The following is a 72,089-nucleotide window of genomic DNA, read 5'->3' on the forward strand; positions in this document are numbered from 1 at the left end:
TCACCTTTTAAAATCTTTCTGAGTCCTCCTTAACCAAAAATGACCTCCTCCTCTGAAGGATTGTGAACTCTCCTAATACTTTGCACAGTCTTTCCTTGAGCATTTATTTGGCTTTCTCCTTTTTTTATAAGATGTGTTATAAAGTAAGTTGTGTATTTGTATTGCATGCTATATTATAAACTTTTAAGACTGGGTGCTTAGATTTAGGGGAATGGTTAGTATTTCAAAGACTAATAAAATTAGAGAATTGAAGATTAGTAAAATGTCTTCTAATCCAAACCACACCCAAAGAATCAATCTGACATGGAACAGCTAACTTTTTCTTGAAGACTCCCATTGACATGAGTCTTACTGAGCCATTCCAGCCATTCTCCAACGTGAGATAAGGGAGGGATTGCTGAAGTGGGGGTAGGTTAAGTAGTAAGAAGGCAAAGTAGCAGATAGAAGTAAAGTAGAGGAATTAGGAGAGGTAGGAAAAAAGAGATATGCACAAACATAAAAACAAAGATTAGGAGCAGAATGTCTCAGGGAAAGTATATGTTTATATATATATATATATATATATACATATATATATGTATGCATGTATGTATGTATGTGTATATATGTATATGTGTATGTATGTCAATACCTAAGTATAAATATATTCATGCTCAACTGTAGCAGTGAGGTGGCTGGTAGTGGGGGAGGAAGGGGTTAAAAAATAAAGTAAAATGTGAACTGCAGATAACAAAAAATACCTACAAGGAAGCAAAAAAAGATGGATAGCTTAAGGCACAGAATAGGCTTTCTTAAAACGATAGGTTATTGCTATATATTTTGAATCCTCTCCTATGTTCTGCTGTGCACATGATATGTTTTTCTTTTTTTTATTTTATATTTAAGTTTAATATTTAAGTTCATAATGTTTTTTTTTATTTTGCCTTTAAGTTTTAGCATTTGTCTAAAATTTAAAAAAATAGAGAGGGTAAAAAAATTCTTTTCTTTTCCTAGCTTGTACTTTGCCCATAGAATGCCAATAAATGATTATTTAATTTAATTAAGCCATCCAGAAACTTAAATAATCCTAACAATAATCTTTATGTTATGTTCATAATTTCCTCATAACTTCATGATATGATAGCATGATAGTAGAGGAAAAAGGCCTAGATTTATTATCAGAAGACCTGACGTAACATCCCAGCTCTTGCTGCCAGTTCCTTGCTATGTGTGTGTCCTTGGGGATGTCAGTTCCCTGCTGGGTCTTTGCTTCACCATTTGTAAAATGAGTGGGTTGATCTAGAAGGCTTCTAGGATCCCTTTCAACTCTGAGGCTATGTTTCATCCCGGTTATCAAGATGGGGAAAGTGGGTTTCTTAGAGTTTGAATGACTCATTCACACTCACAGAGCTAGTGCAGGGAAAAGGTGAAACTCTCAGGTCTCATGACTCCAATCGCATCCTTACTTGATACAGGGTGTCCCAAAGCGTGTAGTTTTAAGCTTTGGTAACTCTACAAGCAGAAATGCTACAAACTTACAAAAAGTCATTTGCTAGTTTAATGACATCAATTTCCTTTACACTTGTGTAGCTTTATGAATTATAAATAATACATTTTTCCTTTACATTTTCACAAGTTTGGGCAGCCTGTCATTATGCATTGTGTATGGGGTTCTTCTCAGCCTGGGGCATTGGTGGAGGAGGGCCTCTTGCGTTGTTGGCCTTCTTGGTCACCTGTTCTCATTTCATTAGACTTATTTTTGTGGGATCATGTCAACACTATGGAATATTTCCCAAATCCTCATTCTTTGAGTGGAGTGACAAATGCAGCAACGGATGAAAGTTTTTGCAAAGTTTGTAAACCAAGTAGAGCAATCTATTAGCACAAGATGGTGGTTAGGTTGAATTTTTTTAAAAGAAACACCAATATTTTAGAAATGAAGTTTAAAAATAATTAATAATAATTAATCCTTCAAATGTTACTTGTGTAAGTTTTTAGCATTTAGCCTTCTGTAGTTGTTAAAGGTTAAAACTGCGCTGAGAATTTTAGGCCACCCTGGATTTGTTCACAGCATCCTAGAAAGAACGTACAAGGAAGGGGCGGGGGAGGAAAATGAGATCCAGAAAGGTTGTGAACTGCCAAAGGTAACATCAGGAGCGAACTCTAAAGGCTGAGGGTCAGATTGGAGGTCAGTTCCTCTAACTGTAGAACCAGTGATTCCATACTACACGAATTAGAACAAAGACTTTAGGAACGCCAGTTTTGATTAATTCTTTTTGTTTGTTTGTTTGTTTTTAGTCTATCTCCTACCCCTCTGTATTTTTTCATTTGCTTCCTCATTACTTATTTGTAGAAACATGAAAATTAGTGAAATTTCAAAAAAAAAAAGCAAATATGTCCTTTACCCACATGTCAAAGATGGTCTAGCCAATGTACCTCAAGTCAACTGGGCAGCTTCTGGCCATCAAAATTTACCTTCTTTTGGAGAGGAGAAGGGAGAGGGCTAGGTTGGGAGAAATGATGAGCCGAGTTACCCAGATAGCTGTGTCCCCATTTAGGCAACTCAGTCCACTCACTGGAGACAGCCCAGGATGCAAACCTTGGCTTAGGGGCCAACCCCTGTCTACTTTTTAAAGAGGCCTATTCACTGAATGGGCATTGCCTCACTTTAAGTGAGTACCTGAAAAGGCATTAGCTTAAAAAGGCAAGGTCTCCTATTGCATCCTGGGCTGTCTCCAGTCATCCTGATGAATAATATCTTATCACTGGATCCAGATGGCTCAGGAGGAGAAAGTGAGGCTGATGACCTTGCACAACCCTCCCTCACTCAAAACTGTCACGTGAAAATCATGTCATCATTTCTCTGAAATCATGGTCCTCTTCAAAAACGAAAGATGAACACAACATAGATGGTCATACTTTATGTGGAGGTTTTTGTTCAAATTTATCATTTGGTAGCTAAATGCTAAATGGAAGTAGACATAACGCCATTGTCCTTTCCTGTCTCATTCTGAGAATAAAAGTCATTACTGATAAATTATCACGATTTATACACATGTTTAAGTATCTTTCTCTTATTCTGGAAGACAGTGTTGCTGTTAGACTACAGGGTAAAGGTCTGTCTTAGCCATATGCTTCTCTGTCCCTGACTAGAATGTTTTTACATTTGGAGACTTTAAAAGGTGATAATAATTTACAATAGTATTTTTCTGGTGTTCTGCTTGTCCTAGTGGGGGAAAAGGTCCTTGCTTAGGAATTAATCTATCAAAGCTGGTTCTAGAACAATAGAACACAAACCTTTTGAGGGCAGATACACTCTCACTTTTGTATTTGTATTTTCATAGCTTACTACAATGCTTGGCACATAGTAGACACTTAGTAAATGCTTATTGATTGAATGAATGATTTGTCTATTGGGCAGCTATGTGTCCTTGAGGAAGTCATAACCTTTCTGTGTCTATTTTGCTATTTGTAAAATGGGAATAGCTTCCTTATCCTCAGTGGGAGTGGATTTTATCACAACCATTTGTATGACCCCTTTTAGTCTAGCACTTATTTCAGTAAATACCTCCTGATGTCAGTTTCTGCTCAAGCTGTTAACGTGAATGACAAACTCTTTGAAAGCAGATTATAAGCAAATTTTTCATAATAACCTAAACAAAATTTAAAGGGTGAAGAACCAAGACTGAGTATATAGGCAAGGATTATAATTAAATTTGTTGGGGGCTTGTCAGGTTGAAATCTTCATTGTGTCAAAGCTAAATAAATAATATAAAATAATTGTGCATTATTTGTCTTCTTCAATTATCTATGCCCTGACTCCATCTTACTGTGTTGTTTCTATGTCACATGTTTTTTTTTTTCTTCAAAATCTGGCAATGAGGCAGGGAGAGCACCTGTATTGCAGAGAAAAAAATATTTGACCATGAAAGAATTGGGTTACAAATCCAGGCTGATAGGTGTTTATATTCAGGAATAAAACGAGGTGAGATTTTTACCATCAGTTTACAATCATTTATGAGGGTCAGCTGATTTGAATCTCTCAAATGCTGAATCAGGGAATTTGGATCTGCATGGGATTAATTCACTTATTGGCTTTCAGCGAGGCCTTTAGCATTTCTGAGCCTCAATTGCCCTAATGATGACATTGAGAAAATTTCATAGGATCTACCTGTATGATGGCTAACACATAGTGCTAAGCTGAAAGAGAACTTCAGAGCCCTTTTGTGTGAGTTCTGAAATGATTTGGTTTTGCTTCTCTTTAACTACTTGGTTATCTCAGCTGTGGTTTCTGAGAGGTCAGGGAGATTCGGTTTTGAATTCTTCCTCCACCATTTAACTAGTTGTTTGACCAAGGGAAAGCCACTTAATCTGTCTGAACTTTGGTTTCCTCATGAGTAAAATGAAGATAGTTCTATCATTCATAGGGTTGTCTTCAGTGAAATAATACAATTTGCTTTATAAAATTTAAAGCTAGAGAAGGCCTTTAGAGGTCATGAGCCCAACCTACCTTATATTATTTATTTTAAATATAGCCTTATTTTTTAAAATTAGTAAAAATTTCTTTTCTCTCCCCATACCACCCTATACTGGGTGAAGTGAACACAGTGGGAGGGTAACAAATACCAATTCCCTATAGTACATTGTAAGTAAGGTGCATTTTTGTTATTCTTTCTTAGAGTTTAGTTTCCCAGGATCCATGGCCATAACCATCTCTATTTCCCAGGTTCATGACTTGTAAACATCTTCACCACACCTGCATAGCATCATGTAATGATAAATAATATAAACATTTATGCTTAAATTGTAAGTATCCATTGCAATTGTTCAGTGAGATTTAACTGTGAGATACACACACACACACACACACACACACATATACATACATACACTTATAAAATTCTGCACTCTGAATCCATCACCTCTCCGTTAGGAGGTGAATTTTATAGATGAGAAAGCTTAGCCTTAAAGAATTTAATTTACTTCTCCACAGTCAGTTGAGTACCAAGGAGACAGCGAAATACTTGACATGACTCAAAATCCAGGGGAATTTTGGCTTCTCAATAAAAATGGCAGCCATTATTACTATTTTCACAAGAATGTGTCAGCTAGTGGTGACTGCAGCCTTTGTTGAAATTTTTATACAACCATTTGTGAGAAAGAATTGAGTTTTATTTATTTCATTTTTTTAGAGTTTCAGACCTTTAGGGACTCAGCTTGTACTTATCCTGTCCATGCCACAAAATAGAATTAATTAGTGACTCTTAGCAAAATGAGACCAATCCCAGGCAATTGTGGATCATCTCCAAAGAGTCTGGCACAATGGAGATGACTGATATTTTAATTAGTTATTTAAAGTAGCTGATCTCTCAAGAGAAATATTAGGAATGATTGGCTGCAATGACCTTTTATCAGGGTCAGGAATACTGAAAGAGGCTTGTTATGTCCATTTACTTGGCCAGAAGACTGCAGACCTCAGTGCTCCTATGCAGAGAGAAGACCCTTGTGTAAAAGATACTGCTCTAATTTGTTGACAATGATGTTCAGTCTAAGTGCTCAAAATACAGGATACTTACTTAAGGATAAATGATAGAGATTCTCAGTACACATTCAGTCTGCTGAAGTTCCATGCACTTGAACTGGAAAATCTCAGAAATTTTTAGAGTAGCTTTTGTAAGATCATCAATTTAGAGCTAGAAGGTACTCAGGGGTTCATTCAGTCTGATTCTTTCATTTTATGGTACTCTTTAACACAGTTGTGACAAGGACATCAAAGTATGCAAATATTTGTAAATGTGGAGGGCGTAAGCAAGTTGTAGCATTTAGCAAATAAAAAATTACAAAGAGACAGTGCAAAGCATATATTTAAGGAAATGTGTAATCTAGAAAGAAAGTGGCTGGTCATGTGTAACAAATAAGGAATGATCAATGAACAGCCAATGCCCTCCACTGATATCCTTGTGATGTCAGGTGAAAACAAGGAAGGCCCCTGGCCTACTGGACAGAAGTACCAAGGAAGAATTTATGAGGGTCACAGAGAAAAGTGTCACATGATAGGCAGACATGGGTGATTGTTCTCTGCCTATACTGTTGACTTCCAAATCTTGGAGATCACAAAGGCAAAATTTGAATATTTGAATATTTGAGTACATGTAAATCCTTCCAGGACTTTTAAGACCAGTGATTTTGTTGGCATGGACATTCCTTTCACCTGTATAAATTACAGAATACTCTACAGTTTGTTAAATAGTCTTCAAATTTTTCTATGATCAAAAATGTTCATCACCTCACAGCCAAACACATGATAACACTTTCTGAAGTTAAATAAATTACTGCTCATTTGACATACAAACTATCCGTTACTGGAAATAGCAAATGTTTCTATTTTGACCAGAAATCCTGAGGGTCTTCCCCTCCCAGATTGATTTTTTCTGACTATGTTTCTTTGCCTCATTTCTTACCTAGCCTTAATCACTGAATGGATGTTGCCTCAATCACATTGAGACCTGGGAAAGATCTTAGCTTAAAATGACCAAGGTTCCCCATTGCATACTGGACCATCTCCAGTTGTTATGATCTGTATCTGGCCACTGAACCCAGATGGCTCCAGAGGAGAAAGTGAGGCTGGTGACTGCACAGCCCTCCCTTACTTAAATCCAATTAATTTGCAAGTCATGGCATCACCATCCTGATGCCATGGTCCTCTTCAAGAATGAAGGAGAAACAGTAACAACAATTTTATTTTATGGATAAGGAAAATGAGACCCAGAGAAGTTACATGATTTGTCCAACAAATGGGTAATAGGTATGACAGATGAAGAGCTAGCAGGTACCGTAGGGGTGATGTAGTCCAATCTGCCCCAATTTACAGGTGAAGAAACTGAGACCCAGGAGATTAATTCACTTGTAATAGGCTCCACAAACATTTAGCAGAGTTTGATTTTTGAGCTCATATCCCCTCAACTTCAAATGCAGCATGGTTTCTACTACATCATGATGTCAACTGGCAGAGCTAGGGTTTGCATCTAGGTTCTCTGACACCTAATTTAAAACTCATTCCATTGTACTCTTCTGGTTTAGTTGAATAGTCTAAAACTTTTATCACCCACCAATAAAAAATGTGTTTGTGTTCAGTTGTGTCTGACTCTTCATGACCCCATTTTGGGTTTTCTTGGAAAAGATACTAGATAGTGGAGTGGTTTGCCACTTCCTTCTCCAGCTCATTTTACTGATGAGGAAACTGAAACAAAGAAGGTTAAGTGATTTTTCCAGGGTCACACAGCTAGTAAATATCTGAGACCAGATTTGAACTCACGAAGATGAGTCTTCCCAACTCTAGGCCCAGTGCTCTATCTACTTCACCACCTAGCTGCCATAAATAAGAAGTGACATAGTCACAAATAAATTTACATTGTAACCCAAATAAAATCCTGTTTAATAATTATGCCAACCCCCCCTCAAGTTGACAAGCATTTATGTATTTATTTATTTTTCATACTTACGTACTACTTTAATGCTTAAAGTACTATATGAGTGTTCTTACAATTTCCATGTACACATACATTTGATTCTCACAACAACCTGAGGGGTAGGTAGTTACAAATATCAATATCCCTATTTTCTTTTTTTTAAAGTTTATTTATTCATTTTTAGTTTTCACATTCATTTCCACTAAATTTTGATTTCCAAATTTTCTCCCCATCTCTTCCCTCCCCCACTCCAAAACGCTGTGCATTCCAATGACTCCTTCCCCAAATCTGCCCTCCCTTCTGTCATAGCCCTCCCTTCCCTTATCTTCATCTGCTCTCTTTTCTTGTAGGGCAAGATAGATTTCTATACCTCATTACCTGTATTTCTTATTTCCCAGTTGCAAGCAAAAAAAATTCTCAACATTCATTCCTAAAACTTTGAGTTCCAACTTCTCTCCCTTCCTCCTACCTCACCCATCCCCGCTAAGAAGGCAAGCAATTCAATATAGGCTCTATGTGTGTAGTTTTGCAAAAGACTTCCATAATAGTCATGTTGTGAAAGATTAACTATATTTCCCTCAATCCTATCCTTCCCCCCATTTATTGTATTATCTCTTTTGACTTTCTCCCTCCCCAAAAGTGTTTACTTCTAATTACTCCCTCATCCCATTTGCCCTCCTCTCTATCATCCCAATCACCCCACTTACCCTCTTCTCTCCTACTTTTCTGTAGTGTAAAATAGATTTTCATATCAAATTGAGTGTGCATGTTATTCTCTCCTTAAGTCAAATGTGATGAGAGTAAGTGTCACTTTTCCCCTCTCACTTCCCTCCTTTTCTCCTTAATTGAAAAAGCTTTTTCTTGCCTCCTTTATGAGAGATAATTTTCCCCATTCCATTTGTGCCTTTCTCCTTACAATATATTTCTTTCTCCCTCCTTAATTTTATTTTCTTATATACCATCCCTTCCTATTCAACTCACCTTGTGCTCTCTCTCTCTCTCTCTATACACACACACACACACACACACACACACAGATATACATATGTGTGTGTATAATCCCTCCAACCACCCAAATAATAAGAAAAGTTTCAAAAATTACAAGTATTATCTTTCCATGTAGGAATGTAAACAGTTCAACTTTACTAAATCCCTTATGATTTCTCTTTCCTGTTTACCTTTTCATGCTTCTCTTGATTCTTGTGTTTGAAAGTAAAATTTCCTATTCAGTTCTAGTCTTTTCATCAAGAATATTTACAAGTCCTCTATTTCATTGAATGACCTTTTTTTTTTTTTTGCCCTGAAATATTATACTCAGTTTTTCTGGGTAAGTGATTCTTAGTTTTAATCCTAGTTCCTTTGCCTTCTGGAATATCATATTCCAAGCCCTTCAATCCCTTAATGCAGAAAGTGCTAAATTTTTTGTCATCCTGATTGTGTTTCCACAATACTCGAATTGTTTTTTTCTAGCTGTTTGTAATATTTTCTTTTTGATCTGGGAACTCTGGAATTTGGCTACAATGTTCCTAGGAGTTTCCTTTTGAGATTTCTTTCAGGGGGTGGTCAGTAAATTCTTTCCATTTCTATTTTACTCTCTGGGTGTAGAATATCAGAGCAGCTTTCCTTGATAATTTCTTGGAAGAGGTTAATTTCTTGGCTCTCTTTATGATCATCGTTTTCAGATAGTCTCATAATTTTTAAATTATCTCTCCTGGATCTATTTTCCAGGTCAGTTGTTTTTCTAATGAGATGTTTCATATTGTCTTCTATTTTTTTCATTCTTTTGGTTTTGTTTTGTATTTTCTGGGTTTCTCATAAAGTCATTGGCTTCCAACTGCTCCATTCTAGTTTTTAAAGAGCTATTTTCTTCAGTGAGCTTTCGAACCTCCTTTTCCATTTGATTAATTCTGCTTTTTAAAGCATTCTTCTTCTCATTGGCTTTTTGAACCCCTTTTTCCAACTGAGTTAGCCTATTTTTAAAGGTGTTATTTTCTCTTTTTTTCTATTTTAAAATTAAGTTTATTTATTTATTTTTAGTTTTCAATATTCATTTTCACAAGATTTTGAGTTCCAAATTTTCTCCCTATCTCTCCCCTCTTGCACCCTAAAACGTCATGCGTTCTGATTGCCTCTTCCCCCAATCTGCCCTCCCTTCTATCACATGCCTCCCTTCCCTTATCTTCATCTTTTCTCTTTTCTTGTAAGGCAAGATACATTTCTATACCACATTACCTGTATTTCTTATTTCTAAGTTGCATGCAAAAACAATTCTCAACATTCATTCCTTAAACTTTGAGTTCCAACTTCTTTCCCTTCCTCCTTCCCCACCCATCTCCACTGAGAAGGCAAGCAATTCAATATAGGCTATACATGCGTAAGTGTACTAAATACTTTCATAATAGTCATGTTGTGAAAGACTAGCTATATTTCCTTCCATCCTATCCTGCCCCCTATTTATTCTATTCTCTCTTTAGACCTTGTCCATCCCCCAAAGTATTTACTTCTAATTACTCCCTCCTTCCATTTCCCCTTCCTTGTATCATTCCCCCCATCGCACTTATACCCTTCTCCTCTACTTTCCTATAGTGTAAGATAGATTTTCATACCAAATTGTGTGTACATATTATTCCCTCCTTAAACCAAATGTGATGATAGTAAGCTTCACTTCCCCCCTCTCATCTCACCCATTTTCCCCTTCATTGAAAAAACTTTTTCTTGCCTCTTTTATGAGAGATAATTTGGTCTATTCCATTTCTGCCTTTCTTCTTCCAATATATTCCTTTCTTATCCCTTAATTTTGATTTTTAGATTTCATTCCTTCCTATTCAACTCACCCTGTGCCCTCTGTCTGTATATATATGTGTGTGCGTGTGTGTGTGCGCAATCCCTCCAACTCCCCAAATACTGAGAAAATTTTCAAGAGTTTAAGTATTGTCTTTCCATGTAGGAATGTAAAAAGTTCAACTTTACTAAGTCTCTTATGATTTCTCTTTACTATTTACTTTTACATGCTTCTCTTGTTTTCTCCTGACATCACGAGGATATCAGTGGAAGCCATTGGTTGCCCATTCCTTATTTGTTGCACGTGAACAGCCATCTTCTTGTTATATCACACATTTCTTTAAATATATGATTTGCTCGGTCTCTGTATAATTCTTCATTTGCTAAATGCGACAACTTGCTTATGCCCTCCACATTTATAAGTATATACATACTTCGTTCTTACCACAACTGTATTAAAGAGTAAACACTTATAGGGCAAGTGTTGCATCTCCTCAATCTGTTTAATGTAACATCAACAAGACACTAGGACGTGTAGTTTCATTATAGACATTGTAAAGTCTCCTCTTCTCATTAAGAAGAAATGATCAAAAAGAAGGAAAAGAGATGGAAAATCCTGCATTCAACTGCAGCTATCCCTGAAATGGAGTGGTAAGATTCTTGTGACCCTACTTTAGATGAAGATTTTCATTGTACTTTAAAATGAGTAGCCAAGATATTAACATTTAGTTACCCCAAACCAACAAGCATATATAAAAAGATCATACTTCCATCTTTGGGTATTGGGACCAATTCTTTAAATATAACAAGCCTCAATCCAAGGTTTGGGAGAAAGAATTATCAATCAGACTAGTTTTTGGGAGGGTGGTGGATAGGAGGTAGAGGGAGAATAAATGTTAATTGGTCATACCAAAATTATTTTTCAAGGAATTTGACTTAAATTCATATCTCAGATTAATTATGAACAACACTAGTCAGTAAAAGATTTTTTCCTTCCCGTTTTTAACCCTGACTTAAGCATGTGCACATTAATTTCCCTCTACTTTTTTTCTTAAAAGTAAAAATAGAAAGGAAAAATATAGTGAACTGTAGTGTCTTTTTCTTTTTCCCCTGGATTGGTTTCACCAACATTACATAAGGGTTCATTTACTGTATGTACATTCAGTGTCATCTTTCTCTTGGAAGCCACTCAGCTGGAGTCAGCAGTTCAAAGAGAGATCCACGGATTTACAGACCTGAAAATGGAAGGGGACTCCCAAGTAACAAGCCTGGATGACTGGAAGGTTGGTGGTACCTCATAAATGTGTCTGCATATACATTTCTCCAAAAGATGGAGATTATACATATATATATACACATATGTGTATATATACATATGTACACACATACATATACACATATATGTATATATATATGCATATATATGATTATTATTGTCATATTTTACCCAAAGAGTAAAATACTGGGGAGAAAAGAGCTTAAAATACTGGGGAAGATCCAAGGATAAGAAATAGGTCCCAACTTCAAGCTTATATCTTCAAATAGAATCTAGCTCTTAGAAGTAATTTGATAATTTACTATGATCCTCTGCTCTATAAGCATTATATTGTTTATGTGTGCCTGTAAATATTAACAATGTTAGTTACAACACAATAGTTACACGGATGCACCCTCTCTACTCTATCCTGTATTGGCCATGATCAGGATAAGTAGAACCCCTGAGAGGTATGTAGCCCAGGGACTTTCATGGCATTTGTTCTGGGTTACCTTAAGGTCACTGACTCACTATGGAGTTGCAATATGTTGAAAAATTGCTGATGATATTTCATAAATTCATTTCCCATTCAACAAGTATTTATTAAACACTTCATAGGTCTCATTCACTCTCTTCCACAATGAGAAGACCTAAAAATAAACAAGACATAGTCCCTGCCTTTAAGTTACGTCCTTCTACATAATAACAAAGTGATGACTCTCCTGATATGGAGACAGAGACATTAGGAGAATATTCAGCATTAAATATTATTTATTAAGGACCTACTATATGGAAGATACTATGCTAGGAACTGCAGATACCAGCTTAAAAGAAAGAGTTTCTGCCCTCAAATAGCTTATTATTATTATTGCTAATAATAATGATAAAAATAATAGCTAACACGTATGTAGTGCTGTAAGAGTCATAAAACACTTCAGATAGTTTCCCTTATTTGTGCCTCATAACAACCTGGGATGTAGGAATCACTATCTTTCCCATTTTTACAGATGAGGAAACTGAGGTTGAGAAAGATTAAGTCACATAGCTTCACTCAGTTAACAAGTATCTGAAGTCAAATTTGAACTCAGGACTTTTCCTGATTCAAAGTTCAACCCTCTATCCATTGTACAACCTAGCTTCTTACTTTCTACTATAGAAGATACAACACATACATAGATAAAAGACAGAGTGTTGAAGATGAAGGATATAGCCAAAGTGCTCTGGAAAATTTGAGTGAGAGTACAGCTTCAGAGTGTGGGAATTGGGAAATTAAGGAAGACGAGATTTCGAGGTAATCCTTAACTTGACCCTTGAAGGAAGATAAATTCTAGAAGGCAGACATAAGAAAGAAGTCCAATCCAGGACTAGGCCCTGGCCTGAAAAAATTCATTGAAGGCAGTATGAGCAACAGCTTATCATCCAATTTGACTCTAATACAGAGTAGGTGAAAGAGATGCTGGCCAGGATTATCTTTTTTAATTTAAATAGTATTCTATTTTTCCCCAATTATATGTCAAGCACGTTTCTCTGATAAAGGCCTCCTTTCTCAAAAATCAGTAGAACTGAGTCACATTTATAAAAATAAGAGCCTACTTCAATTGATAAATGATCAAAAATAAGACCAATTTCTAGATGAAGTAATCAAAGCTATCTGTAGTCATATGAAAAAAATATTCTAACTCACTATTGACTGGAGAAATGTAGATTAAAACAGTTCTGAGGTACTATCTCACACTTATTAGATTTCCTAATAGGACAGAAAAGGTAAATGACAAATGTTGGGATGTGGGAAACATGAGACAATAATGCATTGTTGGTGGAGTTGTGAACTGATTCAAGTATTCTGTAGAACAATGTGAAACTATGTCAAAAAGGCTATAAAATTATACATACACTTTGACCTAGTAATACCACTACTAGGTCTGTATACCCAAAGAGATAAAAAACAAAAAGGAAAAAGACCTTTATGGGCAAAAGTATTTATAGCAGTTCTTCTCTGGGGCAAAAAAATTAGAAATTGAGAGGATGCTCATCAGTTAGGAAATGGCTGAACAAGTTGTAGTATGTGATTATGATGGAATATTATTGTACTATAAAAAGTGATGAGCAGGATACTCTCAAAAAAACCTGGAAAGACTTGCATCAGCTGATGCAAAGTGAAATGTACTATGTACAAAATAATGACAATATTGTAAGATGATCAGCTGTGAATGACTTAACGATTCTCAGCAATACAATGATCCAAGACAACTCTGAAGGGTTTATGAAGAAAAATGCTATTCATCCTCAGACATGGAACCGATTTTGTCTAAATACAAATTGAAGCATATTCTTTTCTTTATTTTTCTTGAGTGTTTTGTCCATGTTTTCTTTCATATGACTGTTATAGATATGTTTTGTGTGACTACGCACGTATAAACTATATCAAGTTGCTTGCCTTCTCAATGGGGTTTGGGGAAGGAGGAAGGGAGAGGATTTGAAATTCAAAATTTTAAAAATGAATGTTGAAAATTGTTTTTATTTGAAATTGAGGAAAAATAAAATACTAATAAAAAAGAAAATAAAAAAGAATTACAAGTATCATCTTCCCATGTAAGGACGTAAACAGTTCAGCTCCATTGAATCCATTATGTTTTTGTCTGTTTTTCCCCTTTTCATGTTTCTCTTTTGTCTTGTAGGAGGTCAAATTTTTGGTTCAATCCTGGTCTTCTTCCGAAAGCTTGAAATCCTTCTATTTCACTGAATGACCATTTTCTTCCTAGAAGTATCATGCTGTTTTGCCAGGTAGGTAATTCTTTGTTGTAGTGCTAGCTCCTTTGCCTTCTTGAATGTCATGCTCTATGACCTCCTATCCTTTAATGTTACAGCTGATTGTGGTTCCCTGGTATTTGAATTGTTTCTATCTGGCCACTTGCAGTATTGTTTACTTGACCTCATAGTTCTGTAATTTGGCTATAATGTTCCCCGGAATTTTTATTTTGGGATTTTTTTCCCAACGCGATGACTAGATTCTTTCAATGCCTATTTTTCCCTCTGGTTCCAGGATATCAGGGAAATTTTCTTTGACAATTTCTTGAAAGATATTGTCCAAGTCCTCCTTTTGATTAGTTCTTTTAGGTAGTCGGATGATTTTGACATTGTCTCTGCTGGATCTATTTTACAGGTCAGTTAATTTTCCAATGAGTTATATTATATTTTCTTCTACTTTTTTCATTCTTTTGAACTTGTTGATTGATTCTTGATGTCTCATAGAGTCATCAGTTTCCACTTGCCCAATTCTGACTTTTAAGGTGTTGTTTACCCAGTACTTTCTTTTCTATTTGGTCAATTGTACTCTTTAAGGAGTTGTTTTCATCAGTGGATTTTTGTATCTCCTCTTCCACTTGGCGAATTCTACTTTTTAAGCAGTTGTTTTCCTTTCCCAAGCTGTTGACTCTTTTTTCATAATTCTCTTGCATCTCATTTTTTTCCCCCATTTTTCTTCTATCTGTCTTATATGATTTTTAAGTTACTTTTTGAGTTCTTTCATGAGTTCTTTCTGGGCTTGGGATGACATCCTGTTTTTCTTTGGGGTTTTGCCAGAGATGTTTTGACAATATTGTACTATTCTGAGTATTTATCTTGATCTTCTGTGTCACCACAATAATGTTCTATGGTCAGATTCTTTTTGTTGCTGTTGTATTTTGCTCATCTTTTTGAGTCATTTTCATTGCCCCTGGGGTAGAAGGGGGCCTGTCTAAGATTTCTTGTGCCAGGGACTGTAGGCTCTAGCTGTTTACTTGGTGCTGCACTCATGTTGCCCTGAGGTCCATGGGAGACCCTTGTGTCTGGTGCTGTGCTGAGGAAGTGAGATGGAGGGTATAGGTGGCTCTGCTGGAGGTCTGGCCACTTTCCTGGTGCGGAGCTGGGCTCCTAGTGCTGGTGTCTGGTGTGTGTTGAAGCAGGCAGAGTGCTTCTGTGTTTTTCTGGGGCTACACTTGCAGTCTGGCCACTGGAGTCTACCCATTCCCCTGGCTGAGGAGTCCTGGTGTTGGGGATTTCCTACTTCACCACACTGGAGCTCAGGATCTTCTGCTATTTGGCTGAGGTGGTGCTTACTGAAATGCTTATTGTCCTGGACCTGAGTGGGACAGAACTTTTGTGCTAATTTTCCATGTTTCTTGGGTTAAAATGTTATTTCACCCCATCTTTTTGCTGGTTCTGCTATTTCAAGATTTGTTTTGTGATGCTATTTTATGATTGTTTGGAGGGGTATATGGGAGAGTTATGACAATGTACTGCTTACTCTGTCATCTTGGCAGAGCAGGATTAATAGGAAGTCTAGGATTAAATTTTTAAAGAGCTATTTTTAACAGTATCATTACTTTAAAAGAAGAGCATTAAATCAGTATTTACTGGCATTTTGTTTATTTTGGTCAAATTGACCAAAGGTTTACTAATTTTATATGTTTCTTTTCATACATAAAATCAACTCTTAGTTTTCTTATTTCAGTTTTATTAACCTCTCCTTTTGTTTTCAGTATTTCTAATTTGATATTTGCTTGGAGATTTTCACTTTGTTCTTTTCCTAACTTTTTCAGCTACATGCCCAATTCATTGATCTCCTCTTCCTCTATTTTATTCTTGTAGGCATTCAAAGATATAAAACTTCCCCTAAGAATTGCTTTTGCAGTATCCCATAATATTTGGTAGGTTGTCACATTATTGTCATTCTCTCTAATGAAGTTGTTGATTGTTCTATGATTTGTTGTTTAACCCAGTGATTTTTTAGGATTAGATTATTTAGTTTCTAATTAATTATTGGTTTATCTATCCATGGCCTTTGACTACATATAATTTTTATTGCATTATGATCTGAGAAGGATGCAATGACTATCTCTGTCTTTCTACACTCAATTGTGAGGTTTTTATGCCCTAGTATATGGTCAATTTTTGTATATGTGCGATGTACCACTGAGAAAAAGGTATATTCTTTTCTATCGCCATACAATTTTCTCCAGAGATCTATCATCTTTACCTTATTCAGAGTTTTATTCACCTCCTTAACTTCTTTCTTGTTTATTTTGAGGTTAAATTTATCAAATTCAGAAAGGGGGAGGCGGAGGTCCCTCACTAGTATAGTTCTGCTGTTTATTTCTTCCTGTAACTCCCTTAACTTCCCCTCTAAGAATTTGGATACTATAATACTTGGAGCATATATGTTTAGTAATGAAATTGTTTCAGTGTCTATGATGACTTTTAGCAGGATATAGTTTCCTTCTGTATCTCTTTTGATTGGATCTATTTCTGCTTTTGCTTTGTCTGAGATTAGGATTACCACAACTGCTTTTTTTACATCAGATGAAGCACAAAATATTCTTCTCCAAACTTTTACCTTTACCTTGCATGCATGCCCCCATTTCAAAAGTGTTTCTTGTTAACAACATATTGTTGTATCATGGTTTTTAACCCATTCTGCTATCCATCTCTGTTTTATGGGAGAGTTCTTCCCATTTATATTCACAGTTAGGATTACCATCTGTGTCTTTCCCTCCATCCTCTTCCCCCCATCTGTGCTTTTAGTTTTCCCTTCTCCCTTCCCCTTCACAATAGAGTTTTAATTTTTGACCACTGCCTCCTTCAGTCTTCCCTCCCTTCTTTATGCTCCCCTCCCTTTTACTCCCCTTTTCCGTTATTACTTCTTTCCTTCCTTTTAGCCTCCACTTCCTTTTCTTTCCCCTTCCCCTCCTACTGCCTATAGAGCTAGTTATATTTCTCTTTTTAACTGAGTTTGTTGTTCCCTCCTTGAACCAAATCAGATGAGAGTAAATCTCAAACAATGCTCATCTCCCTCCTCTCTTTCCCTCTACTGTAATATATATTTGTGCCTCTTTCTGTGATGCAATTTACCTTTCTCTGCCTCCCCCCTTTTCACATCTCCTGTTGCCATCCTTTCACACCCTTAAATCACATTTTTATCATCTCATCCTTTACCTTAAACCCGCTCCCTCTGTCTATGTATGTCCCTTTTATATATCATAATAAATATACAATTTGCAAGATTAACAAGTGTCATCTTCTCTTATAAGGATGTAAACAGTTTGCCCATATTGAATAACAAGTTTTTTTCCCCCCATTTACCTTTTTACGCCTCTCTCGAGATCTGTGTGTGAAGAACAAATTTTGTATTGAGGTCTGGCTTTTTCATCAGAAAGGTCTGGAATTCCCTTATTTCAATGATTGTCCATCTCCATGCCTGAAATATTATGTTCAATTTTCCTGGGTAATTGATCCCAATTCCTTCGCCTTAAGGAATATCATATTCCAGTCCCTTCTATCTTTCAATGTAGAAGCTGCCAGGTCCTGTGTGATACTGACTGTAGTTCCTCATTATTTGAATTATTTCTTTCTGACTGCCTGCAGTATTTTCTCCTTCACTTGATAGTTCTGGAATTTGGCAACGATACTCCTTGGTGTCTTTAGTTTGGGATTCCTTTGAGGAGGTGAATGGTGAATTCTTTTGATGACTATTTTGCCCTCTGGATCTAGGACTTCTGGGAAGTTTTCCCTGATGATTTCTTGGAAGATATTGTCCAGGCTCTTTTTTTACATGGCTTTCTGGTAGACTGATAATCCTTAGATTTTCTCACCTGGATCTACTTTCCAGGTCAGTTTTTCCAATTGCATATTTTACATTTTCTTCTATCTTTTCACTCTTTAGATTCTGTTTGACTGATTCTTGATGTCTCATAGAGTTATTAACTTCTACGTGCCCAATTCTAATTTTTATCAAATTGATTTCTTCAGTTAACTTTTGCATCTCCTTTTCCATTTGTCCAATTTTCCTTTTTAAGGAGTTGTTCAGTGAATTATCTTTGCATATTTTTAAAATCTTTGCCTAGTTTTTCTTCTATATCTCTAATTTGGCTTTTAAAATCCTTCTTGAGTTGTTGCAAGAATGCTCTTTGGTATTGAGACCAGTTCATATTCCCTTCTGAAGTTTCAGGGGGGAGTACAGTCTTAATGCAGACCTTTTCTTATTCGTGTTTTAGTCCTCGTCCCCATAGAAAGATTCTATGGTCTTTTCTTTTCTGTTTTGCTTCTCCCTCATGATGTTCACTCTTTTTCTGGCTTTTAAAGTAGATCTCTGCTTCTGGAGCACAGGGGGCTCTGTCCCACTGTTCTTGTCCCTTGAACTTGAGGCTTTGTATGTTGTGACCTCTAGTTCCTTCAGTTCGAAGCTAAAATGCTGCAGCTTACTTGGTGCTGGACTGGTTGGTGTTTGAAAACAGAGGCCAGGTGTAGTTTTTCTGGGTTTCCCCAGGGTTACCCTGGGAGTAGCTGTGGTAAGTGTGGGGGAGGTGTGGTGTGACCACAGGAGGTCTCCTCTGCTGAGCTAGAGCATAGGCAAGCTCAGCAGTTTGTGGATCCGTCTGCGCTAGTGTCTTCCCAATTCCCCTGGGATGCTGAGACATACCTGGGCTCCTGTTGCTGATGGTTGCAGGCTCCACCACCCCTGGCACTCCTCCTGGTTTGCTGAGATGGGGTTGTCTGGGACAACTCCAGTCCTGCACTGGTTCCCTGCAGCCACAGCAAGAGGGCCCCTCCTAAGCGATTTTCCTAGCCTCATGGGTTAAGAGATTGTTTACCCCTTTGCCTGATCTCACTGTTCCAGGATTTTTCTTGGGGAAATATTCTCTGGTCTCTTCAAGGTTAAGAAGGTTAGGGAGATAGCAGTTACCAATCACTCTGCTATCCTGGTTCCCAGAACTTCCCATTTTATTTATTTTGAAAAATTATAGGTGAACCAAAAGAAAGTAGTGTCATGAAAGCCAAATATGAGTGGGTCATAAAGGAAGAAAGTAACCAGACTAAATTGAGTCAACAAGGTGACCTTCAAGCCTGTCAATGAGCAGACTTCTGGTTAATGTTAGGATTATCTGGAAAACAACAATAATGTTAAGAGAATCTGAATCTTAGTTTTAGAATGGATCTTAGAAGTTTTTAGTTCAACCTTTTATTTAATGCATAAATTTCCTCTGAAACATCTTATACTAAGGAAAATCTATCCTCTGATTGAAGACTTCTAGTTATGGGGTGCCCTATTATGGCTCTGGTGGCATTGGGCAAAATTTGACCTCCCTGTAACTTCTCTACATACCTCCTGGTTCTGCCTTCAGAGCTGTAGAGGATAGATCCAATCTCTCCTCAATCTGACAATACTTCTGATCTATGCAGTAAAAGATCATTTCATACTTTGTGGTTTCAAGCCTCTTCACTACTCTTGTCAATGTCCTTCAAATTTATTTCAGCTTGTCAATGTCTTTCTAAAATGTGATTTCCCCAAACTGAGCACAATACTTCAGACATGGTCTGTCTAGTTGAGTGTAAAAGTGGGATATGATCTTTCTCGAACTGGGAGCTCTACTTCTCTTTATAGAGACTAAGGTTCCAACATAACCTGAGAGAGATCAACTAGCATATAGTCTAGAGATCTGGACTTGGAATAAGGAAGACTTGGGCCCAAGCCCTTTGACACACTCTGGTTATGTGTCCTCTTGATGCCCAAAGAAATCTCTAAGAATCTAGGGTGAAGAAAAAGTGATGTCCTGATAGGAGTGATTTCCTTTACAAATGAAAGTACAGGTTACAGTAAAAAAAAAATCCATTAAATTTTTGGGTTACACATCTCAAAATTAGCTTGTTTGGCTTTACTCATATCTCTTCTATCTTCAATATGTATAGTCAATTTGTTGAAACTAATGGCATGACTTTGTATTTCTCATTAAATTGAAAATTACTGGATTCAGCCTGTTGAGATAATAATAGTTCACTTTAGTTTAATATATGGGATCATAGAATCATAAAGCTAGGAATGGAAGGGTCCTCAGAGACAATTTAGTCAGAGCCCCTAATTTATATTTTTTGGAGGGTGGAAGGTGAGTCAATTGGGGTTAAGTGACTTGGCCGAGGCCAGGTAACTAGTATTAAGTATCTGAGGCCAGATTTGAACTCAGGTCCTCCTAACTCCAGGTCCAGTGTTCTATCTACTGTATCAATCTAGCTGCTCAACCCCCTAATTTAAAAATGAAGAAACTGTGGCCTTGGGATGCTAAGTTATTTGTCCAAGGTCATACTCATCAAGACAAGAGATGGCATATTGAATTTGTAGGAGAACCAGTAGGTCAGAGGACCATTTCCAAGGTCCCTATACTTCTCTCATTGCCCCCAATTCTTAAAGATTGCTTACAATGACACAGACATACTTAATTCATTCCAATGAAATTTTTTGATGGTATTGGTCCTCTGTGATTTCTCTACTTACATGAAAGTTATCTTATTTTTTTCTTTATTTTTTTTTAAATTTTAATTTATTTATTTAACTTTTTAACATTCAACTCCACAACATTTTGGGTTCCAAATTTTCTCCCCATTTCTCCCCTCCCCCCATCCCAAAACGCCAAGGATTCTAACTGCCTCTATCACCCATCTGCCCTCTCTTTTAACATCCCTCCCTTTCCTTATCCCCATCTTCTCTTTTGTCCTGTAGGGCAAGATAACTTTCTACACCCCATTACCTGTATTTCTTATTTCCTAGTTGCAAGAACAATACTCAACAGTTATTCCTAAAACTTTGAGTCCCAACTTCTCCTCATCCCTCCCTTCCCACCCATTCCCTTCGGGAAGGCAAGCAATTCAATATAGGCCATATCTGTGTAGTTTTGCAAATGACTTCCATAATAGTCATGTTGTATAAGACTAACTATATTTCCCTCCATTCTATCCTGCACCCCATTGCTTCTATTCTCTCTTTTGATCCTGTCCCTCCCCAAGACTGTTGACTTCAAATTGCTCCCTCCTCTCACTGCCTTCTCTTCCATCCCCCCACCCTTCTTATCCCCTTCTCCCCCACTTTCCTGTATTGTAAGATAGGTTTTCTTACCAAAATGAGTATGCATTTTGTTCCTTCCTTTAGTCGAATGTGATGAGAGTAAGCTCTATGTTTTTTCTCTCACCTTCCCTCTTTTTCCCTCCACTGAAAAGTCTTTTACTTGCCTCTTATATGAGAGAGTATTCGCTCCATTCCATTTCTCCCTTTCTCCTCCCAATATATTTCTCGCTCATCCTTTAATTTCATTTTTAAGATATGGTCCCATCCTATTCAATTCACCCTGTGCTCTCTCTCTCTCTCTCTCTCTCTCTCTCTCTCTCTCTCTCTCTCTCTCTCTCTCTCTCTCTGTGTGTGTGTCTGTGTGTGTGTGTGTGTGTGTGTGTGTGTAATCCCACCAACTACCCAGATACTGAAAAAAGTTTCAAGAGTTACAAATATTGTCTTTCCATGTAGGAATGTAAACAGTTCAACTTTAGTAAGTCCCTTATGATTTCTCTTTACTGTTTACCTTTTCCTGCTTCTCTTCATTCTTGTGTTTAAAAGTCAAATTTTCTTTTCAGTTCTCGTCTTTTTGTCCAGAATACTTTAAAGGTCTCCATTTCATTAAAAGACAATTTTTCCCCCTGAAATACTATACTCAGTTTTGCTGGGTAGGTGATTCTTGGTTTTAGTCCTAGTTCCTTTGACTTCTGGAATATTATATTCCATGTCCTTCCATCCCTTAATGTAGAAGCTGCTAGATCTTGTGTTATTCTGATTGTATTTCCACACTACTTGAATTGTTTCTTTCTAGATGCTTGCAATATTTTCTCCTTGACAAGGGAACTCTGGAATTTGGCCACAGTGTTCCTAAGAGTTTCTCTTTTTGGATCTCTTTCAGGAGGTGATCAGTTGATCCTTTCAATATTTATTTTGCCCCCTGGTTCTAGAATATCAGGGTAGTTTTCCTTAATAATGTCATGAAAGATGATGTCTAGGCTCTTTTTTTGATCACGGCTTTCAGGTAGGCCCATAATTTTTAAATTGTCTCTCCTGGATCTATTTTCCAGGTCAGTTGTTTTTCCAATGAGATATTTCACATTATCTTCCATTTCTTCATTCTTTTGGTTTTGTTTTGTGGTTTCTTGGTTTCTCATAGAGTCATTAGCCTCCATCTGTTCCATTCTAATTTTGAAAGAACTATTTTCTTCAGTGAGCTTTTGAACCTCCTTTTCTATTTGGCTAATTCTGCTTTTGAAAGCATTCTTCTCCTCATTGGCTTTTTGAACCTCTTTTGCCAATTGAGTTAGCCTATTTTTAAAGGTGTTATTTTCTTCAGCATGTTTTTGGGTCTCCTTTAGCAAGGTGTTGACCTGCTATTCATGCTTTTCTTTCATCTCTCTCATTTATCTTCCCAGTTTTTCCTCCACCTCTCTAACCTGATTTTCAAAATCCATTTTGAGCTCTTCAATGGCCTGAGACCATTGAATATTTATTTTGGATTTTTGGGATACAGAAGCCTTGACTTTTATTTCTTTCCCTGATGGTAAGCATTTTTCTTTTCATCTGAAAGGATGGGAGGAGATATCTGTTCACCAAGAAAGTAACCTTCTATGGTCTTATTTTTTTCCCTTTTTTTGGGCATTTTCCCAACCAGTTACTTGACTTTTGGGTCCTTTGTCAAGAATAGGGTATACTCTTGGGACCTGTAAGATATCACTTCCTCCAAGGTGGCACAATCAAGAGTGTACTGGTCTGGGAACAGGGAAGGATTTTTGTGCCCAGAATCTTAGCAGAGTTTCCTCTCTACAGGCACCTGACCTCCAGTTCCACCAAGCTAGCACTGGAGGGGTGGGATTCAGTCAAGCTGTGAGGGCAGGGCCACTATTCAGTATGAGACAAAGACCATCTCCCTCAGTGCCCCCAGGGGTTTTTACGATCCAGCAATGGTCTCGGGCTGCAGTAGGGGCTGCCGTGAGATCTGACGTTGCCTGCCCAATGTGGCCTCTATGGCAGCTGCCTGAGGCCAGAGCTATGAGAAGGTCCTTCTCTCTTCCTGGCCAGCTGAAAAAACCCCATCACTGACTTTTGGTGCCTGTGGGTTGAGGGATCTGTGAGCACTGCTGCTTGGGCTGGGGATTCTGAGACTGGAGATTCTGCCCTGAGGGCTGTTTGTGAGCCACATGCGGCCAAGGCTGGGCTGGGCTCTGTGGCTGGGTTCTGTGCCAGGTGCAACTGACGTTTCCCATTAGCCTTTCAGGTCACTGTGGGCTGGAAATCTCCTCCACTCTGTTGTTCTCCACTTCTGCTGCTGCAGAATTTGTTGAGAGTCTCTCTCTACAGGTATTTTATGGGCTGTGTGGGAAGACCTTGCATATGTGTGTCTTTCTACTCTGCCGTCTTGGCTCCCCCCCCCCCCCACATTTTCCAGAAGTTATCTTATTTACCTGTCCCAATAACTTCCTAAATATTTTATCTCATCAACATTTCAGCTCAATTAAATGAGAAGTGCATGCCCCTTATAGTTCAGCTGTTCTCAGTAGTGGAATATTGAAAATATTTTGGAACTAGAGAAACATTGAAAAGGAGATGGGAGTAAGAGAACATTTAGATGATTGTATCTTATGTCACCTTTTAAATGCAAGAGACAACAATATCTAATTTGGGAGGTGGTATGGAGCCCAGACAGAAATAGCAGCCAAGTCAAGAATTGGATTTGTAGGTTAGTTTGATTATGTGTGTAGCAGGACAGAAGGCCATACAAGCATAGAACTTAGAAAGTGAAGTATGCAGTGAATCTGCACCCCTGGAGGCAGATGTAAGAAATAAAACATGGTATAATTTTTAGGTGATGCTACGCACTTAATCACATTAGCCTTTGAGGATAGTTAAAAAGTTATGATTTTCCAGTGGAAGGAGCAGAGATAATAGGAATATTATAACAATATTAATATACTAATAATAATATAAGGACAAATTGATATGAGTAGATCTATTTTCATATTGTTAAAGCCACAGAATTTTTTTCCTTCTTTCCTTTTTATTAACCTGGAAACAAAACCATATTTCATACCAGACATTAAGGAAGGCGATATTCAGAAAAGAGAGGGGCCTGGAAGTTACTCCAACCTGTCTGTGGTCACAGTCAGAGCTCCAATACATCTGGTTTATGTGAGTGGCAAATCAAGGGTTGGAGTGTAAATAATTCACCTGTTCTTTTCCAAAGCAGCAGAAAATCCCTATGATTGTGGCAAACTTCTTGAAGCCCCCTGGGCAGAACATATGTGAACCCTGTGACCAAATGAATCCATGCTGCATGTTTTTTTCTCCTCTAGGAACCTCAAATAGAAGAGCAAGATTCATCCTTGCTCTTTATTACAGTGTGTGTTTGAATGTGTCGATATCAATATTTAAATGTTCTATGCAAACTTTGTGTAGCATGTATCTAAAAAGAACAATATGGATCCTCATAGAGAGAAGCTAATTTAAAAAAAGACAAATACGAAGACTTCTTACAGGTACAAAACTTTTCAGGACCCATTTTTTTTAAGAAAAAAATTTGCTCCTTTTTAGTCACTACACACAGCCTTAACATCTGTTTTAAAACCTGTTCAAATCTTACATCTCCATGCTAATCTGACTTTATGACACTGCTTGCTTGATTATGGCTCTCACTGGGGGAGGAGAGTTTTTTGATATCATCCCTACCTCCTGAGCATTGTGTTTGTATTCTATATATTAAGTAATTAAAAGAACCCAGTGTGATTTTGAATACTTAAAGAAGCACTAGAGGCTCACTTCTCAAAATATTTACAGGCTTTTATTCTTTTTTTTAATGGAGGAGGGAAAGCAAGGCAATTAGGGTTAAGAGACTTGTCCAAGATCACACAGCTAGTGTGTCAAGTGTCTGAGGCTGGATTTGAATTCAGGTCCTCCTGACTCCAGATTGGTGCTCTATTTTTATTCTTCTAAAAACAGTCATTTGCATGCTTAAAATGATATCTGTACCTTCACCAGGCAACTTTAGTCTCTCTTTCTCAGGAGACTTGCCCTGGAAATATCACTGTTTAGCTTAGCAGAGAGAGTTGCACTTGTCAAGGAAAAATATGTTCCTGCTTCCCTCAAAGCCTAGTGTGTTTGCAAGGCGAGATGTGGAAAATCGTTAGAAGGGGAAGACTTGGGTAAAAGGTTCCCTGCTGAGAACAGGTGTACTATATGAGGGGACCTTGTCATCCAGGGTGCCAGCAGATAGACAACATCAACAGAAATCAATTTGCATTTTAAAAGGCTGTGTATATTCAATAGGCTAACTTCAATGAATATGGTTAATTTAGCTTCTTTTTTTCTTATAATTGTAATGGCGGTCATAGATCCCTGCAATTAGGCCTCAAGCCAGGTCTTCCTGCCAAGAACTGTCAAAAATGATAATTTTTATGGCTGAGTCAGGTGAATGATGGAGTACAAGTCCATTTCAAAAGAGAAACTATGAACTAAGCAGTATACAAAAAGTGAGTTTAAGAAGACTGAGATGTAAATAAAACATATTTAAAAGATTGCTCTAAATGTGGAAAAAGAAAATCCTATCTGAGTAGTTCAAGCCTACCAAAATATAAACTTCCAAGAAACTTCTTGTTCCGTTTTCTCTTTCATGACACACAACCTCTCAATTTGGAATTCCATATAGAGAAAGACTTAGAAATATAGAATAATAAAGCTGTAAGTCTACTTAGAGGTTGTCTAGCCAGGGATCCCAAACCGTTTTTGTGACATGTACCCCTTTGGCAATCAGGTGGAACTTATGGACTTCTTCTCAGAACAATGTTTTTTTAATGCAGAAAATTGGATTACAAAGGAAACCAATGATATTGAGAAAGATTCAAAAACAATTTTAAAAAATTCATGGACCCTAGATTAGCCATCCCAGGTTTATTCCAACCTGTTCATTTTTCAGCTCAATCCACTAGTATTTTAAAAGATCTTAGTTGTTGTTCCTATGCTTGAAGAGGACCAAAATGATGTCACTATGTTAGAGTCAAGTATAGTGTGTCTAACTGTGGCTGATTAGACCGATATGAGTTCAGAAAGCTCTGGGCACAAGTAGTCTGCATGAACATTTGGAATGAAAATGGCTCTAAATTTGTGCATTTCACATTTCTTTTCAGCTATTGCAATTCTGCTTTGTTCATAGAGCACAGCCCCTTCTTTGATGTAGGTATGCCATACTGAGCAGTCCTGTGCCAGTGTCTCCCATTTCTCACAATCAATTCCAAAGTTATTCAGAGAGATCTTGAGAGTGTCTTGGCATCACTTCTTCTGACCTCCATGTGAGTGTTTGTCCTTTGTGAATTCTCCATAAAATAGTTTTTTAGGCAAATGTATGCTTAACATTTGAACAATGTGGCCAGTCCATCAGAGTTGCCCTCTTTGGTATGATCCAGACATTATGCCAGTTGCTGGATAAGGAAAATAAGTTTTGCAGAGGAGAAATGATGTAACCAATTTTGTCATTTGTAAAAAGAAGTAATTTATTCTGATAAATAAGAATGTCACCTTCCAAACTATCCCTGTAATTGCCTTTCAACAAAAAAGATTTTCTTTTATGTCATTGGTGAAATGAAGAATTTCTAACTGGTCTCATTCTACAGGTAAGAGCCTGTAGTGAACAAAAGTTCATGAACTCCATTAAAATAACCTAATTAGTTATATTCAAAGCACTTAATATGTTATATTTACCATTCCACGTTATAATGGCAAAAGTCCTGCCCTTTAGGAGCTCGTAGTTAAAAACTACTAACATGAACATCTACGTAGAAGATGATATTCAGGCAACAGAATAAAAATACATGGAATAAGTACATATATACATAGCAAAATCACTATATTTTGGAAAAGATACTGAATGCCATAGGTGCACAAGTGGTATTTTCATCACCATTGTCTTTCAAAAGCAAGAGCATCAGAAGCGAAAGACAAATCTTGGAAATAGACAGCTAGTTAAGATGATGATGGTGCCTGAGAACAGGATTTAGATTTTTGTTCAACAGTTTAAAAGGCAGAGATGGCAGGATCCTGGCCAAGGATAACTTGCACTTAAAATTTCGTGACTACTAAAAATATAAAGACATGAAGTCACAGAGAGGCCAAAAGAGCTTTAAGTTGAAAGGAAGGGGACTAAATATAAGAAAATAGCTACAGGATAGAAACTATATAGTACTCAGAAATCCACAGGAGACAAAATCCAAGAAAGGAGCCCAGCAATGGAGATTCCTATACACAAATGGACAAAGTATGGATAATAAGCAAGATAAACTTAAGATCTTAATGTGAGGAGGCAAATTTGACATTACAGATATTACTGCAATTTGGTGGATGGGTTTCATTATGGTAATACAGCTCTGGAAGGGTAAAACTTAAGTAAGGGAAATAGCTGAGGCAAACGTTGGATCAGTGAGTTCCACATTCAGAAGATATTCTGGTAAGGAAATTCAGGAACTGAGGTGGCAGAGAGGAGAAAAGCAGATGGAGAGTGTCTGGATAAAGACCAACGGCAGTAGAGAGAGATAATACTGTAATCAGAATATACAACAGACCACTTGGGTATAAAGAGAAAATAAATGAGAAGAAAGAGAATCAGGTCACAAATCCAGCATAGAAGCATGATCAAATATTAATGGAACACTTCAATGATCCAAAAGTGTGCTGGAGCTCTTTCTTTCCAAATCATATAAAATAATATTGCCTTCACTTCTCTTGAATCTAATTCTCCCCATCCATCAATCAATAAACATTTATTACATACCTGCTATGTGCCAGGAACATTTAAAATGTGGAAAACCCAATGAATGTAGCTGAATCTAATCAAAAAAAGGGGGGGAGAGAAACTAACTCGTTGCAGGAGTGAAAATGATGGAAACTTCGGGGGGGGGGGGGGTGACCAATCTATCTTAGCATATGTGCTAAAAGAGTCTGACATTAACCAAAGATTTGGAAAGCAGAGAAGTCAAAAGTTTCAAGAGAAGATAGTAGGATCCCAAGATTAAAATCCTATCAGCAAAATCAGCCCAGGAGGGAGGGAAAAGGTTTGAAAATGAAATTCCCAAGGTGGAAAAAGAGACAATTCTGATAAGAAAGATAATGTAAATGCATAGGGAACTCATTGAGCAGCTTTGATTTTAAAAAGAACTGTGTAGGAAATGGGAGCAAAGGCAAGTAACCATGCAAGTATTGACTACAAAAGTGTATGAATAATGTCAGCAATAAAAAGACTTACAAAAACTGATCTGGATGAGGAAAGTGAAGGACAAGAGAAAGGTGTTTTTTTAAGCTATGTTAGTGATGAGAAGGGATCAAAGAAGAGATAAGATAGTTTCTCAGGATGCATGAGATGTTGGTATTGGATGAAGAAGAGAAGGCAGAGCTGCTTGATTTGTAGTTTGTTTCTGTTCTCTTTGTCCATGGGAATTCTCTTGGGCTACAAAAGATAAAACAAAAATGACTACTAGGGAGATAGTAATAAGGTATCTAGCTAGCTATCTTTTATGTGTCCAACTCATTAAACCCAGGTAACTATAACCTACAGTATAGAAAGATCCAGCAGTTGGAATTGCTGACCATTTGCAGCTATCTTTGGAATAATATAGAGAATGGGAGAAGAACCCTAGGATTGAATGAGGGAAAATGTTCCATTTTTAAAAGTAAAGCTTGTAAAAGATGTCAGCAAGACTAATTCTTGGCAAAATTCTAGGTCATATTAAAGGGCTAGTTAGTGAACTTTTAGAAAAAAAGAAACAGTAATCACAGAGAACCAAAATGTATAGGTACAGGTCCAATGCAATTCAATATGCAATCAACATTTAATAAGTTCCTACTATGTTCCAGTCTAAGTGCTGGGGATGCAATTCATAAAAAAAAAGTTCCTGCACTCAAGGAGCTTACAATGTGATGGGGGGAGAGAAGACAAGATACAAAATGAGGCAGGAAAGGAGTAGAGAAAGCCAGTAGTTATCTTGTTCTATGAAGTTGAAACCAGGTAGAGCAGCAGAGGCAAAGTGAAGGTCATAAAAGGCAGACCTTATTTCTGTTTTGATAGGGTTACAATGATGATAGATGAGGAGAACCTGTAGATATCCTTTAATGAAATTTTAGTAAAGCATCTGCTGACTTTTCTTATGAGATTCTTGTAGATAAGATTTTGTGATGGGGACTAGACAGTATGACAATTTAATGGATTCATAATTGCTTTAACATCCATACCCAAAAGGTAATCACTGATGATCTAATGGTGGAAGGGTGTCACTAGTGGAGTGCTTCAAAGATCTAAGCTTAGTGCTGTTATTTAGTATTTGATAATTTGCCTATAACATAGCTCTAACTATGCCAATTCAATTCAATAGATATTTCTTGAGTGTTTACCACGTACCAGACACTGGGGGTCCCTTGGGAACATCTTATTTTGTGGAGTTGAACCAAGCAGAGCTGCAGATGGGAAGTAGAGAATAAAGTTCAAATGTTTCCCTCTATAAAGAAAAGCTTGGGGAGGAATTTAGTGTTCCAGTGTCTAGCCCTCCAGTCAGAGGAGAGGGAAGGTTGAGGGAAGGTGGGAAGGATTTTGAGTATGCAAGGCTGAGTTAACAGCGCGGTTATATCTGGAGCAATCATCTTGTCCTGAGAGGGACATTTTGTTCCATTGAGTTGAGACTACACAGAGCTTCCTGTTACCTCTAAGATGAAACCCAAATTCCACACCTAACATTTAAAGCTCCAACCCTTTCAACACTATGTTCTAATCAAACTGCCCTTTTGATTATTCCCTGAACTTCACATTTCATTTCCTCTAATTCCCATAGAGGCCTGCCTGCCATCCTCAATACCACCACCATCAGACATTGATCTAGTGCCACCGCCTATGTCTTAGGCAAAGAGGGAAAGGCAGACAATGACATGAGCCAGGTGGGGAAAACCACTAACACTACCTTGACCTCCACCTCCATTCAGATCAGATCTTTGACTTCCTTCACTAGGGTCTGAATACAGTGCAGATGGCAGGAGGACAGCAACACAGTGGGGCTGGGCCAGAATAGAGAAGGTGAAATTTCATCATTCAATGCCCAGGAACCCCGTATGGGGGCTGGCCTAGTGGGTGGGAGGTAGAGGCTGGAGCATAAGATCTTGGCATGAAGATGACTAGGAAACATGGAACAGGAACAGGAACATAGCTAGGGAACAGTGGGCTGGGGACAAGCTAGAAAAGATTGCATCACTAATAGAAATGGCCCTAAAGAACATGCTTTATCATGTGCTCTTGCACTGTACCCCAAGGACTCTTGTGCCTTTTCATCTGCCCAAATCTGTACTATCCCCCCATTACAGCAGGGACTATTTTGCATTTCTATCTACATCTGCAGTGCTCATATCAATTTTTGGCATATTAATGACTTAATGATTATTTACATTCATCTACCCATCCATCCATTCAATCTTTCATGCTCTAGAATAAACCATACAGGATACTTACATCCAATTAGAAATGCATTCTTGTCTCATTGTAACCTCTTGAAGTATTGTGTTTCCTTGAAATGTCAGCTCAATAGTCACCTTGAAGTTTTTCTCATACTCCTAGGTATGAAAGTTCTCTTCTTCCTGAAATGATCTTATATTTCCTTTTTTTCTTTACATGCTGTATTCCTCAGTAGAATGTTTGCTTCTTAAACTTCTTAAGGAAATTGTGTATGACTTTTGTCTTTTTATCTCCAGGGCTTGCACAAAGTAGATATTTAATGGGGGTTGAATTGAATAACTGGCATACTTATCACATTTGAAATGAGTTCAAAGTGTGGAAGGATATCTCATACGTCATATGATAGGGTGAGAACCTTCAAATGATAGCCAAGAACATTGGGTCAGATCTAATTAGGTAAAATGTTACTGTTTCAATACTCAAAGGATGCATGAGGGTATTGATGTGGGTACTCCCCCTACTGGTGAGCATCTCAGCATAACCATGTCTTCATATCCTACCAGATTTGGGGATGTGTTCTTCCCTTGTTTTTCAACAGAGGATCCATATAGAAGGCCTATCTCCCAGAATTTTATTTTTTACCAAAATTTATTGATACAGTTTTAAAAATTGTACAAAATACTTGGGTTCCAAAAAAAAGAAAAAACAACTTCACATGTGTAAGATGAGTGAGGGATCAGTAGGCAGCAGGTTGTCTTAAAAATATGGGATTTAACAAACTGCAAATTCAGTGTGAGTTAATAGCATGATACTGCTACCAAAATAGTTAATACAATCTCAGGCAACATTAAAGGGATTATCCTGTAGCATCTATGCTTAGGGAACTGATCGTTCCATAATATTCCATCCTAGTCTGACCACATCTGTGGTACTATATCCAGTTTCAGACTTTAGCATTTTAAAAGGTTCAAGAGACATAATTTCTGGGTAATTTAATCATTTTATTAATAATGATTATAATAATAATCATTATTAATAATATTAATCATTTTAATAAAAAGATGATCATTTGACAGTTTCTCTATTAGACCAAGGACTGTCATGATGGTGGGCTCAACAGTTTATATGTTCTTAGAAGAGTAGATATTCCTGAAGGTGACAATCAACTCTGATTGGTTAAGACTTAATGAAAAAATGAATATTATAGTGAGAGATTGGGCAATATTGCAATGAGGGTCTTTGGGTATATGACTTGGATCATTCAAATCTTGAAAAAAAAAGATATCAATTTCCATATCACTTGTCTGACAAGAGAGAGAATCAACACTTTCCCTCTGACCTATCTGAGTAAACACAATTAGCAGGAATGCACCCATTTTCCTAAACTTAGAATTTCTTTCACTATCTAATTAGATCTTGATCAGGGTAAACTCTGAGAGAGAGAGAGGTTTCCCACATTAGTTGGTTTCTGGATGAGGAAGCAGAAAAAGGGAAAAACCTTGATTCTGATTGAATAATTCGTTATTAATACAAGAAAGAAATAATAAGTTCTCACCAGATCTATAATTTAAGTAGCATATTAACAAAGTAGTGAGTGTCCAAAGGAAGAAACCAGATTGGTTAAAAAAGCCCTAGCAGCAACTTGATATCATGTCATAGGAGAATCCACTTATTAAGTAGGGGAGATATGATACTGATCTTGAAGTATTTGAAGGGCTGTCTGTGCGGAAGAGGAATTTAACCTGTATTGCTTGGTTTCTGAGGGAAAAATTGGGATCAATGTTTCAAAGCTACTGAGAGGCACATCTAAATCTAAATGTTAAAAAAAATATTCCTAACTAAAAGGGCTATCCGAAATTCAAATAGCTGATTCAGTTTCTTTGTTTTTTAAGGTAATGAGGGTTAAGTGACTTGCCCAGGGTTACACATCAAATATCTGAGGCCAGATCTGAACTCAGGTCCTCCTGACTCCAGGGCTGGTACTCCATCCACTGAGCCAGCTAGTTGCACAAAACGAGATCTTTCCAATAGTAATGTGATCCTCTTCATTCAAATTCTTCAAGGAAATGCTATATGAACATCTATCCCGATGCAAAGTGGATTTTTGATCAGGCACAAGTTGTGCCAAATGACTTCAGAGGTTTTTCTCATGTCTGAGATTGATCATATAAATTACACGTATGAGAATTGCACAGGCAAGTAGATGTTCTTAAAATGTACTGGGAAAGCCAGTACCCAAATGGATGAGACAACTGGTCAATCCCACCAATGCATCTAATAAAAATGACTGAAGAGACAGAATGTAAACTACTTGAGAGAAGGCAATGATCTAGCTTTGTCGTTGTGTCCTCAACATTTGGCTTAGTGCCTGGCATATATAGGCACCTAACAAATATTTCTTGAAAAAAATGAATTTAATTATTTACAAGGAAGTACCTGTAGATACTTAATGTCCTTTGGGTGCTGATTGGTTTGGAAGATTTCATTATTAAATCTATATATAATATTATTATATCTCTATACAATATTATATCTATATATAATACCTATGACAGCGTTTTACACATAGTAGGCGTTCAAATAAGTGTTTTCTTAAAAGAATGTCTCAATTTTTTTCTAAATGCATTCACTGAGTAGAAAAATACAAAGTATCATTTCACATAAAGAAATATTTTGAGTTAAAACATTATTTTGCATTAGTAAACATTTTATTGTAGACTCAAGCAATTTATTTATTCAGTTCTGTAAATCTAACCAAAAGAGTAGTGAATGATTGAAGTTGTATCAGATCTTGATAAATATTGAGTTGTGAAAGCTTCAGGAATAGAAGCTTATTTATAAGCTTTAGCAACCTCTGAGATGTCACATCATGGATTTCTTTTTAGTAAAATACAGGCTTTCTTCCATCGGATTAAGTTTTGCTACCCATGGTCCAAAAAATTAATCATTTTAAGAAATACGAGAAGACAAAAATCTCTAACATCATGATTTTTATGGTATCTAGGAATATTATAGGGAAAATAACTACTGGTGAAGACTATGGACAAATTATTTTCATTTCTATGGGGAAGCCTGTTTTTTCTATGGTGTCCATGAACTAAAAGGATAGTAGACATCAATATGATTATCTCACAGAGCTTTACACTACTGGAGTGAGTATTATCAGTCAATTTTCACACAGCAAGGGTGACCAAAGCTAATTGTTTGGATTCTGTTTATGTCCTGTAAACCCAGACAAGGCATATTATTTTTATATAAGTATCTGGATGATTCATCATTTCAAAGCCCACAACAGGGCTGAACCAGTGAGATTGGTTTAAATTTTGCATATTGTGAAAAGAAAGGAAAATAACTCTTGGGTGAATTAGTTGGCCTAATTGACAATGTGGCTTACTTTACGTGACATTTTATGTCTAGGTACTTGGTATAGCAGAAAGAAAATTAGACCTGAAATCTGAGGACCTGAGTTCTAATCCTGACTCTGTATGATCTTGGATAGACCATTTAGTCTCTGTGGGACTCAGTTTCCTCATATTTCATTTCTAAAATATGTGAGGTGGATTAGATGATTTCCAGAGTTTTTTACATTTCTAATTGTAACAATAATAATGAAGAATTATGACGTCTTGTGAAACTTGAGCTTGAAATATGAGGTTTAGAGACTTCCCATGACTGCCATTGACTTTAAAAATCAATGTTGGTTGTGTCTCTGAACTGCCTATAGACATGAATGATAATTTTGATGGAGCTGAGGCTTGGTTTATGGCCACTTATTCCTTTTGTAGAGGATACTGATAGTTTCTATCAGCATTATTACACTCAGAGATTTATGAAAAAAAGGACAAGAATGTCAGTGGGTCCATACAAGCTAGCATAAATGTCAAAAGTGCTTTGTGACAGTGATGTGGGAATCAAACATTGCATACATTGTCATAAACTGTCATTGTGTCAATTAATTTATTTTGTTTAACTGTTTTTCTTTCTTTAAAAGAGATTGATGATAGAATGGGTAGATCTGGAATTGACTGATGTAAAGGAAAAAGCATCAATAAAACTTTAAAAAATATGTTTTGAATGAGGCATGATGGCATAACAAGGGAATTTCCTCCTTTGGTAGTTTACCATATAGATTAAAGAACAAGTCTAGTCTCTTCCCCTGGCCCTATGAGATGGTGTAACTGGGGTCTGAATAAAACAAAACTATAAAGCAGCTGAAATTTATTCCCCTCTCCACACCCTCTGTGCCTCCCACATCATGTACATTCCTTTCTGTGTGCCTCTAACTTCCCTACTTTGGCATTTTTTTCTTATATTCTATTCTTTTCTTTTCAAGGTACTGTTAACAGAATCTTGCTGGAAGATAAAAGTATAAGTTAGCACCTCCCCTTCCAAGGGAATTTATGTTTTATTTTATAATATATAATTTATTTATTTTTCAGTTCTTAACATTCACTTCCACAAGAATTTGAATTCAAAATTTTCTCCCCATCTCTTCCCACCCCCCATCGAACGACAGCATGCACCCCATCTACCCCTTCCTCCAGTCTGTCCTCCCTTCTATTACCCACCCTTCTTCCTTCTCCCTTCCCCTCTCTTTTCCTGTAGGGCATAATGGATGTCTATACTCCTTTGCCTTTATAACTTATTTCCAGTTGCATGCTAAAACAATTTTTAACATTTAACATTTCATTCTTAAAGCTTTGAGTTCCATATTCTCTCCCTCCTTCCCCACCCTCATTGAGAAAACAAGCAATTCAATATAGGTCATACTTGTGTAACAATGCAAAGCATTTCCATAATATTCATGTCGTAAAAGACTAACCAAATTTCCCTCTGTCCTATCCTGCCCTTCATGTATTCCATTCTTTCCTTTGACCTGTCCTCTCTCAATAGTGTTTGCTTCTGATTATCTCTTTTCCCAATTTGTTTTCCCTTCTATTATCTTCCCACTCCTATCCCTTTCCCCCTTGCCTTCCTTCAAGGTAAAATACATTTCCATATTCAATTGAGTGTGTGTTATTCCTTCCTTAAGCAAAGTCCCATGCAAGTAAAGCTCAATTTTTCCTTTCATCTCCCCCCTCTTCCCCTCCATTATAAAAGCTGTTTCTTCCCTCTTGTATGTGAGATGATTTGCTACATTCTACCTCTCCCTTTCTCTTATTCCAACTACATTCCATTCAACAGTAAATTTTATGTTTTTAGATATTCTTCCTTCATATTCAGCTCACACTGTACTCTGGCATATATATACACACATGTATATATATATATATATATATATATATATATATATATATATATATATATATATATATATATATATATACACATACACCCATGTACATATACATACCTACACATATATAATATACACACACATACAAACCCATACACACCTACATATATAATATTCCCTCTTACTACCCTAATACTGAAAAAGGTCTCATGAGTTACAGAAAACATCTTTCCATGTAAGAATGTAAACAATTCAACTTTAATGAGTTCCTTAAAGCTTCTCTTTCCTGTGTACTTTTGCATGTTTCTCGATTCTTGCATTTGAAAGTCAAAATTTTCTATTTGGCTCTGTTTTTTTCAACAATAATGCTTGGAAGCCCTCTATTTCATTGAAATTCCATTTTACCCCTGAAATATTATACTCAGTTTTTCTGGGTAGGTGATTCTTGGTTTTAATCCTATCTCCTTTGACCTCTGGAATATGATATTCCAAGCCCTTTGATCCCTTGATGTGGAAGCTGCTAAATCGTGTGTTATCCTGATTATATTGTCACAGTAATTGAATTGTTTCTTTCTAGCTGCTTGTAATATTTTTTCCTTGACCTGGGAACTCTGGAATTTGGCTACAATGTTCCTAAGAGTTTCCTTTTGGGATTTCTTTCAGGAGATGATCAGTAAATTCTTTCCATTTCTATTTTACTCTCTGGGTGTAGAATACTAGAGCAGCTTTCCTTGATAATTTCTTGGAAGATGATAATTTCTTAGCTCTCTTTATGATCATCATTTTCAGATAGTCCCATAATTTTTAAATTGTCTCTCCTGGATCTATTTTCCAGGTCAGTTGTTTTTCCAATGAGATATTTCATATTGTCTTCTATTTTTTCCTTCTTTTAGTTTTGTTTTGTAATTTCTTGGTTTCTCATAAAGTCATTAGCCTCCATCTGTTCCATTCCAATTTTCAAAGAATTTTTTTCTTCAGTGAGCTTTTGAATCTCCTTTTCCATTTGGTTAATTCTGCTTTTTAAAGTATACTCCTCATTGGCCTTTTGGACCTCTTTTGCAATTTGAGTTAGTCTATTTTTAAAGGTGTTACTTTCTTCAGAATTTTTTGGATCTCCTTTAGCAAGCTATTGACTCATTATTCATGATTTTCTTTCATTGCTCTCATTTCTTTTCTCCTCTTTTCCTCCACCTCTCTTACTTGATTTTCAAAATCCTTTTTGAGCTCTTCCATGGTCTGAGACCATTGCATATTTTTTTTGGGTTTTGAATGTAGAAACTTTGATTTTTATGTCTTCCTCTGATCGTATGCTTTATTCTTCCTCATTCAACAGGGTGGAAGAAAATACCTTTCCACCAAGAAAGTAACCTTCTATAGTCTTGTTTTTTTCCCTTTTTGGGTATTTTCCCAGCTAGTTATTGACTTTTGAGTCCTTTATCAAGTGCAGGGTATACTCCAGGGACTTGTAAGTTCTCAGGTCCTCCAAGGTGTCACAATCAAGGGACAAGATTTTACTCCCCTCCTGGCCTGTGATCTTGTCTGTGAGCAACCACAATCACTCTTTTCTGCCCAGGATCTTCGAGTAGGATTCTCTCTCCACAGCTACCACCAGCTCCACCACACCCACACTCTTACTCACCCCAGGACTGGTGCTCATATCTGAGACTCAGATCAATTTCTCGATTCCCTCAGGGTCTTTAGGCTGAGGGTTCCAAAGGTGATGTTGCTGCCACCCTGGGACCAGAGCTGGGGCCACACCATGCTCCCCTCTCGCCTAGGTGAAAGAACTTTCTTACTGACCTTTGAAGCTGTGTCTTTGGCGTTTGTGAGCTGAGAAATCTGGGAACCACAGCTGCTACCTGTCATTCTGTGCCCTGAAACCTGCTCTAGTCCTGTCCATGCCTTGTAGTGTGGCCAAGGCTGGGCTGTCCCTCCCTCAGAATCTGGTGTGATAGACCTTTCCTGTCTGCCTACCAGACTCTCTTGGGCTAGAAACCTCTTTTGTTCTGTTATTTTGTGGCTTCTGTTGCTTTAGAATTTGTTTAGAATCATTTTTACAGGTATTTTATTGGCTATTGGGGGAGAGCTACAGTGAGTCAGTTCTTTTACTCTGCCATCTTGGCTCTGCCCCTCAAGGGCATTTGTGTTTTAAAGGATGGAGGGTGACGTTATTCTCCTTATCCTGACTAGCTTTTGGTTTCTTTGCCTAGAATCCAAGCTTGAAGAAGCATTTCCAAGAGGATATCTACTACTATAGCTCTTTAATACCTTGATTATAGAATCATGGGTGTCCTGGTAAATATTTAACAATTGACTTTCTGGGGAAAAAAACCTGTATTCAGGCAAACTTTCCAGTTTCATCTGCATTATTAGTATTATCCCCATTACTTTCTTAAGTCTAGACAATTAATAAAACAATAAAGTACTGATTTTTAGTGTTTGCCAACTCCCAAGGTATAAATATTCATGGTGAAAATTTAACATTCAGCTCAAGACCTGATTCAAGATGGCTCCAGCATACTCCTGCACAGTATCATAGATTTAGAGCTAGAAGGAACCTTAGCATTCCCTTTGCTTTCTAGATGAGGAAACAAAGGCCTAGAGAGATTACTCAGGTCAGAGAGTCATAAAATCATAGAATAAGAGATGGACCTTAGAGGCCATCAGATCCAAACCCCTTATTATATAGACAAAGAAGACGAGGTACAGAGAGATTAAAATGGCCTGCTTAGGCATTCTACCCAGTGAATGTATGAAATGATGGCGCACCAGTCAAGACACAAGTAGCAGTGTTCTGCACTCTGCTGCCTTGGACTTCAGGGTCCGTATTCATCACAAACATATAGTTTCCTGTTATACCTTCAGGGAACATTCTGAGGGAGCAGTGATTGGTAGTTTGAGGACTCTTCCCTGCACTACTGTTTCAAAAGCTTGGTTTATCACATCTCTGGACTTGCTTTGCCTGTCCTCCTCCAGTGCTTCAAGGTGTAGTCTGAAAGTGATGCTCAGGCTAGGAGAAATCAAGGACTGAAAGTCCTGATCAAACTAGAAAGGATTTTCAAAAGGGCCTAGTGATAGCTGCTGTATGTAGCTGGCATCTAGATACCAGCCTAGCTTCGCTTATAGAAAACCATAAGTACTGTAAAGGTTAGCCACCAGGGATATGCATTTTATGCAAAAACAACTCATGAAACAGATGCCAATATATGAGATAATATATGTAAAATGGCTTTGCAGAACTATTATTATTATTATAACTATTATCATTTTCATTATGAAACTCTCCACTAAGACAGAAGAGTTCTGATCTTCACTAGTTGGGGGAGAGGTGAATGCATATACTGCTCAAATCAGATTTAGGAGTAGTCTCAGCATTTGACAATATGGAATATCAGTGTCTTAAAGTCAAGAGCTTTAAAAACAAAGTACCATTCTCCTTTTTTAAAAAAAGAAATTGGAGCCAAGATGGCAGAGTGAAAGCAACGACTCACCTAAGCTCCTGGTCAAACTCCTCTGGATATCTCTGAAAGGAGAATCTGACCAGACTTTGGAGGTGTGGAATCCAGTGGGTGACAGACTTTGACAGATTCGGAGCCCAGGTTGGACTGGAAGGTCCACGGGAAGGATCTGTTCCACGGGGGTAAGCCTCCAGCACACAGCGCAGCGTGGTCAGCGCAGCAGGGCAGAAGGGACCCGAGAAGCCCAAGAGTGGCGGGCAAAACCAGCAGAGCAGGAGACAAGCCAAACCGAGCCGGTGAGAGCTGCTGAGCACCAGATATCAGCGCAGCAGCACTTGAAACCTTCAGCCTGAAGACTAAACTTCGGTAAGTCACCTACTTGAACTTATGGGAGCTAGGATGGCGGAGTATCAGTAAATGCTCTCTCCTCCCCCCTGATGACCATGAAAGAACCATAAAACTCTTCCCCAGATAAATCCTGGATCAGCGGGAACAGCAGAAGGGGGCAAATAGTCTCATAACACCAGAGGCTAGAAAAATAGCAAAGGGGGATTCTTCCTACTGTGGTGGAGGCGATCTGGAAGGACAGACGACGCAGGGCAGAGAAAATTCGCACTGAGACCCAGGCAAGCCTCAGAGCCTGGAGACAAGCCCCAGGAGGGGCGGGAACACGCATTAGCTTCTAGGCGTGCCCCAGCCCTTCAGGGGAAAAGGGAAGACAAAAGGGAAGCTGGGATCACCAACCCCTCAACTTGCCTTTGCCTCAGGTCAGCTGAGGAGATCTCCTGAGACCAGACCACCCCTCCCACACACCTAACAAGCTAACCCCAGGGTTGATCTGGGAAACAAAAAAAAAAAGCCTGCTTTTAGCCTACATCAGCTCAACTTAAAGATCTGTACCTTCTGACTGAAAGAACCAGAAGCTACAACACTCAGCCAACATCATGAATCGGAAAAAGCAGACGAAAAGTGAAAAAACCATAGAATCTTTCTATGGGGATAAGGACCAAAACACAAACACCAAAAAGGTCAGAGCTGAGACTGTACTTCCATCTGAAACCTCAGATGGGACTATGAATTTCTCGCAAGCACAACTAGATTACCTGGAACATCTGAAGAAGGATATAAAAGAAAAACTGGCCAATGATTTTAAAATTATAAAAAAAGAATTCACTGATGAGAACATCACTCTGAAAAAGAAAATTGAACAAATGAAAAAGGAAGTTCAAAAATTAACTGAAGAGAATAATTCCCTAAAAGGAAGAGTTAATCAAACGGAAAAGGAAACCCAAAACCTAATTGGGAAAATTGATCAGACGGAAAAGGAAACCCAAAACCTAACTGGGAAAATTGGTCGAATGGAAAAAGAAGTACAAAAACTAAATGGAGAAAATAGCTCCTTAAAGGGAAAAATTGGTCAGATGGAAAAGGAGATGGAAAAGCTAACTGAAGAAAACACTACGATGAAGATTAGAATTGGGCAAGTAGAAACTAATGACTCAATGAGGCAACAAGAATCAGTCAAACAAAATCTAAAGAATGAAAAGATAGAAGAAAATGTAAAATATTTAATTGGAAAAACAACTGACCTGGAAAATAGATCCAGGAGAGAAAATCTAAGAATTATTGGCCTGCCAGAAACCCATGATGAAGAAAAGAGTCTGGACAATATCTTCCAGGAAATCATCAAGGAAAACTGTCCAGAAGTACTAGACTCAGAGGGCAAAATAGTCATCGAAAGAATCCACCGTTCCCCTCCCGAAAGGGATCCCAAACTCAAAACCCCAAGAAATATAGTTGCCAAATTCCAGAGCTATCAAGTGAAGGAGAAAATACTACAAGCAGCCAGAAAGAAACAATTCAAATATCAAGGACACACAGTCAGGATCACACAGGACCTTGCAGCTTCTACATTAAAAGATGGAAAGAATTGGAACCCAATATTCTGTAACGCAAAGGAGTTGGGACTTCAACCAAGGATCAACTACCCAGCAAAGTTCAGCATAACATTTCAGGCAAGGAGAAAGTCATTCAACGAAATAAGGGATTTCTAGAGCTTCCTGACCAAAACACCAGAACTCAATAGACAAATTGATCTTCAAATGCAGGTCTCCAGAGAATCACAAAAAGGTAAACAGAGGGGAAAAAACAAAAACAAAAACTTGCTACTCAGTTAGGGCAAACTGTTTACCTCCCTATAAGGGAAGATGATACCTGTTAATCTTGAGAACTGTGCAGCTATTATGATAAAAGGGATATATGTAGAGGGAACGGGCATAAAGTAAATGATGTCATGTCAAAAATATGATTTAAGTATGAGAAGGGAATGTAATAAGAGGTGTGGAAAGGGGGAAGCAGAAAATGGCAAATTATATCACAGGAAGAAGTACAAAACTATAGTAGAGGGAAGGAGGGGAGGGAGATGAGCATTGTTTGAGAGGCACTCTCATCTGATTTGTTCAAAGGAGGGAACAATAATCTTAAGTAGATAAGCCTAACTAGCTCTATAGGCAGTAGGAGGGGAAGGGGGAAGAAAGGGGAGGGTGGCTAAAAGGGAGGAAAGAAGCAATAAGAGTAAAGAGGACTAAAAGGGAGGGGGGTCAAAAGAAGGAGGGGAAGGCTGCAGGAGGAGGGGGAGAAAAGTGAATACTATTGAGGAGGGGAAGGGAGACGGGAGAGCTAAAAGCACAAATGGTGGGAAAGAGGTTGGAGGGAAATACACAGATTGTAATCATAACTGTGAATGTGAATGGAATGAACTCTCCCATAAAACGGAGACGGATAGCAGAATGGATTAAAAGCCATAATCCAACAATATGCTGCTTACAAGAAACACATTTGAAACGGGGGGATACACATAGGATAAAGGTCAAAGGATGGAGCAGAATATATTGTGCTTCAGCTCATGTAAGAAAGGCAGGAGTAGCAATCCTAATCTCAGACAAAGCAAAAGCAGAAATAGATCTAATCAAAAGGGATAAGGATGGAAACTATATCCTGCTAAAAGGCACCATAGACAATGAAGCAATATCATTACTAAACATGTATGCTCCAAGTGGTATAGCATCCAGATTCTTAGAGGAGAGGTTGGGGGAGTTGAAGGAAGAAATTGATAGCAAAACTATACTAGTGGGGGACCTCAACCTCCCCCTCTCTGAACTCGATAAATCCAACCTCAAAATAAACAAGAAAGAGGTTAAGGAGGTAAATAAAACTCTGGATAAGGTAGATATGATAGATCTTTGGAGAAAATTAAATGGGAATAGAAAGGAATATACTTTTTTCTCAGCGGTACATGGAACATTTACAAAAATTGACCATGTACTAGGACATAAAAATCTCACAATCCAGTGCAGAAAGGTAGAGAAAATCAATGCATCCTTTTCAGATCATAATGCATTAAAAATTACATGTAATAAAAGGCCATGGAAAGAGAAACCAAAAATCAATTGGAAACTAAATAATCTAATTCTAAAGAAGGGTTGGGTTAAAGAAGAAATCATAGAAACAATCAACAATTTCATTCGAGAGAATGACAATAGTGAGACAACATACCAAAACTTATGGGATACTGCAAAAGCAGTTATTAGGGGAAGTTTTATATCTCTGAATGCTTACATAAATAAAATAGAGAAAGAGGAGATCAATGACTTAGGCTTGCAGTTGAAAAAGCTAGAAAAAGAACAAATTGAAAATCCCCAAGTAAATACCAAATTAGAAATACTGAAAACCAAAGGAGAGATTAATAAAATTGAAATTAAGAAAACTATTGAATTAATAAATAAAACCAATAGTTGGTTTTATGAAAAAACTAATAAAATTGATAAACCTTTGGTCAATCCGATTAAAAAAAAGAAAGAAGAAAACCAAATTACTAATATTAAAAATGAAAGGGGTGAACTCACCTCCAATGAGGAGGAAATTAAAACAATAATTAGAAACTACTTTGCCCAACTTTATGCCCACAAATTCGATAATCTAAACGAGATGGATGAATATTTTAAAAAATACAAATTGCCCAGATTAACAGAAGAGGAAGTTGAATACTTAAACAACCCCAGCTCAGAAAAAGAAATTGAACAAGCCATCAATGAACTCCCTAGGAAAAAATCTCCAGGGCCAGATGGATTCACAAGTGAATTCTATCAAACATTTAAAGAACAGTTAATTCCAATACTACATACACTATTCTTGAAAATTGGGGAAGAAGGAGTCCTCCCAAATTCTTTCTATGATACAAATATGGTTTTGATACCCAAACCAGGAAGAGACAAAACAGAGAAAGAAAATTATAGACCAATTTCCCTAATGAATATAGATGCAAAAATTTTAAATAAGATTCTAGCAAAACGAATACAGCATCTTATCACGAGATTAATACATTAAGATCAGGTAGGATTCATACCAGGACTACAGGGCTGGTTCAATATTAGGAAAACTATTAGCATTACCGATCACATCAACAACAAAGCTAACAAAAACCACATGATTATCTCAATAGATGCAGAAAAAGCTTTTGACAAAATACAACATCCATTCCTACTAAAAACATTGGAGAATGTAGGAATAAAGGGAACTTTCCATAAAATAATAAGCAGTATCTATCTAAAACCTTCAGCAAGCATTATATGCAATGAGGATAAGCTAGATGCATTCCCAATAAGATCAGGGGTGAAACAAGGTTGTCCATTATCACCACTATTATTCAATATGGTACTAGAAATGTTAGCTGTAGCAATTAGACAAGATAAAGATATTCAAGGAATAAGAATAGCCAAAGAAGAAACTAAGTTATCACTCTTTGCAGATGATATGATGATTTACCTAGAGAATCCCAGAGATTCAAGTAAAAAATTACTCGAATTAATAAACAACTTTGGCAAAGTTGCAGGTTACAAAATCAACCCACACAAATCTTCTGCGTTCCTATATATCAGCAACAAAGTCCAACAGCAAGAGATAGAAAGAGAAATCCCATTTAAAGCTAAGGTAGACAGTATAAAATACTTAGGAGTCTACCTGCCAAAACAAACCCAGGGATTATATTAACACAATTACAAGACACTTTTTGCACAAATAAAGTCAGATTTAAGTAAGTGGAAAAACATTAGTAGCTCATGGGTAGGCCGTGCTAATGTAATAAAAATGACAATTCTACCTAAATTAATATACTTATTTAGTGCCATACCAATTAAACTATCGGACAATTACTTTCTAGAGCTGGATAAAATAGCATCAAAATTCATTTGGAAAAACAAAAGGTCCAGAATATCAAAGGGACTAATGAAAAGAAATGCTTGGGAAGGTGGCTTAGCGCTACCAGACCTCAAACTGTACTATAAAGCAGCAATTATCAAAACCACTTGGTATTGGCTAAGAAACAGAGAGGTAGACAAGTGGAATAGACTTGGCACTCAAGATGCAGTAGGCAAGGAATATAGCAACCTTCTGTTTGATAAACCCAAGGACCCCAGCTTCTGGGATAAGAACTCATTGTTCGACGAAAATTGCTGGGAAAACTGGATAACAGTGTGGCGGAAATTAGGCATAGACCCATACCTGACACCGTACACAAGAATAAAGTCCAAATGGGTACATGATTTAGGTATAAAGATTGATACCATGAATAAACTGGAGAAAAAAGGAATAGTGTATTTATCAGATCTATGGAGAAGAGAAGAATTCTTTACTAAAGGAGAGATAGAAAGCATTATGAAATGCAAAATGGATAACTTTGATTACATTAAACTGAGAAGTTTTTGCACAACCAAACCCAATGCAACCAAAATCCGGAGGGATGTAGTAAATTGGGAAAGAATTTTTACAGCTAAGCTCGGGGATAAAGGCCTCATTTCTAGAATATATAGAGAACTGACCCAAACGTATAATCATACAAGTCATTCCCCAATTGATAAGTGGTCAAAGGATATGAACAGGCAATTTTCAGAGGAAGAAATTAAAGCTATCTATAATCATATGAAAAAATGCTCTAAATCACTATTGATTAGAGAGATGCAAATCAAAACAACTCTGAGGTACCACATCACACCTATAAGATTGGCAAACATGACAGAACAAGAAAATGATAAATGCTGGAGAGGATGTGGGAGAGTTGGAACACTAATTCATTGTTGGTGGAGCTGCGAGCGCATCCAACCATTCTGGAGAGCAATTTGGAAGTATGCCCAAAGGGCTACAAAAATGTGCATACCCTTTGACCCAGCAATATCGCTACTAGGACTATATCCCCAAGAGATCATAAAAATGGGAAAGGGTCCCACACATACAAAAATATTTATAGCAGCACTCTATGTAGTTGCCAAAAACTGGAAGTCAAGGGGATGTCCATCAATTGGGGAAAGGCTGAATAAATTATGGTATATGAATGTAATGGAGTACTATTGTGCCATAAGAAATGATGAACAAGAAGACTTCAGAGAGGCCTGGAAGGACTTATATGACCTGATGCTGAGTGAAAGGAGCAGAACCAGGAGAACTTTGTGCACAGCAACGACCACAGTGTGCGAGAGTTTTTTCTGGTAGACTTGGAATTTTGTAATAACTCAAAAACTTCTTATAAAAAAAAATAAATCCCAAAGGTGGTTCTCAAGGCAAAATGCCTTCCACACTCAGAGAAAGAAATATGGAAGTCACTCACAAAATGTAGCAGACCATGTTTATGTATGTGTATGTGTTTGTGTATCATGTTCTGATTTGTTATACGATTTCTTTCGTTTATTTTAGTCTGACTACATAGCATGACTATAGTGAAAATATACTCAATAGGGAAGTATATGTAGAATCTATACAGAATTGTATGCAGTCGTGGGGAGGGAGGGGGGTGGTGGGGGGTAGGTGGGGGGGGATAAAATCTCAATTGTATGGCAGTGATTGTTAAACATTATAAAATTAAATAAAAAACAATTTAACATAGAATAATAGAAGGCAGTGCTATGTTAAAGGAACACTGAATTTTGAAGTCAGAGAATTTGGGCTTCAGTAACAGCTCTGCTGCTTAGTACCAGTCTTAACATCTCTGGTACTATTTTCTCATCTTGAAAATAGGGGTAATAAAAGTGGGGATCTCATAGGGTTTTTGTGAGGATCGAATTTTTATATATGCATAAATATGTATATGTAATGTGTAAATATGTACATGTTTTTATATATATACCTTTGTTGATGTATAATGGCTTTGTACTATATACAAATATGAGCTATTACTGTTGTTATTTTTTTATCATTATTATTAATTATCAGTGTGACTGTGGGCAAATTGCTTCATTTCTCTCAGCATCTCTTTCCTCATCTTTTGAATTAAGGAGTAGGATCTAGTGATTTCTGATGTACCTTCTAAGTCCTATGAACTACTGTGAGAATTTAAAACTATTAACTTACGTGTCAACAGATTGAACACCCTCCACTCTCCCACCCTCAAGGAATTCTAGAATGGATTGAAAAATAGAATGTATGAACAACAGAACATGATTATACAAAATGCTCATAGGACTTCAAAGTAAAAGGGTGGATTAAAATATATTATGTTGCAGCTAGCTCAAAAAAATCTGGATTTGCAGTGTTTATAACTGCGAGAGTTGAATTTAAACCAGTAAGAACTAATAGAGATAAACAAGGAAATGAAACATGCTTAGGGTACTACTGATAATGAGCACATGTTAATTTTGAACATATATGCACCAAACCATATAGCTGCTAAGTTGATAAAGGAAGAGTGCATATTCTTACTAACAGAAACAGATAATTAGTCACAGGAAATTAATTGTAGGGGAAAAAAACAATGCATTCTCAAAAGATGATAAATCAAACAAAAATATAAACTGGAAAGAAGTTGCATTTTTCAGCCTTGTTGAAATGAATTTAGTAAATATGTGATGGAAATGTAATGGGGAAAAATATTTTAAGCACATAGGAAACACAGAAATTCAACATGTTCTTGGTCACAGAAAAGTCTTAGGTAAATTTAGAAGGGCAAAAATGTAAAATGCTACATGTATAGACCTTAATATGAGAAAATGAGAAGCTGGCAATGACAATATGATCAACCTGGAAATTAATTGGGGTTTAGATTATAACATGGTGTCATAAGTTAGATCCTGTTGTGATAATTTTTCTGATATTTGATATTTCTGATAGCTGAACTCTCTTAGATTCATGCTATAAAAAAATTACAGTGATGCCATATTGTTAACGAGTTGAAAACATGATTAATATAAAACAATTCTCTTTAAACATCTCTCGCAAGTACCATTGGTCATGAGAACGAGGTTCTCTGAAGAGAGCGTTACTTTGCATATTTTTAACATGAGGGCTCATGAGTGATTGAGTTGTTAGCTTACTCTGTTATAGCACTTCATGTCCTCATACTTTGCTCACCAGCTGTGTTTACTTTTTCTTTAGAAATGTAGTTTTTCAAGTTTATCTGCCTTTTCTCTGTTAAAGTTCTTAAGACTAACTAACCCTTCTAATGCAATAACAGTGAAGTGTTAACTACATTAGTGAACTTTTGGATGCTAAAATATACTATTAATATTTGGTCCCATTTCATGTAGGAAAATTTGTCGAGACAATACTGGTATTTTTATATGTTCTTCTGTTATTTATTCATAGACATGTCACAGAAAGTTTTTTCAAAGTTGTATGTTTTAAGCCTTTAATAGATCCAGAAACAAACCTAAATCCTCTAGTAATGTTAGACCTGTCATTGAACTGTTTCTTGATAGCTTATTAATAAATTAACATTTCTTTTTAAAAAAAATGAAATAAAATAAAAAAAGAAATTGTTATTGTTTTTTGCGTGTTGGGTTATCTATCCTATTGCAATTATCTTTAATTTATTTTCACTGTGCCTTAAAATTGCTTCAAGGAAACAGGCTTTGCCAGCTCAGTTAAATTTCTTTTTCCAGTTCTAATGATTTCAGGTAGCTGCTGCTAATTTTTTTAGGCTCGTACAAATGTAAATGGTAATGAGTTTTTTGTTTTGTTTTCTTTTTTTCAGCTACTTTGAAATTCATCCCTAGGCTATTGACTCTGTAGAGAAAGTTACAAGGTAGGGACTCATAGCATCTTGGAATAAAAATTGTCTCCAATTACAGAAAAAAAATTTCTATACAATCAAGTTAGAGGAAGAAGTTGGTGTTCTCTTGAATGGTATTTATATTGTTGTGGCAGTCTGATCTGTGCTGGGGTTTTCTATTCCTTATCTGTATTTGCAGAAGACACCATACAAAATTCCAAGAAGAAACTGTTGACTCCATTTGCTCGCTCACCCTGTGATTTCCAGACTCTAATCTGATGAAACTTATTTGCTTAGAAAGCAGAGATCATTCAGTTGGTCGATACTCCACTTAATGTTGCAGAGCTTCAGTAGACTATTAAGTTTGTATCTGTGCCTATTTCTTTATTTAAATGATAGTTTTAGTTGACGTCTTTTTATGTGAGTGATTTTTGAGAGCTTTTCCTCTTGTAACAGAAAAATACCTAAGCCAAACCAAACAACAGAGTGACTGCACATTCAAGCAGTGAATGTGGCATTCTGCACCCTCAAGCTCTCTGTCATCTTTCCACTTTCACTACATTTTGTCATCTCTTCTCTAAGGACAAAACTGGTCATTAAAATTATTTATTAAAGTTATTTAGTCCAGGTTTTTAACAAGAAAGTTACCAGACTGTTCACACATGACTTTTTATTCAGGTAATCTGAAGGTTTTTTTTTTTTTTAAGGCAGAAAAGTGCATTATAAGTAGCATGAACTCATTCTTGTGAAAGAAGTTTGTATTGGATAGAAAATACCTCTTTTTCTCTAGTCTTTGTATGAAGCAAAATTAAATCATAATCTTGTTACATGATCACATGAATAGAATGAAAGACCACAGCTAGGCACTGGGCTTAAATGGACATGCCTGAGTATTGTATTTCAAAAGCATACCTTCTCTGATATACCTCAGGGTTTGGCCTTGGCAGTTGATGTTGATCTGATTCTCCAAGTGTGTAATTAGTTTGAGATCATGCTGTGGTAGAACACAGTTTTCATGTTGTTCTTCATTAAAGGCTGATAGATGATGATCAGAAAATGTACTCTTCAAGAATGAAAAAAACAAACAAACCCAAGTTTGTATTATAGTTTATACATTTAAATTCATCAGACTTTAGAAAATATTATTTAAGCCTTTTAAAACATTCTTCTATCTATTGCCAGCATTAAAAATTTTCTATAATGACGATGCATACAGATGTGAGAAACTCAGGGTGCAGAATGAGACATATGTGTGTGTGTGTGTGCATTTGGATATACCCAATGAAGGAATTTGCTTTCGCTGGGTTACCACATTCGTGTTACAGGAGTTTGGGTTTTGCTGTCGTTTTGTCCCAATAAGGTGTGGAATAGAAGAGAAAAAAATAGATTTCTATTATTTTAAGGAAATGAAATTTAATGAAAGTGAATCAGTGATCTATTTATATTTTTCTTTTCTGATACACCCTAGGTTGTTCCATTCTTGTGTTTTAATTTGTGCTGTTCCACCTTGATTGAAAAAGAGTAAGTTTGCTGGATGAACTTTGGGAACTTCTGAGGTCAAGGTGCTGAAGACTGGAAATGAAAAGAAATCATACACTATTTAATGACCAATAACAAGAATGAAAGACAGCAAATAGCCCAAGTGGTGGCATATTTGGCACCCCTGAAAAATTAAAAGAGCAAGAAGAAAGCCTCAAGTACGTGAGATCTATAAGAAAATTTATGCGAAAATATGAAGAAGAACCACAGTCACAAGAACATAGATTTAGAACTAGAAGTCATGTAGTTGGAATCCATTAATTTCCAGATAAGTTAACTGAGACTCAGAGGTTAAATGCTTACACATAATCACATAGGTAAAAGTTTCAGGGACATGATTTGTGATTGAATTGGGGTTACCCCTACATAATAGTGCATTAGAGTTAGAAATAATAGAAATAGAAATAATGTAGCTTGTCAAATCTTTCATTAGGTAAGGAAACCAGGCCCCATCATGGTGACTCCTTTTCTCCTTTTCCCAACTTCCCAATTGAGGTTAGCAGCAAAGGGAGTAGAACTTATGTCTTTGCCCACTGCAATTCTCCTGGATAACGATGCATAGCCTCCACATTTTCAGACAGGTAGTTCTCCTCAAAATTTCTCTAAATTCATATTATTTGCACCTAAGCTTCTCAGTGTCCAAACATTCTTCTAATCAACATTTGAGCATGCCCCTTGAGAGAACTGCATTCAACTTGTCCTTTTGACAAGTGGAAAGAACCTCTGTTTTTGGAAAATAACTTTGTACTATGTCTCCAAAGCAATTACAGTGAACCTATTCATGAAGAAGTCAGCACAGGTGGATCTGCCCTGTGCATTCAATAGAAAAAAGCCATTTATTAGAATGGACATTTGGAAGCTGAGTTTGAGAACCTAGGCCACACTAGTGACTTTTACATCTCCAGGAAATAGTACCTTTGGGAAACCATGAGATTTCCAATGTCAATATTCATTAAAGATAATTTTAAAGTCGGGAAACTAAATGTCTTACCAAAAATCTCATTCAGTGATTGGATACCATTTGATTTTCCTGAAGTTTTATTTATGTACACTTTCTTCCAAAAATATTGGAGAAATCAAGCCACCTGGTATCTTCACTTCTGCCATTTTTAATTGACAGCAAAACTTTGACATTTTATTAAAAAGCACCTTTCCTTTATTTTTAAAAATAACTGTACAAAATTATAAATATAGAATATACAACTGCATGTGAATTTCCATTTACAAATATTCGTATTCGTTAATCACCAAATTTAACCTTAGATAAAGTTTTAGAATGTTAGAGATGAACTAAAATAATTGTAGATTACAAATCTTTAAAAGCAGTGCTCAAAAACCTATAGCAGTTTTTATCTTCAACACTGTATCCTCTTTTTATTCTTCTAGCAGGCCAAATTGATTGCATTACTTCATAATTATTCCTGCTCTCTTTATACATTCCTATAGTTGAATATTTATATAATTCTGTTTTGTAAAAAAAAACACATTGATTTATAGTGCCCTCTGATATTTTCACTTCTCCTGTTTTTAATTGACAGTGAAACTTTGACATTTCATGAAGAAGCACATTTCTTTTATTTTTAAAAATAACTGCACAAAATTATAAATATAGAATACATATCTGCATGTCTATTTCCATTTACAAATATTTACATTTATTAATTACCAAATTTAGCCTTAGATAAAGCTTTAGGATGTTAGAGATGAACTAACATAATTGTAGCTTACAAATCTTTAAAAACAGTCTCCAAAAGCTATAGTAATTTTTATCTTCAACACTGTAGCCTCTTTTTATTCTTCTAGCAGACCAAATTGATTACACTACTTCACAATTATTCCTCCTCTCTTTATATATTGATATGGTTGTATACTTGTATAATTCTTCTCTGTAAAAAAGAAACATTTGCTTATAGTGCCCCCTGATATTTTCACTTCTGTTATTTTTAATTGACAGTAAAACTTTGACATTTTGTTAAGAAGCATCTTTCTTTTATTTTTAAAAATAATTTTACAAAAATCATAAATATAGAATACATATCTGCATGTCTATTTCCATTTACAAATATTTACATTTGTTAATGACCAAATTTAGCCTTAGATAAAGCTTTAGAATGTTAGAGATGAACTAAAATAGTTGTAGATTACAAATCTTTAAAAGCAGTGCTCAAAAAGCTATAGCAATTTTTATGTTCAACATTGTATTTTCCTTTTATTCTTCCAGCAGACCAAATTGACTGGATTACTTCCTAATTATTCCTGCTCTCTTTATACATTCCTACAATTGTATATTTATACAATTCTGCTTTGTAAAAAAAAAAATTGATTTCTAGTGCCCCCTGACATTTTCACTTCTGTTATTTTTAATTGACAGTAAAACTTTGACATTTGATTAAGAAGCATCTTTCCTTTATTTTTAAAAATGATTTTACAAAAATCATAAATATGGAATACATATCTGCATGTGTATTTCCATTTACAAATATTTGTATTCGTTAATCACCAAATTTAGCCTTAGATAAAGCTTTATAATGTTAGAGATGAAGTAAAATAATTGTAGATTACAAATCTTTAGAAGCAGTGCTCAAAAACCTATAGCAATTTTTATCTTCAACACTGTAACCTCTTTTTATTCTTCTAGCAGATCAAATTGATTGCATTACTTCATAATTTTTCCTGCTCTCTTTATATATTAGTATAGTTGTATACTTGCATAATTCTCCTTTGTAAAAAAGAAACCAAAACATTGATTTATAGTGCCCCCTGATATTTTCACTTCTCCTGTTTTTAATTGACAGCAAAAGTTTGACATTTTATTAAGAAGCATATTTTTTATTTTTAAAAATAATTATAGAAAAATTATGAATATAGAATATATACCTGCATGTGCATTTCTATTTACAAATATTTACATTTACTAATGACCAAAATTAGCCTTAGATAAAGATTTAGAATGCTAGAGATGAAATAAATAATTGTAGATTACAAATCTTTGAAAACAGTGCTGAAAAAGCTGTAGTAATTTTTATGTTCAACACTGTATTTTCTTTTTATTCTTCTAGCAGACCAAATTGACTGCATTGCTTCTTAATTATTCCTGCTCTCTTTATCCATTCTTATAATTGTATATTTATATAATTCTGTTTTGTAAAAACAACAAAAAAATTGGCTTATAGTTCCCCCTGATATTTTCACTTCTGCTATTTTTAATTGAGAGTAAAACCTTGACATTTTATTAAGAAGCATCTTACCTCTATTTTTAAAAATAATTGTACAAAAATTATAAATATAGAGTGTATACCTGCATGTGTATTTCCACTTACAAATATTTACATTTGTTAATGACCAAACTTAGCCTTAGATGATGCTTTAGGATGTTAAAGATGAACTAAAATAATTGTAGATTACAGATCTTTAAAAACAGTCTCAAAAAGCTATAGTAATTTTTATCTTTCACACTGTATCCTCTTTTTATTCTCCTAGCAGACCAAATTGATTGCACTACTTCAGAATTATTCCTGTTCCCTTTATACATTCATATACTTGTATGCTCATAAATTCTGCTTTGTAAAAAAAAAAAAAAGAAAAACAGTTGCTCATAGTGCCCCCTGATATTTTCATTTCGGCTATTTTTAATTGACAGTAAAACTTTGACATTTCATTAAGAAGCATATTTCTTTTATTTTTAAAAATAATTATAGGAAAATTATGAATACAGAATATATATCTGCATGTGCATTTCCATTTACAAATATTTACATTTGTTAATGACCAAATTTAGCCTTAAATAAAGCTTTAGAATGTTAGAGATGAACTAAAATAATTGTAGATTACAGATCTTTAAAAACAGTCTCAAAAAGCTATAGTAATTTTTATCTTCCACACTGTATCCTCTTTTTATTTTTCTAGCAGACCAAATTGATTGCACTACTTCAGAATTATTCCTGCTCTCTTTCTACATCCATATAGTTGTATACTTGTATAATTCTCCTTTATAAAAAAAAGAATTTCCTTATAGTGCCCCCTGATATTTTCACTTCTGCTATTTTTAATTGACAGTAAAACTTTGACATTTGATTAAGAAGCATATTCCTTTCATTCTTAAAAATAATTTTACAAAATTATAAATATAGAACATATATCTGAAAGTCTATTTCCATTTCCAAATATATACATTTGTTAATGATCTAATTTAGCCTTAGATAAAGCTTTGTAACATTAGAGATGAACTAAAATATTTGTAGATTACAAGTCTTTGAAAGCAGTGCTCAAAAACCTATAGTAATTTTTATATTCAACACTGTATCCTCTTTTTATTCTTCTAGCAAACCAAATTGACTGCATTACCTCCTAATTATTTCTGCTCTCTTTATACATTTCTATAGTTGCATACTTTTTAATTCTGCTTTGTAAACAAAACAAAACAAAACAAACCATTGGCCTATAGAGCCCCCTGATATTTTCACTTCTACTATTTTTAACGTACAGTAAATCTTTGACATTTTATTAAGAAGAATTTTTCTTTTATTTTTAAAAATAATTGTACAAAATTATAAATATAGAATATATATCTGCATGTGTATTTCCATTTACAAATGTTTACATTTATTAATGACCAAATTTAGCCTTAGATAAAGCTTTAGGATGTTAGAGATGAACTAACATAATTGTAGCTTACAAATCTTTGACAACAGTGCTCAAAAATCTATAGTAATTTTTATATTCAACATTGCATCCTCTTTTTATTCTTCTAAGAGACCAAATTGACTGGATTTCTTCCTAATTATTCCTGCTCTCTTTATACATTTGTATAGTTGCATACTTATATAATTCTGATTTGTAAAAAAAAAAAAAAACATTTGCTTATAGTAACCCCTGATATTTTCACTTCTGCTATTTTTAATTGACAGTAAAACTTTGACATTTTGTTAAGAAGCATCTTTCTTTTATTTTTAAAAATAATTTTACAAAAATCATAAATATACTATATGTCTGCATGTGTATTTCCATTCACAAATATTTACATTTATTAATGACAAAATTTAACCTTAGATAAAGCTTTAGAATGTTAGAGATGAACTACAGTAATTGTAGATTATAAACCTTTAAAAGCAGTGTTCAAGAAGGTGTAGTAATTTTTATGTTCAACACTGTATCCTCTTTCTATTCTTCTAGCAGACCAAATTGACTGGATTACTTCCTAATTATTCCTACTCTCTTTATGCATTCATATACTTGTATATTCATATAATTCTGCTTTGTAAAAAAACAAAAACAAATAATCCGCTTATAGTTCCCCCCCATATTTTCACTTCTAGTATTTTTAATTGACAGTAAAACTTTGACATTTTATTAAGAAGCGTTTTTTAATTTTTAAAAATAATTGTTCAAAAATTATAAATATGGAATATATATTTGCATGTGTATTTCCATTGACAAATATTTACATTTGTTAATGACCAAATTTAGCCTTAGATAAAGCTTTAGAGAGTTAGAGATGAAATAAGATAATTGTAGATTAGAAATCCTTAAAAACAGTGCTCAAAAAGCTGTAGTAATTATTATCTTCAACACTGCATCTTCTTTTTATTCCTCTAGCAGAAGAAATTGACTGGATTGCTTCCTAATTATTCCTGCTCTCTTCATACATTTGTATTATTTTATATTTATATAATTCTGTTTTGTAAAAAAAAAAATTGACTTATAGTTCCCCCTAATATTTTCACTTCTGCCATTTTTATTTGACAGTAAAACTTTGTCATTTTATTAAGAAGCATGTTTCGTTTATTCTTAAAAATAATTGTACCAAAATTGCAAATACAGAATATTTATCTGCATGTGTATTTCCATTTACAAATATTTGCGTTTGTTAATGACCAAATTTAGCCTTAGATAAAACTTTTGAATATTAAAGATGAATCTAAATAATTGTAGATTACAAATCTTTAAAAGCAGTGCTTAAAAAGCTGTGGCAATTTTTGTGTTCAACACTGTATCTTCTCTTTATTCTTCTAGCAGACCAAATTGACTGGAGTACTTCCTAATTATTCCTGCTCTCTTTATACATTCATATAGTTGTATATTTATATAATTCTGTTTTGTAAAAAAAACCCAAAACATTGGCTTATAGTGGTCCCTGATATTTTCACTTGTGTTATTTTTAATTGACAGAAAACTTTGACATTTTATTAAGAAGCATCTTTCTTTTATTTTTAAAAATAATTGTACAAAAATTATAAATATAGAGTGTATACCTGCATGTGTATTTCCACTTACAAATATTTACATTTGTTAATGACCAAATTTAGCCTTAGATAAAGGTTTAGAATATTAGAGATGAACTAAAATAATTGTAGATTATAAATCTTTCAAAGCAGTGCTCAAAAACCTATAGTAATTTTTATCTTCAACACTTTATCCTCTTTTTATTCTTCTAGCAGACTAAATGGACTGGATTACTTCCTAATTATTTCTGCTCTCTTTATACATTCATATAGTTGCATACTTATATAATTCTGTTTTGTAAAAAAAAATAAACAGTTGCTTATAGTGCTCCCTGATATTTTCACTTCTGCTATTTTTAATTGACCGTAAATCTTTGACATTTCATTAAGAATCGTATTTCTTTTATTTTTGAAAATAATTGCACAAAAATTATAAATATAGAATATATCCTCATGTGCATTTCCATTTACAAGTATTTACATTTGTTAATGACGAAGTTTAGCCTTAGATAAAGCTTTAGAATGTTAGAGATGAACTAAAATAATTGCAGATTAAAAATCTTTAAAAGCAGTGCTCAAAAAGCTATAGTAATTTTTATCTTCAACACTGTATCCTCTTTATATTCTTCTAGCAGACCAAATTGATTGCATTATTTCACAATTATTCTTGCTCTCTTTTTATATTCATATAGTTGTATACTTGCAAAATTCTCCTTTGTGAAAAAAATTTGCTTATAGTACCTCCTGATATTTTCACTTCTGGTATTTTTCATTGACAGTAAAACTTTGACATTTTATTTAGAAGCACCTTTCTTTTATTTTTAAAAATAATTGTACCAAAATTATAAATATAGAATATATATCTTCATGTGTACTTCCATTTACAATTATTTACTTTGTTAATGACCAAATTTAGCCTTAGATAAAGCTTTAGAATGTTAGAGATGAACTACATTAACTGTAGATTACAAATCTTTAAAAGCAGTGCTTAAAAACCAATTCCAATTTTTATCTTCAACACTGTATCTTCTTTTTATTCCTCTAACAGACCAAATTGACTGAATTACTTCCTAATTATTCCTGCTCTCTTTATACATTTCTATAGTCGAATATTTATATAATTCTGCTTTGTAACAAAAAGAAAGCACGTTGGCTTATAGAACCCCTGGATATTTTCACTTCTGCTATTTTTAATTGACAGTAAAACTTTGACATTTTATTAAGAAGCATCTTTCTTTTATTCTTAAAAATAATTTTGCACAAACTATAAATATAGAATATGTCTGCATGTGTATTTACACTTGCCAATATTTACATTTGCTAATGACTAAATTAAGCCTTAGATAAAGCTTTATAATATTAGAGATGAACTAAAATAATTGTAGATTACAAATCTTTAAAAAACAGTGCTCAAAAAGGTGCAGTAATTTTTATGTTCAACACTGTATCTTCTTTTTATTCTTCTAGCAGACCAAATTATTTGAAAGAATGACTTTTAGTTTTTCAAATATTTGTATGTGGAATAGTATTTTTTAATTTAAGTGATATTTTTTCTATAAACATATATATATATATATATGTAGAGACAGAGAGAGAGAGAGAGAGAGAGAGAGAGAGAGAGAGAGAGAGAGAGAGAGAGAGAGAGCGCGAGAGAGAGAGAGAGAGAGAGGTTTCAGATCTTTAGATTTGACGGTGATCATAGGTATCCCATCCGGCATATTTTGTTCAGAGCGGTTCATATGATTTTGATTTTTTGCTTTATTGCTTTTCTTTTGCTTCTTGTTCTAGTGAATAATTGGCTCTCTTCATTTTATTGTAGGGTGCTTATCACTTTGCTCTGAAAGTTTGAGTTTCTAATTTCATCAGTGGGATTGATAGATGACTGGATTACTTCCTAATTATTCTTGCTCTCTTTATACATTCATACAGTTGTATATTTGTATAATTCTGCTTTGTAAAAAAAAAAAAAAACATTGGCTTATCGTGCCCCCTGATATTTTCACTTCTGCTATTTTTAATTGACAGTAAAACTTTGATATTTTATTAAAAAGCATCCCTTTATTTTTAAAAATAGTTGTACAAAAATTATAACTATAGAATATATATCTGCTTGTGTATACATACACACTCATCAGAATTCAACACTATTTCAATAACATCCCAAGTAGAGAAAGAGGAAAATGCTTAGGTTTTTCTAAAAGTGTCTTGTGTGTAAAACTGTCGGACATTTTGAAAAATGGAGGGCACTTAGAGAAATGATTTCTGTGATTTGAGGGGGAGTGGGGAATGGAAAGCTTTTGAAAAGGGCAAAGCGGAGGAAGGGAGAACTCTGAACTCTGTTTACACAAAGTATCCATGGAAACGATTTTTCAGCTCGTTTTTTCCAGCTATGATTATAATTTTTAGTTAAGCAAATATTGAACTTCATTAATCCCACCTGTATCTCCTGCCGGGTAATAATATGTCATATTTAGTGGAGGCTCTTAAGCCTTTGAATTCAAAATGTTGCCATGGGAACGTGAATTTGTATCTCCACTGTCCTTTGCGCAAGTACATCTGGGTATGGTACAGATTTCCATAGCAACGTTTTTATTCTGAGGACATAGAATTTGAACAGAATGTGCTATGAGGCTCTTGAAAAGTGTGTATTGACGACAATAATATGAGTATGCTTAATGCATGTGTTAGAAATGCGTGCAGCTCCTCAGTGGGCGGCATCCTCTGGGCTTGGACCTCTCCAGGATGTAAGTCACAGTGCCCTGAAATTCTAGCAATTTCTAGTCTCTTTTCTCTACCTGGCGCCTTTCTTTCTGACCCTCCCCCAACCCCAAGTCTGAAGAAATAATCATCCTCAATGGCAGTATGATAGTGCTATATTGCAAGCAAAAGTTGTGTCATTATTGATTCCAAGCTCTGTTCATCATTTTTATTTTGCAAAGGCGGGGGGGGGGGGGGGGGGGGGGGATATTCATCCTTAGAGTCTCTAAGCCTGCTAATACCTTTTTCCTTTCTTCACACATACTTAGTCTGAAAATGGTCATGGGTTCCAGTATAAAAGAGCATGGTGGGCAGAATTTAAAAATTAGTTTTGTTTTTCTTTTGATGCACTCTCTAACATCTTCATCTCTTATAACAACTTTAATCCTAATGTTTAAAAATGAATGAGATCACAGTTTCCAAATTAAAATAACCCAGTCTATTTCCTCAAGTCATTCATGGATGTCAAACTTTATATACGGGTGTCATTGGCTTAACGACTTAGATCATATAGGTGACAAGGGTGTGATTGCTCAATGGTAAATAATTTGAGGCTACCATTATTGTTTTATCACAGTGTTATCATCTTTTATGTGTATTTCCATTCACAGAGAACATGTTCTTATTGCTGCTAGGAATGTGGGCATATTTGTACTTCTTTGCAGGTCTGAAAACATTGGACAGTTATGTCTGGGTCATTCCCAAGTGCTGTGAGCAGTCTGGGGCATAGCCATTGGGGGTTATTGCTATGTCAGTCATTTTCAGTTGGCAAGAGCACTGAAAGAGTCAAAAGTCAACACAGTATTGCGTTTAACAGGAAATATAATTAGCTCACCTTCTTTGACCAAGATGAAGGAATTGAAGGGAAAATCAGATGGATTAAAGGAATTCAGACTAGTAAGAAGTGATACAAGGACCCTCTCAAGGTCTCTCTTGGGAACTTTGAAATTGATTGTGTGAATGGGAGACACTGGCACAGGACTGCTCAGCATGGCGTGCCCACATCAGAGAAAGGGCTGTGCTCTACGAGCAAAGCAGAATTGAAACAGGTCAAAAGAAACACAGCATACACAAGTTTAGAGAATACACCCCAAATGTTCACATGTACTATTTGTGCCTGACCTGTGGTAGAGCATTCCAAGCTAGTATTGTTCTAATCAGCATTAGTCTAATCAGTCACAGTTGTATACATAGAAACTTGACTGTAGCATAGTGAAGACATTTTGCTCCTCTTCAAGAACAAAGGACAACAACTAAACCGAGTAAATACATTTTGAATGCATTTGTGATAGATTAATTTAGAGTGCAAATGGCGATTGATTTGTTCGGTCAAGTAACATCCTTCAGATGTCTAAGGTTGAGTTTGATCAAAGTGATGTCAGCTTAAATCGAATACAAATACAAGGGATCAATTGCAGGAATTTCCCAATCAGTTTTATCAGTTCCCCAATAACCTTGATGAGATTGTAAGACATTAACCTTTGTAACCAAAGCCACCTCCCTATATGAGTGTGGGAATGCCCAAAGAAGTCTTGCTGAAGGGACTCAAAGAAATTATAATGACGAACTGATTGGGATTCAGAGGGATATTGAAGGGGTTATCACTCTCTGTAAGCTACAACAGCAAACTGACAGAATATGTTGTTCCCTTGAATTTTCTTCTTGCCTCCCTCTGTGCAGAAGACAGGTCAAATTATGGAGCAAAGCAGACTGCATCTGGGGGCTGGGGTCAGAAAGAGATGTTCACCAAGTTCAACAATTCCCAAGTTTGAGAATTCCAGAGTTTGAGATTGTGAGCAGCAAAACTTCTAAAGATATAAAAGGAATTGTTCAATCACTTTGCTCTTCAAAGAAAGAAGACTAAAATCAGGTTTGGAACTTTATCTGGAATCGTAAGTCTAGAGCTTAAAGAGACTGCACAAAGCTGTCAGATTAGGAAATTGAAGCCCAGAGAGATTAGGTGACATTAAATGTCACATAGCTGCTAAGTAGAAGAGGGGAAATTCAAACTCAAATCTTTTACTCTAAATCCAGCACACTTTCCACTGAAACATACTGCCTCACTTCATATTATTGCTGTCCATTATTGCAAATGATTGAGAAGCAGTTCTGTGTATATATAGTTCAAGATACACAATGATCATCCCTATTGTTCCCACAATGCAATCGATCCACCCTAAGCTTTATAGAATAATAAGGATATCAACTATATACCACTAATCATATAATGTTGTAAACATATCATATATCAACACATATGATGACAAGGAATTAATATTATATTTATGATCTAGACTTAAAGCCTTCTGTAGATTCACACAAATGATAGTATATTGTTAACAAATTTGAAGAAAAAAATCATGTTAGTTAATTTGAAATCTACTTTTTAAAGTAGATTTCAAGTCCTAGATTCAGAGATGAAAGGGACCTTCAAACTCATCTAGTGCAATCACTCATCTACTGGTTGAACAAATTGAGATCAAAGATGGTAAGGGAGTTATATGGTGCCATATAGATAGTAAGTGGTAAAGGTGGTCCCCTGAGTTCAAGGGCTTTGAGTCCAAATCCAACATTCTTTCCATTGTGGCTCTTGGCCTCTCAGAATTCTATGTTACAAAAATTTCTTCAATATCTTACTATGGAGGCCTGCCTTGCCTTCATGATAATAAGCCAGATTTTTGCTTATCACTACATCATTTATTCAACATTCAAAGGATATTTATTTAGTCTACTATATGCAAAGCAGAGAGGCAACTGGTTTCATGGATAAGGAGTTGACCTAGAAGTCGGGAAGACTTAGATTCAAATCTTATCTTGGACACATACTGGCTAACGTGATCCTGGGCAAGTAGCTTAAATTCTCAAGGTACCAGTCAACTTTCTAAGAGTATAGGCTGCAGAGTAGATGCTAATTATAAAGGTACAATAACTGGATGCTGGGGGTACAGAGACAAAATTTTAAAAGTATCATCCCTCAAGCATCTTATGTTCTACTAGTGACAGCACAATATGTATACAGATTTTTTGAATAACTGATATTGAAATAGCAATTGAGAAATTTAATGTCTAAATAGATAAGCTTTGAATACACTTGAACAACTAAATTTGCTTTTCACATTGACATTAGTTTAATAAAAGAAAAATCACTTGCCATTGGCGATGACTACATATGTTACCTGGCTTGAATGACATGTGAATAAACTATGGAGATTTCTAGGATTATGAAAATAGAATCCACCCATTATCTTAGTACTTTCACTACCTTGCAATAGAAGATAATGTGCAATTGATTGTCATTTTTTTGTTACATATAATACAACTTCATTGTAGGACTTGCTGTTGGGAAGATAAGTCCATATTAATGAAAAGTCTCATATAATAGCTGTAATATAATGAATGGATTTTTGAAAATGATAAAACGCTATTTCTCTAACCCTAAACTGTTAATAAGACTTTTCAGGAGGGTTCTGTGGATAACTATTTTAAAGAATAAGCAAAGCTCCATTTATAAATAATATCCACTAGATTACAAATAATTGAAAGACGCACATGTTTAAAAAAATGTTTTCCCAAGAAGGTTAAGTACTTAATTTAAATCCTTGTTTAATATTAGCTTTGTTTAGCAAATACTTATTTCATGGTTTTTTACTCAGAGTCCGGATCTGGAAGATAATAGGAATGGGATTTGCCAGAACGAGGTCTTGTTGCACTACTATCAAAAGGGAAGTTATTTCATGGGTGGAGAAAACCAAGAATACAGTTAAGTAGTTGAAGTAAAAATAAGAAAGGTCACTAAAATGTTCTTTAAAAGACTTAGGATAGGAGTGATTGTCCCAATTAAATCAGCAATTAAACTAAGTCAAACAAACATAAAATGGAAATCCTGTAAAAAGATACCTAAGGAACTCACAAGACTTTGTTGTGGTGTGACTACGATTCGAGGCAGAGAGATATAGCTAAACATGTAAACAGGATATAAACACCTTGACTTGAACACTGTGAGATGACCATCTCGGTGGTGTCAGACCACATGATGAAACTACTCAGAAAAATCTCTGCACGCTTGCTTGCTGGAACATGGCTCTCAAGATTCCAAAGCCAAAAGGTGATCTCTTTGCTGGCTGGGGGACTGCATTATTTTCCTCACTTGACTTCACCTGTTCAGTCACTGTTTTCACTTGTTGCAAATTAGTTGTATGGATATGTGAATCTTCATTTTCTAAGCTCTACCAGAATATCCCTCAGACATCTCCAAAAAGAGAATCCCAACAAACCGCAACGTGGCAGAATCCACCAGGAGACAGAGTATGGTAGACTTTCAGGCCAGGACAGCTCAGTGACCATGTTGACCAGAGCTGAGCATAAACCGCCAGGGCAGACTGAAGCAGAAGCAGCAGTAAGGACTCCCAAACACATCAACCCAAGACTCGAGGCCAGTGGAACCAAGCGAGAGAGAAGCGCAGGATCCCTGGCAACAGCAGCAACTGCTCACGAGACCATCAGCCTCAGATCAAATGTCTGGGAGCCAAGATGGCAAAGTGATCATCATGTCTCTTTCCACAGAGAATCCCTGGGAGAGCCAGAAGATCCACAAATTATCGCTATGAGACATTTTTCTCGATGTATGAGTTCTGGCCTCCTTACTGCCCTTTAAGAAGCTATTGTACAGCTTTACAAATGAAACACACACACACAAATACTGAGAAATTTAGTAGTACAATGAAAAGAAGCTGGCATTGAATATGTCTGACACTTAATAGCTATTTGAGCCTGGAAAGTAACTCAGTTTCTTCATCTGTAAAATGGCAATAATAATGTTTGAACCTATTTCTGTTTTAATTACCATCCTTTCTAAATATATGAATGGTTAACAGGACCTAAAATGATGCTGAATAGTCAACGTTTTGGAAGTCAGGTTAGATATACTGTTGTATCCTCTCTTTCATTCCTAATGAACTAATTTTTTATACCCTCTCTACTTTAAAAGAAATGATTTGAAAGTGGCTACCCTTCCACCTTTTATTGCTTTTATCTTTTCTTCACCTTCTTGAGAGAAAGGAGGAAATTGTATTCAAGTTGATTAAGAGTAAAATAATTAATAAGTTATGAATGAGCTAAGTTTATTATTTTTTCACCATGCCAGGTTTTTTCTGTAATGAATTTTGGCAGGAACATCTAATTAAATCATAATAACAGTCCCTGGGAATAGTAACAGGAAGCATGTTAAACAGCGACCTCATCAAGCCAAATCCTTTTCTTCAGTTTTCCCTTTATTTTCTCTCTTCTAACTTTCAGAAAGTACTTCATTCAGAGAAGCATAAATCATGTACTAGAGTGTTATCTAAGTGCAATGTTATGTACATTTTATAAACACAGTATTTTGCTTTCTGGCTGATGTGTTAGGAAAAAAAATTTAGGGATAACTGGCAAAGACGCACACACACCTACACACACACATACACACATATGTTCCTTTACTGGGTTACTGTAAAGATAAAGTAAAACATATTGTATAATCGATAGGATTTGTTTAAATAAACCATAAGAAACTTACATAAAGTACAAATATTTAGCATACCAAGATCCAATTTTATTCCTGATCATATCCATTGCCACTGTTACAATCTCAAAGGAAGCTCTAATCATATCACACCTCCACTTTTGCAATTGCCTGATAATTCGCTTTCCTTTCTCAATTTCCTTCTCACATCTACACTGCAAAATTTCTTTCTCACATCTACACATCTTACATCAGTTTATACAAGTCTTTACAGGTTTTTCTGAAATCTCCCTGCTCACCATTTCTTATGGATCAATAGTATACCGTTACATTTGTTTACCACAACTTGTTCAGTCATTCCCCAATTGATGGGCATCTCCTCAGTTTCCAATATTTTGCCACCACAGAAAGGGCTGCTACAAATATTTTTGTACTTATTTTTTTTAAAATTTAAGATATGTCATTTCTATTTTTAATTAACTAATTGATTTTTGTTTTCAACATTCTCTCCCATGAGATTTTGGGTTCCAAATTTTCTCCCCATCTCTCCCCTCCACCCACCACAAGAGATTGTGCAAAAAGATTAATCTTACTCAGAAAATAATTTCAAATCACTTCCCTACTCACAAACTTTCACTGACTCCCTATTGTTTTCATTTTTAAATTATTTTAACAATATTTATTGATTTAATTTTAGCTTTCAAAATTCATTTTTGTAAATGAAATGAAATTTTTTAAAATTTTGACTACTAAATTCCCGCCCCCTCCAGATGGCATGCAATCTGTTATAAGCTATTTCCACATTGATAGTGTTGTGAAAGAAGAATCAGAGCAAAAGGGAAAAAAACACAAGAAAGAATAAACAAACAAAAAAAGCAAATAGGATGCTTTGATCTGCATTCAGATTCCCTAGTTCTTTTACTGGATGTGGATAGCATTTTCAATCATGAGTCTTTTGGAGTTGTCTTAGATCCTTGCATTGTTGAGAGGAGCTAAATCCAACAAAGTCAGTCATTGCACTATGGCTCTTACTGTGTATAATGTTCTTCTGGTTCTGCTCATTTCACTCAACATCAGTTCATGTAAGTCTTTACAGATTTTTCTGAAATATCCCTGCTCACCACTTCTTAGGGATCAATAGTATACCTTTACATTGGTTTACCACAACTTGTTCAGCCATTCTCCAATTGATGGGCATCTTCTCAGTTTCCAATATTTTGCCACCACAGAAAGGGCTGCTACAAGCATTTTTGCACATGTAGCTCCTTTCCCCTTTTTTATGACCCCCTTGAATACAAGCCTAGTTGTGGTATTACTGGGTCAAAGGGTACGTATGCACACTTTTATAGCCGTTTGGGTATAGTTCCAAATTGCTCTACAGAATGATTGGATCAGTTCAGACCTCAGCCAAGAATACATTAGTGTTCTAATTTTCCCACATCTCCAACATTTATCATTTTCTTCTTTTGTCATGTTATCCAATCTGATAGGTGTGATGCAGCACTTCAGAGGTGTTTTGATTTGCATTTCTCTAATCAATAGGGATTTAGAACATTTTTTTTTCATACGAGTATAGATAACCTTTATTTCTTCCTTTTACCACTTATAAATTGGGGAATGACTTGTATTTTTGTAATTTTGACTCAATTCTCTCTATATTTTAGAAATAAGGAGTTATCAGACCTGACTGTAAAAACTGTTTCCCAGTTTTCTGCTTCCCTTCTAATCTTGGTTCCATTGGCTTTGTTTGTGAAAAACTTTTTTAATTCAATGCAATCAAAATGACCCATTTTGCATTTCATAATGTCCTCTGTTCCTAGTTTGGTTATTAATTCTTTCCTTCACCATAGATTTGACAGGTAAACTATTCCTTGCCCTCCTAATTTGCTTATAGTATCACCCTTTATGACTAAATCATGTACCCATTTTGAACTTATCTTGTCATATGGTGTAAGATGTTGGTCTATGCCTAGTTTCTCCCATATTTTTTTCCATTTTTTCCCAGCACTTTTTGTTAAATAATGAGTTCTTATGCCAGAGGATGGAGTCTCTGGGTTTATCAAACAATAGATTGCTGTAGTCATTGACTACTGAATCTTATGTACCTAATCTATTCCACTGATCCATCATGCTATTTCTTAGCCAGTACCATGTAATTTTGATGATTGCTGCTTTATAATACATTTTTAGATCTGGTATGGCTAGATCACCTTCCCTTGCATTTCTTTTCATTGATTTCTTTAATATTCTGTAAGTTTGTTCTTCCAGATAGATTTTGTTATTATTTTTTCTAACTCTATGAAATAATTTTTTGGTAGTTTGATATGACACTGAATAGGTAAATTAATTTAAGTAAAACTGTCATTTTTATTATATTAGTTCAGCCTACCCATGAGCAACTGATATTTTTCCAGTTATTTGGATTTGGCTTTATTCGTGTGAAAACTGTTTTTTAATTGTGTTCATATAGTTCCTGTGTTTGTCTTGGCAGGGAGACACCTAAACATTTTATATTGTCTACAGTAACTTTATTTTTTTTTTCAAATTTGAGATGCTTCACTTTTTCCCATCTCCCACTTATCCCCTTTCCCCTACTTTACTGTAGTGTAAGATAGATTTTCATACCAAATTGAGTGTGCATGTTATTCCTTCCTTAAGCCAAATCCTATGAGACTAAGTTTAACTCTTTCCCTCTCACTTTCCCCCTCACTTTCCCCTCTCCCCCTCCATTGAAAAAGCTTTCTCTTGCCTTTTTTTATGGAAGAGATAATTTATCCCATTCTGTTTCTCCCTTTCTCCTCCCAATATATCCCTCTCTCACCCCTTAGTTTTATTTTTTTACATATCATTCCTTCCGACTCAACCCACCCTGTGCCCTCTGACTATATGTATATAATCCCTCCAACTACCCTAATATTGAGAAAAGTCTCAAGAGTTACAAATATTATCTCTCCATGTGGGGATGTAAGCAGTTCAGTTTTAGTAAGTCTCTTATGATTTCTCTTTCCTGTTTACCTTTAAATGCTTCTCTTGATTCTTATGTTTGAAAGTCAAAATTTTCTATTTCGCTCTGGTCTTTTCATGAAGAATGCTGGAAAGTACTCTATTTCATTGAATGATCATTTTTTCCCCTGAAGCATTATACTCAGTTTTGCTGGGTAAGTGATTCTTGGTTTTAATCCTGACTCCACTGACCCTTGGAATATCATATTCCAGGCTCTCTGATCCTTTAATGTAGAAGCTGCTAGATCTTTTGTTATCCTGATTGTATTTCCACACTACTTAAATTGTTTCTTTCTGGCTGCTTGCAATATTTCCTCCTTGACCTGGGAACTCTGGAATTTGGCTACAATTTCCTTTTGGAGTCTCTTTCAATATCTGTTTTCCCCTCTGCTTCTAGAATATCAGTGAAGTTATCCTTGGTGATTTCTATTTTTTACATATATAATTTATTTATTTTTCATTTCTCAACATTTACTTCCACGAGAACTTGAATTCAAAATTTTCTTTCCATCATTCCCCTGCCCAATGCCAGGGCATATTCTCCCCTTAAGCCAAATCTTACGAGAGTAAAGCTCCCTTATTTCCTTTCATCTTCCCTCTCTTCCCCTCTGTTATAAAAGCTCTTTCTTGTTTCTTTTATGTGAGATGATTTGCTACAATCCTACCTCTCCCTTTATCTTATTCCTAGTACATTCCACTCAGTATTAAGTTTTATTTCTTTTTTAGGTATTCTTCCCTCATTTTCAACTCACTCTGTGCCCTCTGTGGGTATATACATATACATACATACATACATACATATATATATATATATATATATATATATATATATATATATATATATATATATATATATATATATATATATATTCCCTCTACCTTAATATTGAAAAAGGTCTCATGAGTTACAAATATCATCTTTCCATGTTTCAATGTAAATAGTTAAACTTTAAGCAGTTCCTTACTGCTTCTCTTTCTTTTTTATCCTTTCAGATTTCTCTTGGTTCTTGTATTTGAAAGTCAAATTTTCTATTCAGCTGTGGGCCTTTCAACACGAATGCATGGAAGTCCTCTATTTCATTGAAATTACATTTTTTTCCCTGAAGTATTACACTCATTTTTGCTGGGTAGGTGATTCTTGGTTTTAATCCTAGCTCCTCTGACCTCTGCAATATCATATTTCAAGCCCTTAACTCCCTTAGTGTAGAACCTGCTAAATCCTGTTATCCTGATTTTATTTCTACAATACTTCAATTGTTTCTTTCTGCCTGGCTGAAATATTTTCTCCTTGACCTGGGAACTCTGGGACTTGGTTGCAATATTCCTAGGAGTTTTCCTTTTGGGATCTCTTTCAGGAGGTGATCAGTGAATTCTTTCCACTTCTATTTTACCCTCTAGTTCTAGAATATTAGGGCAGTTTTCCTTGATAATCTCTTGAAAGATGACGTCTAGGCTCTTTTTATAGCATGGCTTTCAAGTAGTCCAATAATTTTTAAATTGTATCTCCCAGATCTATTTTCCATGTCAGTTGTTTTCCCAATGAGATATTTCACATTGTCTGCTATTTTTTTTCATTCCTTTGGCTTAGTTTTATAGTTTCTTGATTTTTCATAAAGTTAGTAACTTCCATTTGCTCTTTTTTAATCTTTAAGGAATGATTTCTTTAGTGAGCTTTTTGGACCTCCTTTCCCATCTGGCCAGTTCTGCTTTGTAAGGCATTCTTCTGCTCATTGGCTTTTTGAACCTCTTTTGCCAGTTGAGTGAGCCTATTTTTAAAGGTATTATTTTCTTTAGCATTTTTTGGGTCTCCTTTATCAAGGTGTTGACCTGCTTTTCATGCTTTTCTTGCATCTCTCTCATTTCTCTTCCCGGTTTTTCCTCCACTTCTCTAACTTGATTTTCAAAATCCTTTTTGAGCTCTTCCATGGCCTGAGCCCATTGAATATTTATTTTGGATGTTTGGGATACAGAAGCCTTGACTTCTATGTCTTTCCCTGATGGTAAGCATTGTTCTTCCTCATCTGAAAAGATGGGAGGAGATATCTGTTCACCAAGAAAGTAACCTTCTATGGTCTTATTTTTTTTTTCCTTTTTCTGGGCATTTTCCCAGCCAGTTACTTGACTTCTGAGTTTCCTCTCCACATCCAACTCGCCTCCAATTCTGCCTAGCTAGTGCTTGGGGGCTGAGGTTCAAATGCTGCTTCCCAGCCTCAGGGCTTTCGGCAGGGGCATGGCTGCTATTCAGTGTGAGATTAAGTTCGGGTGCTCAGGTGGGGGCAGGGCCACCTCACGGGGCTCAGTTCCCTCAAGCGGTTTATGCTGAGACCTTGAACAATGGAGCTCCTGCCTGCTTTGGGAGCCCCTGTCTGCTGCTGCCCCCGCTGCTGCCTCCGGAGGGGGCCTGAGTTATGGAGACACCCTGCTCCCCTCTCAGCAAGCTGAAAAGACCCTCTCACTGACCTTTGGCTCCTGTGGGTGGAGGGACCTGCGAAGCCACTGGAGATTCTGTCCCTGAAGCCTTCTTGGATCTGCTCCTCTTGGTGCCGCTGGGCCAAGGCAGGGTTAGGCTCTGCTCCAGGTCCAGGATGCAACAGACCTTTGGTGTCAGTTTTTCAGGTCTCTCTGGAACAGAAATCTCCTCCACTCCATTGTTCTGTGGCTTCTGCTGCTCCAGAATTTGTTGGGAGTTCTTCTTTACAGGTATTTTATGGGCTGTGGGTTAGGAAATAGCATATGTTTATCTTTCTACTCTGCCATCTTGGCTCCTCCCCCTTTTTCATGAATTTCTTGCATCCCTGTCTTCTCTCTTCCCAATTTTTGTTCTGCTTCTCTTACTTGATTTTCAAAATCTTTTTTGAGCTCTTCCATGGCCTGAGATCAATTCATATTCTTTTTCAAGCTCAGCATGTAGGAGCTTTGACTTTGTTGTCTTCTTCTGTTGTATATTTTGGTCACCAAAGTCAGATTCTATAGTCTGATTCTTTTTCTGCTTTTTTTCTCATTTACCCAGTCATTTATTTGACTTTTTGAACTCTTTGTCAAGGTAGTTCTCTGCTTCTGTGGAGTAGAGGGATGTACTGTCAGACGCTTGATGCTCCACTATTTGTGTCCCTAGAACTCAAGAAACAGTTGCTGCCTCTGCTTCTGCTGCTGCTGCAGGTTCCTCCCTCCCTTCTACCACCCTGAGACTGGGGCTGGACCACTCTACTCTCTCACACATGTCTCATAGGTTTTTTCCACTGACCTTCCAATTTGTCCTCAGAGTTTTGGGGTTGTGAAGTCTGGAAATAGCCACAGTTGCCAGAGATTCAGTCTGCCTGAGGCCTGCTCATGTGCAAATCCAGCCCACACTGGATTCTGCTCTGCTCCCAGTACAGCATGATAGCTGCTTCCCATCGACCTTCCAGGCTATCTTGGGCTGGAGATTTGCTTCCCTCTGTCGTTCTGTGGGTTCTGGAGCTTCAGAATTGGTTTAGAGTCATTGAGGGTGGGGAGTGTACTGTCAGACATTTGATCACCCCACAATCTGTGGACCCAGGCTCCAGAAACAGTGGCTGCAGCTGCCTCTGCTGCTGCAGTGGCTGCTGTGGGTTCCTCTGCCCCCTCCCCCCTTTTATAAAACTTTGGGAGGGAATCATGTTGTCTGACATTTGAAGTCCACAACCAATGGGAATTTTGCTTTGCTTTTGCCAGTAGAAATATAGCTTTCCAGACCAGTTTTTTCCTCATCTGATGTGATCATCTAGAAATGGATTTCAGGTTAAAAATCTAGTTCTTAAATTTTGAAGCTATTTTTTCCTAATTCTGACAATAACTTCTATTTCTCTTACCAGTATTTACCTAGACTTATTTATGTACTTAATCCTAACTGATCCCTTCCCATTCATTGACAGTGTATATTTTCCTTAAACTGCCTGTGGCATTAAACCTTTACATATCCTTAAAAATTAAATAAAACAAAAACCACAATGTCCATATTAGTGTTTGAGTTCTCACCCTAAATCTATCCCTAATTCTCTTGTCCTTTTTCTCTCTCTATTCATTAACTATAATCTTATCCTGTATCTAAATATGTATACACACACACACGCACACACACGCACACACACACACACACACTTAAAACAATAAGATGTAGAAATAGGCATAGCTTCATTAGTGAATATGTTGATGTTAATTATTAAAGTTAAAAGACAAAGGAATGTTGATGTTACTAAAATAATTATAACACCATCAATAAGAATAAATGATGACAATGATCAGCTACCATTTGACCTAGACATATATGTATATGCATATGTGTGTAGATATGCCTACATATGTTCTAAGTAATTAAAAGATCAAAAAATTTTAGGATTTATAAATTCAGTTACGCTTTTGGGTGTGAATACTATTTGGAACACATTGTAAAAAACATCAAAGGGGGGTACAAGTTTGATAAAAAATTTTATATAGCAGAAGTGCAAGAAAAAAAGGATAAGGCAGAACACATTATACCATACCAGTAGAGACACTCTCTGGAGAATAAAGTCAGAGAGTTAGGCTTGGGT

At 36.0% G+C, this 72,089-nt stretch overlaps 1 long non-coding RNA gene across 1 annotated transcript; it reads left to right on the forward strand.

The window, feature by feature from the left end:
* The first annotated feature begins 9,501 nt into the window (after positions 1-9,501).
* Positions 9,502-56,638, forward strand: LOC140515165 (uncharacterized). Its single transcript, XR_011970863.1, has 4 exons — positions 9,502-11,512; positions 14,163-14,268; positions 48,502-48,552; positions 49,988-56,638. It is a non-coding gene; the product is annotated as an uncharacterized lncRNA (long non-coding RNA).
* Positions 56,639-72,089: the final 15,451 nt, after the last annotated feature.

This window comes from Notamacropus eugenii, chromosome X (assembly GCF_028372415.1).
Source record: "Notamacropus eugenii isolate mMacEug1 chromosome X, mMacEug1.pri_v2, whole genome shotgun sequence".
Taxonomy (NCBI): Eukaryota; Metazoa; Chordata; class Mammalia; order Diprotodontia; family Macropodidae; genus Notamacropus; species Notamacropus eugenii.